Raw genomic sequence first — 72,089 nt, forward strand, 5'->3', positions numbered from 1 at the left:
ATTTTATTAAAAATGACATGGGCTGCAAAACTACAATATTCACTGATTTCCTTTACTCAAATGAAATACTTTTCCTCCTTTGAGATATATATTTTCTTCTTTTTTGCATTTCATATACTTTAGCCAAGATTTATCTCATGCCAAACAGTAAAACAGTTCTCACAGAATTGCCTGTAACCCAGTTCACCCAATTCTGCCTATGCACTCAAGTCTTTAATTACTAGCAATCAAATATCAGAGTCACACCTGCTCTCTCTTTCTGGCTCAAGAAATGTTTCAATCTTTTGGCCTGATAGAAATCTCCAGCAAGAAGGTCAGAGCCCTGTGAAGAGGGCAACAATCTCCTGTAGAAGGTGGGAGATGCCATTCCAGAATTTCACAGGGTAAAGGGGAACATAACCTTCCCTCTGCCAGGGAGACATGGTCACAGTTGTACACACAGTGGGGGCCTTTGCCTGGTGTTTTGAAAGATGCCATAGCAACATTCTGTCAAGATTCTTCTCTTGTTGGAGCATGTTGGTACTCCCAGGGAGTCCTCCAGCATTGTAACTCCCTGAGGATTTGAGCGACATCTTTCTTTTAGAGCTTACTTCAGTCCAAGCACAAACTAGGTGACAAGCTATTACTTTTTCTCTTACATCTCAAGTTCTTTTTACTCAGAGTTTGAATTGAGACACAGGAGATCGAGTATTCTTGTTTGGACTTACTGTTTATTATATCTTATCAGTAACACAGCTGCACAGTGTGTGCCTCTTTGTTGGAAGGGTGGGAAATGGCCGTGAGTTTTACTTTTCCAAGCTTTTTAAAGTCTAAACTAACCAATTATAAGATCTGTTTTTACTTACAACCCAATTACTAACTTTTCAAGTTCTCCAGTGTGGAACTTTTAATCTAATGACAGAACATTCAGGTTTGTGAAGAAGAAGGAGAAAGAAGAAGACAAAAATCCACATCCAAAATCCTCCATGTTGTAACCTATTATAACCTATATGTTCTAAACCTAATTTTCTACATTTCTACATATTCCACCCAGTGACATAACTTTTAATTACACAGCAACAACCTCAGTGTTATCACACAATTTAGGAAACTTTTCCCAGGGTTTTGGATTGAATACAGTGTGTTTCTGAGGATCACTGCCTCTCAGCACTGAAAGGCTGAAACTCTCAGAATCCAGGGTTCCAACAACAAGCCACTCATTAACATCAAAACTATTTCTCTATGTGAAAACTGCCCAAACACAAGCAGAGGGATTCATCTCACCCAAATATAGACCTCTGCAATATAGAAAACCATGCCTCAGCCAGTACCCTTTGCCAGAGGTTTTTATTGTTAGTGAAGTCTTATCACATCTAGTTCAGGCATCTACTTCAGGATGAGACTGTCACCTTAGAAGCAACTGTTTCTCTTCACAGGCAAAAAAGAGATTGTTGGCAATAAGCTCAGATAGAGATCCCTGCAGTACAGATGACTGAATGTGGGCACATGAACTCCACCTCCACACCTAAGGAATATTCATGCCAACAGCACTGCACCTGGGGGCTACATTCTGGTCACTTTTGGATCCTATTTGTGAGTGGACTTGGGTTTTTAATCCTTTATGGAACATAAAAGTTACTTACACTAAAGTCAGCGAGTCTTAAGCACCTTTTAAAATAATAACTTTCTTTTGTTATGGTAGGAGCAGAGTCACCAGGTGGTCATGTTAAATATAATCCTACACATTCCTTTTCTTAGTCTATGAGGAATACATGCACTTTCAAGGAATGTTGTACTGTTAGTTTTTGGTGTTCAGGTTTGTGGGGGAGCTTTTGTAAACGATGAGGGAGTTCAAACTATCTTATGCTCTCTGATTAGATTTAGTTCTTGGTGAAAATTATTTCCTGAGAACCTGAAATTAGCTTTTGGGTTAAGACTTCTAAATAAGGTTTTGCCTGCATGTAGTCTATGACCACCTATGTTCAGTGACTGTTGTACACAGTATAAATAAACTATTCTAAGATATTCTGTATCACTGATTTCTCCCCTGATAGAAAGCTGGGTTACAAGCCTTCCAAGTCCATCAAAAGCAGGCAATAATGTTGTATTTTGGGGTCTATCCTTACTTTCCCAAATGTGCACAACTGCCATTAATTTTCATTGAAATAATTTGAACTCAAACGCTAAATAGATGTTACTTTGGGATGCAGTCAGTTAATATATGAGAACCTCGTGAGCCTTAAAATCAGTCTGGGTTGTGAGTGGGTTATTTGTTTGTTTATTTTATTCCTTAATTTATAAAAGGGATGACGGCCCACCCAGTGGAATTTTCCCATCAAAAATAGTATGAAACAGAATAATGGAATGCAAGATTGATTAGATGGTGTGCTTGTTGGCAATGGGTGCCTGTACTTCTTAATCTTAATGGATCATAAAAAAAATCCTTTCATACTTGCCATAATACATGTGCTAAGTTGTGGGTTCCTAGCCAATGCAAAGAAATATTCTATGATTTCCAGAGATGCAAAGTAGGAATTTCATACAGCACATAAGTGGGGCCTCTGTTTAAATGCATAAAAATAATTTCTTAATTATGACAGTGATATTCATTAAAAAGCTTTCCAATAGTACATGCAGTTCCCACACTGGTCTCTCTCCCACTGTCTGACAGACAGACAGCTTGGTTACACATGCTCAGAAAGGAGGGTGGGGGCCCAGATTCTTGGCTGTCTTGAAGTGGCCACATCCTGCCATCTGCTGAATCCTTCTGCTATTGGCAAATCCAGGGAAGAATGTTTCTGAGGTGTCTTAAAATATTCTGCACCTCTGCAGAAATGTAAGGACAAGTACACAAATGCTTTCAGGGAGAGCAAAATCAGCTTAAAATACTAACAAATAAAATAATTTTTTTTAAATCCCCAGAGTCAAAGAAAAGATCACAGAATCACAGAATATTCTGGGTTGGAAGGGATCCACAAGGAATATCAAATCCAACTCCTTGCCCTGTACAGGACAGCGACAACAATCACACCATGTGCCTGAGAAAATCATCCAAACACTTCTTGAACTCTGTCAGGCTGGTTCTGTGACCACTCCCCTAGGGAGCCTGTTCCAGTACCCAACCACCTTCTGGGTGAAGAACGTTTTTTTAATATCCAACCTAAACCTGCTCTGACACAACTTCAGGCCATTCCCTCTGGTCCTGTCACTGGTCATCAGAGAGCAGAAATCAGTGCCTGCCCCTCCTCTTTCCCTCATGAGGAAGTTGTGACTGCAATCAGGTCTCCCCTCAATCTCCTCTTCTCGAGTCCAAACAGACCAAGTGACTTCAACCATTTCTCACACGGCTTCCCCTCAAGGCCCTTCACCATCTTTGTGGCCCTCCTTTGGACACTCTCTAATGGCTTCATATCTTTCTTTTATTGTGGCATCCAAAACTGCCCCCAGCACTCGAGGTGAGGCTGCCCCAGTGCAGAGCAGAGCAGGACAATCCCCCCCCTTGCCCAGCTGGCAGTGTTGTGCCTGATGCCCCCCAGGACACTCTTGGCCCTCCTGGCTGCCAGGGCACTGCTGACTCATGTTCAACTCACCATTGACGAGGACCCCCAGGTCCCTTTCCACAGCACTGGTCTCCAGCCTCTCGTTCCCCAGTCCTTTAATTTGTTGAGGTCTCTGCAGGACCTCACAGCAAATCCCAATTCTGTATTATCTGCAAAATTTCTTAGTAAACGTTATAGATGTGCCAAGAAGTCTCATCCTTATGGAGGGCTAGTGTCTAAACTTTACCACATTTAGTTGATCACAGGAGTACACAACATGTAATCCTTGGGGCGTTTGTAAAACTTGTAAGTCAAGAAACAATCAGAGTTCATATAGTGAAAAAAGACAGCCACCTTCTCCTTGGACCACCTTTCACTATTGCAGTCACAGCAACTGCATAATTTTTAAGATGCATATGTTTACATGTATAATTTACCAGCAATTTCATAATAATTCTTCATTTTCCTGCTCCTTTTCTCTATCTCCCTTTTTCAAAATGAACTTGGGATTTCCTCCAATAATCTCTTTGTCTAAGAATTCACACTGTAGGTTTCTCACTTCATCTCACGTGATCAAGATTCTCTCCTGTTCCTTAGCTGTCATTTAATATGAAAAGTGTCATGCTCCCTAGAAATAAACTCTTAATAGTCTGGAAGCACCCTGGAAATGAACAGAAGAAGGTAACAGAACAGCAGGGCTGCTTTTGCAAACCAGAAGGTCTTAGATGTCAGTCTTTGGGTCGGTGTCCCACACCTGAAGAACTTCTGTGAAACAGGAATACATTCAGTCTAAATGAGCCTGATGAAAAATCCATAGTCTTCACCTCTGGAGTATGGCTCTTGTGCCATTTTTTCCTGGGAAAAATTTCTTTGGAGAATGGCCCTTCATTATATCAGAAACTAGTATTTTCTAAATTCATTGTTAGTTTTAGCTACATAATATTTGATCATTTCTTTTTGATGGAACAAAATCCCCTCTGAAATAAATGACAGCTTTACTTCAATAGGTATGTTCAGGCCAGGCCCCTAATTAATCAGCACTGACATTTACAAGAATCGCTACTCTCTGTTATGCCAAAGGGCTTGGGTTCAACTCCCAGGAGCAGAGGATTTGGACCTATTTCATCACAAGGACTTCTTATGACTACTTTTCTCTGTCATGTAGCCCATTTTTTAATGGAAAAATATTATAGAGTGATGAATATGTTTACAAACTAACAGAAAAATGTAACCCTCTGAACAGAAAATTCTCTCTATAGAATGTAAATGTCCACAAAACTATTTTCCTTTTTTTTTTTTCTAAATGCATATGCCTCTTCTGGACTGGTATTACAGCTCCTGCTGTAAAGTTTTGTTGAAACATGGCCATTTAAACTGGGGTCCATCCTGCCACGTTTTACTGCATTACAATTTTTTTTTTCTTTTAATACTAAGGTGGCCTCTAAACAATAAAAACATATGCAGATTCCTTCATATTGTCTAAAGGGAAGCTAGAAACTACATCATGAAAAATTGATCATGTGAAAATGATATCTGACCTGCTGTAAACTGAAAAATATGTGGAATATCTCTTGGAATAGTGCAAAGCCCAAAGCCCTAAACTATACCAGCAACTGTGCTAACAATTTAACCATAAAAAGCAAACCTAGTGATTATCATCACACATGGATAATGCCAGGTAGGAGATCTGCTCTCCAGTTCTAGTTTTGCAAAGAAAACAGCCTTGAATACAAAGGAGGAAATGGTTCGTGCCATTAACTTTCTTTTCTACAACTGCATGGGGAGGGTCACAGGCTGCCTCCATGACCTGGACTATCGAAGAACTGGAGATCCCCAAAGGGACAATCTCTCTGCAGATTTGGAGCTTTGAGCCTGGATTTTCTTCAGTCTTGACTTTCACATACCTCTGTGATTCCATCAGCTGCCAAAACTTCATTCCCATCAGGAGGATTCGTAAAAACTGCAGGCCATCCAGGCTGCCAAATTCTGGGACAAATTGTTCCCTTCAGACAACTTTTGGAGAGGACAGAAACATAGGATCCATGACTGATAATTATATTATGAAATAGTAGGAATAGTTTCTTGGTTGTTTTGTGCCAACGGGGGGAAAAGAAATTGTAGTGATAAAATATATGAAATCAGAATTGCACCTTCTTCAAAAGTCATCTGTATAAGGCCAGGTATCCACAAAAGTCTGTGTGAAACATTAAAAGCCTCAGTGTTTAAGAAACATCTTTCTTTTGCACTCATATCCCAGCTCATGGTACAAAATCCAGTGATACTGCAGATGCATCTTTGTTTGCAGCTGCCGATGCGCTGCCGGCCAGACAATACATCCTGTAGGGTCTTGTAGTCTGAGCAAATTGTGCTGCAGCTGCAAAGTTCATTCCTGTTCATCTGGATGGGTTTTTAACAATGGTCTCTGCTCTCCCCACTGCCCAAACAAAACTATCTATAAATGGAAAACTCCCTTCCTTTCCCTCCAAGGCCCTGAGGTAGCAGAATGAATGCAGCACACATGGTGCTAAGTGTCTCAGAGCTAAAACATGCCTAATACATGCAAATACCAACATTAACCATTATGAACAGGCATGATTTATGTGCCTGTCAGCAAGACATCAATCATGACTACAGAGAGTCAGCAGCAATATCAACAACAGTAGCAGGAGTGGAGGGTCAGAGCCAAGATGGGATGGTCCTTCCCAGCCACCCGGGGGGAAGAGAAAGATGGATGAAGTAGTAAGAATCCCCAAGCAGTGTCTTTTAGGGAAAAGGATGCTAAATTTTAAACCACCTCTTGAGCCCAGTCAATGTCCAACTTTATTTCTTTGTTAGATCTGTAAGAAAGAGAGAACCAGCAGGGACATTTGGAAATGCCATTGAAGACGGGATCTGGACATATCAAAAGGAAGTCAGGGGTTTAAAACTATGACATCAAAGGTATTTCAAGGTATCTTTTCAGGAGATATTTTTACCAATGGGATCTGATTTACTGTCCTTTGCAGATGGCAAGTGTATTTAACTGAAAAACTTTTCTTTACCAGAAATTGGAGCCAAGAAAGAAACTGCATCAGAGTTTTCTTTGTACAGATGGATTGTATAGCTCAGAGAACATACATCTAAGCCCATTCTGTGATAACTAACTTTGGCTTCTGAGTAATCTAGAAAATACAAGTTCATGCTAAGAATAGGGTTGGGAACTTGTTGCATTCTGGATTATTTTTTGTTTTTTGTAGCTGGCAGAAGACTGATCAAGAGGAGATGTTGGCTGAAATGTCAGTAAAAACAATGATGTTTTATTTAGATATCTTAGGCTCTATTTGCAGTTGGCTGGAGCCACTGGATAAAGATACTTAGATTTTACTAATAAACTGATAGGGAAGGAAATTGACATCCCTTAAAAAAAAATCTGTCAAGGACAAATAGAAACAATTCTGTCTGTGTGTGTTAAAAATAACTGATTTGGCATATTTGCTTCCATCTGGGACATATAGCTGACGTGTTAAGAAATGTCTCACAATTGCCTAAAAATGGATTGCTTATCAAATTTACAGGCACAGACAAATGCAGGTAGCATTTCATGCTCAGACTGAGTGGACTATAGATCAAATGATGAATAAACCTTTTGAAAGCAAAGGCAAAATTACTCCTGATAAGAGGCCAAAAATTCATCCATTTTTTTTCCTGCCTTGCATGGCACAAGCGGTTTTGTTAAAATACATCCTTTTTTGCATGTACTCAGACCAGCAGCTCAGAGATATGAAGCTGATGAAATTTCTCAGCAAAGAAGCACCAGAAACATCATAAATATATTGTGAACTGTTCAAAGAAATAAAAAAGGTATAGGTATGGAGAAAGGCAAAGGAAGGAGAAATTACAAAGGAGAAATTACAAAGGAAGGAGTATGGAGAAATTACAAAGGAGTATGGAGTATTACAAAGTATGGAGAAATTACAAAGGAATGAAAGAGAATACAATTGAGGTTATATTTTCTGAGAGCAGAAATATCCAAATTGTGCTTTAAACAGTTGACATCTTAAGAAATGTGAGCAAGTGTAAATAGCAGTACAAAGCAGGGGGAATTTCTGATCAAGTCACACAGTACAAAAGACCTAATAACATATGCTGTTGTGTGATGACAAATATTTTAAGAATTTTTTTGCTTGTTTTCTTAATAAATATTGTAAACTGTTACAGATCTTCTGTGTTCTGCTCTAACCCTGTCAACTGTAGAGCATTTCATTATATTGGTTGACAGAAATCAACAAAGTTCAATTGCATGGTTTAAGTATCCACTTCATATATACTTTTATGCAGTCCTTTAAGAGTCAAATTCATCCATGTAAATGCCAAACAAAGTTGGCAATGTCTGTTTCGCTATTCCACTGCTGAACTTCTCTTGACTGATGAAGCACATGTGGCTGATTACTCTACATTATCTTTTGATAACTTCTGTTTGTGTTAGTCTCTCTCTCGTAGCCACACAGTTCTGATAGAAAGACTACTATTGATGGAGAATTGATGATATTTATATGCATTTTTTTTTTCAAATTATTAACTGCATTCATTATTAAGTGCGCCTCATTTATAGCTTGATTTGGCTGTAGGACTTTTGATGCACAATTCTCTACAAACAGAATTAGGAGTGAAATCATTGCTTAAATAATGGCATGAGACACAGCATGTTATCAGCTCCAGATATGGAGGTTAGATTTTATACTCTGTAAAGTTCTCAGCACATTGTTTTGCCTAACAGGAAGTTAAGTCAAGCTGTAATATGATTGCTAATTTATTTATTTATTTATTTTGTCCAATTATAATTAATATTTATTCTTAATGTCTTTTTTCCCAAATTTTGCACAAATTGTCCCTGTAATAAAATGGTTTCTTATCACAAACCAGTTATAACCAAAAAGCAATTTCTTCTACTTTAAATATTACTGTTGGGTTTTTTTAGACTTTCTGGAAATATTAGTGTTATTAATCAGCTCAACAAAATTCAGAGAGCTCTATTAAAATAAAATGCCCCTTTTTTGCAATAAATGCCCTCAGAAATTTTGCCCAGTGAATTCATTTTCACCCTAAATAAAGTTACTTATTGGATCAGGAATAAACAATGTATAAAGGAATTACATTCAGCTCCTTGGACAACATGAAAATTGAAATTTTGGCAGGGACGGAGTTTTTATATGTGCAAAGCAGTATTTTCTGCTAGGTTTGATACTTGAAAGACAAAGAACAAACAATGTACAAGATTTAAACATTCCATGAGTACACACAGTTTTCCTTGATTTCATATCTGTCACAAGTCAAAGAAACGCCCAAGGATGCAAGTCACAATTCTGCTAGGCTGTGAGTTCCCAAGGTTTTTATAGCTGAATCTCAGTTATAAATCTATCCATTGCTTCATTTCTCCTCTTCCTGTCTCCTTTTTGCTCTTTCATAAAACTGTCTTCCTCTGGACTCTGTTTGCATGTCACTGGAAAGACCTGTCTCCTAAGTTAGAAGCTAATTTCTAGGTTACAGTTATCCTAAGCAAGTCAATTACATCTTAAGAATGACAAAAACTTGCCATTTTTTTATTTAGTATTTCCAGTATTATGCTGTAGTATTTCTAAACAGAGTAGCTAAATTAGTGCAATCAGTTGAGTAGAAATCCTATGGCAAACCTGTAAGTATTAACGTGTCTTTCTCTTTGGTGATGAAAGATCTTCTGATGACCTAACCTGTCAGAAGATACAGAGATATCTGTATCAGAATCTGTCACGTGAAACAGAAATACATGTAACTTCTAGAAGAAAAAAAAAGAATTAGGTACTTTTGTGTACAATGGATAACCAACCCTCCTGTAACTTGCTTTGCATAAAGGAAACTGCTGAAGGCACCTGGGAAGTGCAAAGGCTCTTAAGAAGGCTTTGCCTTCGTCTTCATTACAGTAAAATGCATTTTTCAAAACATTTAATGCTAAACTACTCTGACAGTTTCCCTCAGACATATTTTGAGACTGAGTCTAATATGCTGAAAGCCTTTAACAAGAATATTTTCTGCATATATGAACATTAACACTTGTCTACACAAAGAGGTTTTTTTTGTATAGCTCAACTGGTCTAAATGTATCAGAAATCCTTTTTGCAGCAAAGGTATTTTTTAACATCTTAACTAATTTTTTCTTGTTAGATTAAGCTCAAAAAGGAAAAGAAAATGTTTTTCTGTAGAGCTGCAGCTGGAAAGAAAACAAACAAACAAATACATCCCTATGTGTATACCTGTATCTGACTGTTGTCACTTTTAAGTATAGACAATACTGCTCATAAAAGCAATAGAAGCAAAAGGATGACTAATAAGGGAAGATTTCTGTTCTCAGATATATCATCTGATCACTTAGTACTGATATCTGTAGCTGAGACGTTTTCAGAGGTGCTGTAGCTCTAGCAGGAGGTATCTTTATGAGGGAACTACAGTAACAAGCCATTTCCTTGGACAGTGTTATGGAAGAGCTAAAATAGTGTTGGAAAATCCTCTTTATCATTATTGTTTCTTAAAATGTTTTTGGCCATTGTAGACTCAGTGTGACTGCAAAGGATTTGGACATCGACCTCACTTGCAATATTTTAAGAAAAAAATCATAGGTAGAAGGGGCTTGGGTGTCGGGGGGGAGGGGGCAGAGGGGGGAAGGTGGCCTTAAAAATATCTTCTTATTCCAGATCTATGTATGAATTTCAGAATATGTTCATAATCCTACTCTGTTTACTCATCTTGTGTACTCAGGTAAGTTAGAAGTATCTGTGAGACACTCAGATATACCAGAAATGGTAAATATATATCAAAATATCTTCAGAATAGAAATCTCACGAGCAGTTGCAATAGACCAGCTAGAAATATTTCCAGAAAAACAAAGTCTAATCTGTAGCAGAACCAACTGTATGTGTGGACAGATCTTGGAAGTTTCAGGTAACATCTGTACCAGAAAACTAAACAGTGCCAAGAGCCCTGGGCTGGCCAAGTGGCACAGTTTGGCCACATCTGTGAAATTATGGTCTTTTAACTTAAATTTTAACTCCACCCAGACTGCCTTCTGGCAGCGATCCCCCAGCAATCTTGACTCCTGCACATTATCTAGGAATGCTTGGGAAGGGGTTAGCTGGAGTGGGTCAAAGCCATTCCAGGGTCTATGCTAACTATTTCACAGTGCAGAGTTTCAGTGTCTGGGAATGTTTCCAGGTAGTCTTTAACTTGCCATTATAGAAGCAGTTTCAGATCTCCAGAAGTTGAGATCCTCAGCCAGATGTTATCTGGCTACACGTCCTGCCATATTTCCTTTTCTAGTATGGTTTGTTCTGTACTATTGGGAGGGGAGGGGAAGTAAGGGGAAAGGAGAAGGGAGTGGAAAAAGGTTTTTCTTAAAATTTATTCACTTTGACATCATTACTCTGTGGACATCACAGTTGAAGGAATTCTGCCATTTTCCACCTATTCATATTAGTACTTGCACAGGGAAGGTAAGAGAATAACAGGACAAAAGACTGCCTTTCTTCAAGCTGGTAAGTATTCTTAAGGCTTTAGGATCATATGAATGAAAACCAGATAGTTTCACCTATATTTTTGTTAACAATCTAACCATATTTTATATGATTGGCTAGAATTAATATTAACAGAATATTTTATGTCAAATATACATGTTTGTGTATAGCTGGAACGCGTGTTCATTTCTTGCTTTAGATGGTGGCAGCAATTTCATCTTCCTTATTGTTCTCAGGAAATCTAGAAAGTACAGTCCTTACACCAAGAAGGTTTAATGTTCTGCTGGGGGTGGTGATGTGTTTCACTTAGAAATGTTAGGAATACATTTTTTCCTTCAGTTTTTTATCTTCCACTGACTCTGCCTTCATAGGAGAATCAAAGCAGAACACAATCCTAATGTTAGCTATTTTAAGATTAACATGAATAACATTATTTTATTCTGAATGACTCTTAATGGACTTCTGAGACAAGAAAGGAGTGCAAAGTGACCTATCCAAGACAATCTCTAGCCATGAACCTCAGTGATATGGGAAAAAAATACTTCTGAGGACTCCAGCTTTTAAAGTGGAGTGGCTGTGCCCAAACCAGTTAGTGGGAATAGTCCCTGATATTTTCAAACTCCAAGAGTGTGCCCTGCAATCATTTAGGGATATGAAAATATCCAGACCAAATACATCAGGCACCACACTAGCAATCAACTATGAGTAAATTTGTGTCCTGAAAACACTATCTGTCATTGTTTAATTTGGTAGTGAGACATAGCCATTGAGAGTGTTGTGGTTTAGAATTTTTGTAACAGAAGAATTTAAATGAAGCAAAGAAGAGGAATTCAAAGAAGACGTAAATAAGATGTGAGTACTGGTAACACGAAGAGTATCATGATAAAGCATACCAGCCTTCAAGCCAGTAGGTCATTACAATACACTCATTTAATCTGATGATTAACATTACATCTTGGATTCCTAGCTGGAAATGACTTATACACAATTCTTAAAAAGACTTCAAGCTCTAGATATCTGTTGTCCTCGTCTTCCTTTTCTCCTCAGTACAAATATTGAGTTTCTTGTGAAACAACAATTGAACTACTGTAATCTAAATTTTTACAGCAAATTAAAATTAAGGCTAGTTTACCTTGTAATGCTAGACTCTAAAGTGCAGAATTTACTTCATAAATGATTCTTTTTCTCATACAACAGGGCAGTTCAATCTATTAGCTCTATGAGATTTTCTACTATCCCACTTGTGAGTGAAAAGCCTTAACAGGTGGCACATGGTAGTCATACCAAGTACTCACCAGTTGGTAGGTGGTGACTGACTTGGAACATGCTCCACTACGCACTCTAGTGTAAATCATGCGACCCAAAACTGTGTTTTTGAGAACATAGAATCCAAAAATACCATAGTCATTCTATAATTTTCATTTATGTTTCCAAAACTTCAACAGGAAGTTGTATCTATGAGACTTGTATATGGTGAGATAAAGCAATTGAGTCAGAAAAATGGTTTGCAGCCAGTCAGAGGGATGGACAGGAGAGGCTGAAAAGTCAGACACAGAGAGGAGTAATCCAGGACTAAAATTTCCAAGAGATATTTTCAACATTAATCTTATAAAATCAGAGAGGCAAACCAGATCTTTGTGACCAATCTGAAGTGTCATCCAGTATTTCCTGGATAGTAACACGACCTGACTTGTTCCTATTCATGTTTCTGAAATAAATCTTCTACTGCTGCTCTATGAAAATAGCTAAAAGCAGACAAAATCTTGACATCCCTGATCAGCCTCTCCACAGAAAATGCTTGTTTTGGACTGGAAAGTCCACTGCTTAGTGAAGCTAAAAGCCACAGGCTTTAGTGATGGGAGACCTCCTTCTGCATGGAGCCATCTGCCTGAGCCACCCTGAGCCTTAGGACTGTTTACCATAGATGGATCTACAATGCACTACACAGTAAGATGTTGGCGCAGTGTTCACAGTCTGCTATGAACACTAGGAAGCCATAGCAATATTGGTCAGTCCTTCATAACTCCATTTCCCAAATGTTCATAATTAAACAGCTTTTATTTAAGTAATCAGCATGAAATCCTTAGCTTTGTTTTTGCAACCGGTATTGTGTTTATGGAGTCAAATATTGAAAACTTTGATACTGAATACCTTGTATGTGTTAATTTTGGCAACCTTTAAAGATTTTGTAGATGCCTTGCTATGTTACCACCACCCACTCTTCACCCCTGGCCATCAGTCCCTCCAAACCACAGAGACATGTTTCTCTTTTAATACTTTCTTGCAGTATTTCTCATGAAAATCACAGGGAATTGTGTGTGATTTCAGCAGAGTGAAACTTGATCTCAAAGTGTCTGTAGGACCAGAAGTTTTTAAAGAAAACATTTCTTAAATCTTGTGTTCACTGCTGCTTCAGCAGGCCAATTAGACTTGATGGGAATTCTAGAAAGCTGTCGCCAGGCATTGCAGCAGGAATAGCAAACAAGGCCCAAAGCAAATAAACGAATGGGTAAAGTGTGGCCATCCTCAGAACCTCCTTGCTGATGACCTTCTCATCTTTGCAAAGGGATGGTGAAGGTACTGGATGAAGGGACTCCAGGTTAATTAGGTTTGACATCAGTTAACAGCAGCAATTACTAGAGAGTAATTAATCAGGGAAAGTCTCCAAACAGAAGGAGAATAAATAAACGGGTGGTAACATTCTGATCCATTTACCCCCTTAGATAAGGATGTGCCCCAGGTGTCAGGCTGAGGTGGGATTAATCAGTCTTGCTCTGTTTCTCCCTGGAACTTGGGTGACTCTTCACACATCCATCTTCCTTTACATGGAGACAAACAAGCATTCACTAAGCCATTAATAGCACCATTCCTATAAAAAGTCAGGATAGGAAAACATTAATATTCCTCTGTCCTTCCCACACCTTTTCTTTAACCCCTCCCTTTTGTAAAGAACACTTCAACAAAGTTCTGCTAATGCAAATGAAATCACTTTTTATTTTCATTAACTAGAATAATTTCAATGCTCTAATAGTAGTGGTTTCTACATCCACAGCCAGTAGTTTTTCATTGCAGTCAATACCAAAGAGTTTCAGCTGCCTTATCTGTAAAGAGAAAGTTCCCTGGTTTTCATTCTTATCCAGCCGTAGGTCACGTGGAATATCCTAAAAAAACTGCAGTGAGCACCACCAGCTTATTTAGGAAACAGCCATGGCCTTACCACAAGCACAGGCATTTGCACTGTCCCAGAGGCAGTTCAATAAACTGACTGGGTCGTAGTGCAGCTCCTGCTCCTCTGCACTGCTCCACAGGAGTCCTGTACCTGGCAGAGGTTATTTCCATTCCCATGTGCCAGTCCAGTTCTGCTGGCTGGGGCAGCATGGGAATCAGGTGCAAAGCTCAGCACAGTCACACTTACACAGACCCGGATTAACACCACAGAAGGTGCTCTCCCTGGCACAACCAGTTAAAAGATATGAATGCTCCTTGCAAGAGATAATTTCCAAGCCCTTTTTGTCTTAGTTATGAACCGTATTCCAGCCCCTTTATGAGCACAATTCTTCCCCAAACATACTTTGAAATGTAGAAGGACTGCAGAGAGATCAACAATGCTCATACAATGTTAAGGGTATAATATTCAGAGTCATATTGCATTTGGTTACTTTATTCAGTAAGACAGGCCGTCTACAGGTAGAGTATTGTTAAAGTTATTGTAATTTTTCCATGAAGATGTCTTCATCTTCACCATAGATAAAAATCCCTGAAATACTGATACAGAACCAAAATGCTGATATAGTAGTCAAGTATTAAGGGCTATACAAATTTGATGTAATTCTGTACAGTGCATATTTTTTTAAACATAGCTAGCTTTAAATAACCTAACCTAATAAACCCTCCTAAATAACTACATAAAATCATTATTAAATAAATACTACTTGATAGTTTAGCTTTTACATAGCTGACAACCTGTTTGTGGGGAAGGAGCAAGCAAAATTTTAATTATAAAAGTATGGTTGTTTTCAAATAGTTTACTGAAAGAATGTAAGTTTATAAAACTCTGCAGAAGTCACTAAAGCCACTATGGAAAAGAAGAAAGGGAAGAAAGGAAGAAAGAACTTAGCTAAAAATAAACATAACAGACCAAGTTATGAAAATGCAGGGTAATACATCTAAATCACTGCACTGTTATTAGCAATTCATTTTTGAACCTACTTTCTACCATCAAATTAAAAAAAAATAAGCAAATAAAATAAGCAACCTAGATTTTTGGAAGATGAGAACACATCGCACAGAAAGTCTGTGGGTGAAAATCTAGCTCCTCTGAAGCCAAAGGCAAAATTCCTATTGACTGCAGCAGTGCTGGAGTTTTCTCTATATATGTAAACTCCCAATGACCCGGAGTACAGGAGCTAGCCTTTATTCCCTTTTGCCTTTCAGATTCTTTTCTTTCATAATGTTTGTCATTATCAGAACTTAGATCATATGTTGAATGGTAACTTAGACAACGTTTATCAAAACAGTGTGCAACACATGAAGATTCAACAGTTGACCAGCATTCACTGAGTTTAAACAATCTCCTGCTAAGAACTGCAACTGGGCATCTTCAAGGTTTGCTCGTGTTTTGAACAAGTACAGAATTTGATCTGTATGCTGACACATCTTTCTAACCTGGCAGAAGTAAAAAAAGGGAGTGCTAATCTGAAGATGGGGAAAGGTATTTGAAGCATTTAATTCAGCCTGGGATACTACTTAAATTATACTGGCACTGCTGTTCAGTACATCAGTGGAAGGAAATGGACAACTCGAGGGGTTTGAGTTAGGTAGAGGTAGATTCTACAAGTTACACAAGGTGAATACACCTTCCCTGGACTTTCTCTGTGCCCTGAGGTCTGACACTTAACCTTTTTCTGCCTCAATTACTCATTTGTAGATGATAATAATATTCTCTGCCTCAAGGGGAAGTTGGGTTATTGTAAATGCAACAAAATGTGTGAGGTTTTCAGAAAAGAGGAAGGAAGGAAGGAAGGAAGGAAGGAAGGAAGGAAGGAAGGAAGGAAGGAAGGAAGGAAGGAAGGAAGGAAGGAAGGAAGGAAGGAAGGAAGGAAGGAAGGAAGGAAGGAAGGAAGGAAGGAAGGAAGGAAGGAAGGAAGGAAGGAAGGAAGGAAGGAAGGAAGGAAGGAAGGAAGGAAGGAAGGAAGGAAGGAAGGGAGGGAGGGAGGGAGGAAGGAAGATCTGAAATGTACAGTACATGATAGTTTATTGTAGATGCAAAAGAGTTCCACTCGTATTGGTGGAGATGTGCAAGAGTGTGATGCAGAGACAGCCCCACTAGTTTGCAAAGCACTGCATTTATGCAGAGCTGCATCAAGAGAAAAAGGTCTCAAGCAGCTTCAAAGAGGCATGGTCACAGCAAGGCATGAACACAACTGTCCTCTTTATGGATTCCTGTCATTGTGTCTGCAGGGTGCTGATACACACAGAGACTTTACTGACTTCCATTTCCATGAGTACAGGCATATTTGCCTCACTCCACTGCAAATGTTGACATGTCCTTAGGTTTAAAGAATGAGTGATCAGAGATTCTAAGTGTAAAGCACTGTGAAACAGAGGGCTTGAGAATTTTTGGGGGTACTTTTAAATGATGCAAAAAGGGGGGTTTTTTTCAACTTTAAGCACATTGTAACAAACAAAAAATCAACTTTCCTTTTCCTACAACAGTGTGAGTTGACACAAGGCACAAATACAAAGCTTGGTTTGTTATTATTTAAACTTCTTTAATCCTGATTACTGGTGCTTGTGGAGAAGGGAGGCATAGTTGGAGAGAAGCCATACTTTTTCAGATTGATTAAAAACACCTTTTGAACAATAAATAACTTTAGCTGGCTGACCTCTAAAGCAAATGATACTGCAAAGTTCTGCAGTATAAAATAAAATTCCTTTTCCCAGCACTTTTGAATGTTGGCTTGTCAGGTATTCATTTTGAGAAGCTTCCGGTTAAAAGTTCTGTTGTCAAACAAGTATGCTTCCAACAGACTTACAGGTTAAAAATATTCAAGAGAAAACAACATATCTTTGCTCAGTGGGGGTAATTTCAGTGCTGTTTGATCACATATAGATAACACTGGAGAAATTGCTGGCATTGTTTCATGTCATCCGATAAAACAAGCAATAAATTTTACAGCAAGCTGGCAGCAGGAAGAGCTGCTGCAGGTCAGGTCTGAGGTGAGCATTACTTTTATAAGTATTGAAGGAGACAGTGAAATTAAGTCAAATTGCAGGAGCTGGAGAAAGCAAAGAGCACAAAGCCAAGGATTTGGACCCAGGTTTTTCTTTCTTTTCTTTTTTTGTTTGCTTTTATTTGGGTTTTTGTTTTCCTCTGCAGAACTGACTAGCTGATAGACTGGTGCCATAGACATTCAATCCACAACATCTGTCAGTCATTTAAAAAAAAAAAAATTAAAGCTCAGAAAAGCTCAAAAAAGTACACAGGGTAGCAAGAAATTGACATAAATGAGCAAGGAAAAGGCATCTGGTATGAAGACACATTAGTTTACCCTTTGAAAGGATCTCACTCTGCAGGGATCTCACTTGCTTGTAAAGCTTGGCTGCCTAAATGAGGAGTCTACAAATGAAAAATATTGTTATTTTCACAAATGTCACCAGGCTGCAAGTGCTTGCCTACTGTTAACCCAGCTGTCTACCCAGCTCCTCTTGCTTCTTTTTTTTTTTTTCAACTAAACATAAACTGATATAAAAGGTCTCCTCAGAAAAAAAAGACTTTATGTTATTTCCCCTCAGTCCTAATGTATCAAATTTCTAACTGTTTTCCTCAAGGTCTGAAAAGACAGGATAGCTCAGCTCTTCTCCAGCAAAAAGTTTGCTGAAGCCTTTAAATTTCTCTTTAGATACTCCTTTAGCAAACAGGTTACACCACTGGTTCTGCTGCAATTTAGGGTGAGGGGAGGAAGATCCGTTTATGCTTTTTATGCATTTCAAATTGCACATGAAAGCATCAATCTCAAGCTCTAAGTGTTGAGTTCAGCGTAACCTCCTGTCTCTCAGCTATAGCTGAAAATTTTGGAGCTGCAAATGTCCTCCATGGGTTACCAGGTTCCATTGCAGTTTACAAAGAAAACACAAACATCACTAAAGCAAAGCATTTTCTTCAAAACTGTTTATTCAAGCTCACAAGAGTCCTTTAAAAGACGTGGCAGAGAATCTAATGAATTCTAACCTAAGCATTCAAGTGCTGGAATAGGCCCATTGCTTCTTGTAAGAAATACTATTTCACAGATATTGGAAAGTTTATTTTGCCTTTTAAAAGGATGCAACACTTACTAAAAGTCAGCAAGGAGCTTAAATCTAGTGTCAGATTCTGCCTGTGGTACATGAAGCAGTAATGAATCAAGTCCAGAATTCTTAGGAGCTAATTTGTTATTGTACATATGTCACACCTTCATATCTTGCAGTGAAAGAGGTCATTTACAGACAAAAAGGAACGGAAAAGGAGGCATATCTGTAATTGTGACAAACTGTCTGAATTTGTCTTCTTTTCACGATCCCAGAGAATGAGTAACTTCAAGCAAATGTGATGCATCTTCGAGTGCAGCACAACAGAAAGTGGGGCATCCTTTTACTTAGCCTTCATGTGGACACTGAATCATTTCAATACGTGACATAAACACAGGCTTCTTTTAAGTTATGTAACTTCTTTTATAGGTCACTGGAGCATTTGAGATAGACACTCTGAAATCTGTTTAATTGCATTAACTATTAATTCATTTTGTTGTATTAATTTGTATTAAACATTCAGCAGAAGAGAATTATCATCTGCAAAGAGATAACACTTTATACCATCATAGTAATTTTTTATGAACAGGTGAACATTCCAGAAGGTTTAAAAACCACCATGGTAACTCATATTTAGCATTACACAGGCTTCACCTCCTCTTAATAGAATGCAAAAGATCAGGATCCTGGTGGTTCAGGTGTGCAGTTTATTATGCTGGGAATGTCTACTACTGTGAAAATCCTTACAACTACCTTAGATTTTGTATTATGAAAAGAAAGAAAAAAAAAAGGTAAGAACTTACTCCTTTTGTTTTTCATACAGTCCTCAAAGCAAGAAATTAAGAATTATTTCTACTTTTACAGCATTATGATTTTGGGTGAATTCTCAGTTCTCTTTAAAGATGTACATTACAATCCGCAACATTTAAATTCTTGACTTTAGTTTTGATTTGTTGGTTTATTGGGTTTTTTTGTCAACAGAGCAAATTTCAGTGAAAAATAGGAATACTTTTTGTCTTAATTTTTTTAGGAAAAAAAATTGCATTAAAATATTTCAGACTATTATTTCTAGAATGTTTGTATTTAGATAGAAATTCTGTGTCTCTTAAAAAGTGATATCTACTTCTGTCTGAATACTTGCAAAGCTAGTTAAATTTCTGATATTCTGGTCAATTAAAGACTGAAATTCCATATAAAGGGACATTTTTAGGAAAATATATAAATCACTGCTATTTCAGCCAGCTTAAATCTGCTCCTTTTTGAGATAGAATATGTTTCATAGCACAGGTAGGTTATTCTTCAGCCATGACTCATGTGTCACCATCAGAATAAAACAAGTTTAGTACATCATTTGTAGAAGAAAATAACTTTTCCTTATTCTGCAGTGTTAATTGGAGCTAGCTCTACTTTGAATGTAAAAAAAAATAGTCATAGTAAAAGCTCTAAACAGAGGGTATTCACATCCATCTCCAGTTGTGCTGTCATCTACTAGGCCTGATAAATAGAAGTAAACAAATTATTGAGACGAGTTTATTCAGTGTTTCTGTCCATTTTTCCATTCTCAAACTATGACTCAGCCACTTTAAAAAAAGGAGAATGGACTTTTTTTTATAGTTAGTTTTAATGACTGGAGGTTGTTTGTGTGACCCTTGAGAAACTGGCACTTTCAGGGTGATCAATCTGTTATCCGGTAACCCCGTGGTGACGCGTTAGCCCAAGGTCAGTGGGGACCAGAAGGGCTGCCAAGAGCTCAGCCATTTTCCCTGGGATGTGGGAACTATCTGGAGAGGCAGCCCTGCTCCTCAGGAACAAAGACAGTACATCTTTGCCTCAGTGTTATTTTAATATTACCAACAACAAGGAAAAGAGGGTTGCTTAAGACCTTGGGGACATTGCTTCTGCCAGCTGGAAGGGTTTTCAAGGTGACATAGTGATGTTTTAGATAACACAGGTGGCACTTGTTTTCTAACTGATATATAAGCTCAAACTGTACCATTTTAGGACAGTAAAATTGACCTTTTTGGGTTAGATACAGTTCAACCAATATAAAAACACTTATACTTAAAAATTTATTGTCAGTATAAGGACTTTTCCATGGTAAAGCTGTCATTTTAGCAATGTATAGTTTTGTCTTTTTAGGTATACCACAAAAAAAAAAAAAAAAAAGAAAAAGAAAAAGAAAAACCTGCTTGAATAGCTCAAATTCCCTGACTTCACCATTTGTCAAATATCAATCAATAGCATGAATATTGTAAAGATAGTCAGAAAAAAGGACTTATTTTCAGGAAGGAAGGAAGGAAGGAAGGAAGGATCCTTAAAATTAGCTCCCGATGAAATTAAATTTTCTAGGCCAGTTAGGTATGCCTTCCAAAGAATAATTTTAATGAGACTTTATATTTAAAAATAAATTTTAAAATAAGTAACATTAAACTTTTTTTTTTTGAAAACAACAAAATTAGTAGTTTAGTTTGAATTTCTCAAAGTAGTTCTGTATATTTCCTTTAAAAGCAATTTCACTAAAACTTTTTCATCTGTAGGAGTTTTTTGTAAATCAGCAATTTTCCAGTGTAAATACATTCTGGGGAAATACTGAAAAAAGCTCTGGCTGTAAATATTATCAAATTTATAGTACCTGTACAAAATAGCAAACAGTAAGTGAAAGTATATACATAAACATTAGTAATATAGAATTTAATTGTCTTGCTTTAACCAGGATTTTGAGAGAAAATTAGTCTTTTGCTCTTGTTTTTTCTTAGAGAATATGGCTGAATTCATGTGTGTTATATTCCGTTATCTACTAACATTTTTAGATACATCTTTTTTTAATAAAAATTATTTACGCATTTCTGGAACCCATGTTCTGCTACTTGTTTATAGAAGTGTTATCAAAATATTGGTCCACATTTCCTGTATTATGAGGTTAAGACTCCTCTGTTCACACAAACACACACAAGCACAATGGTGAGTTCAGCAGTGAACCTCTGACAGCAAGTATACAACGACAACTGAAAGCACACTGAGATTTACTTAGGCAAAGTTTTATGTGAGGGCTAGTAGGAATCATAACACTGTTGGTCAAAAAAACAGCTCACAAGAAAAATAAATGGCTTGAAATGTATTTGCATGTCTAATTTTTTTATTTTTTTTTACGTAGTACCTTAACCTGAAGAAAAGAAGCAATGCATCAAATTTTCCCCCACAAATTGGATCATCCAATTACAAAGAACACCACCACATTTCTTTCCAAAGACCTTTGCATGCCCTGCACTGAGCAGTGAGCAAATTTAACTCCCTACCAAACTGGAAGTACCTGACCAACTCCCTCCCACACCTCCAGTCCCATGAGATTTCTGCTGTCTCTATTTTCTCCATTTTGTAAATCCTTTAAACATAAAGACAGAAATGAGGAAACAAGCCCAAGGATGTCAGGAGAACGGGGGGAAGGGTGGGTTTAACAGGTTTTTGAGCCAGGCACATGTTAGTGCATGGTTCACATTACAGGCCAGTGTGTTCAGAGCAGACCACCACACCACGCAGGTGGAAGTGTGTCTGGGAGCCATTGAAGTTGGAACACTGAGAATTTTCCCAGTGTATCACAATTACAGAAACACCTGTGCTAAACAACTTTGTGCCAGTCTGCTGTGAAAATTTGGTGTTCAACAGCCCCCAAAATTTCTAATTTCTTACTTGCTGAGGGGTGGTCTCATGTGACACATTGTGATCACTGGTTTCAAAGCTATGAAATGGATTCTTTTTCACACCTTCCTTTTATATTTGTGCTTACCAATTCAGAAGGCTTTCTGTTTTCAAATACAGCATGATGTGTACTTAAAGACAGGTAAAACTTAGATTAAAAAAATATGAAAGGGAAAGGTCTTGTACTGGATTAAACATATTTAGACCAGCTGAAAATATTAATTCCAGGGGTAGAAGCAAAAGTGTAGCTCAAAACTGATCTAGTATTCCCTAAGGAATTGAATGTGGGAACGGAGGGGAAAACTAGCCACTTTCTAAAGATAATATTCCTTATTTTATAAAAGAACAGAAAGTGACCTCTGTGCCAACTAGGGTACTTTTAGGTATACAATAAATTGCACTAACAGGACTGCAGCAATTGATACCTGGAATGTGACAGAAATTAGAAGAAAAATGTCTCTGAGATGCAGTATTCACAGAAGTTGCTCCTAAATGTGTGAACAAATACAGCTTACTTGTCACCTGTCCCCTCTCACTTCTGTTAAGCGCCATAGCCAAGTCTTACTATTACTGTAACTAAAAAAGGATTATTTGATGAACTGCTGAATTCCATCAATAGATTATGTCTGACTGTTGCTGATATTAGAGAATCTGCTCTGGTATTTGTCTCACTAATTTTAGCAGTTTAAGGGTTAGGTGCCTGCAGCGAAATATGAACATTTCTCCAAACCTCAAGGAATCAGAAATAACCTTCAGAGGACAGTCTATCCTGTATCGCCACCACTGTCTGAAAGCTGGTGTGCATCACCATCCAAAAAGACTTATAACTATTTCTCCACTGCCTACACAACGGACTTTAGTAACCAATTTAAACCAAATGTCTAATATTTGAATGGTTAAAATCAGGTGCTAAGGATTCTACTGTCAATAATGTTGATGGGTCAGAATTTATAGCAGTGACAAGTTTCTTGGAGGTATTTTTTGGCTTCTCCTCCAAACCTGTTCTTTACTGTGGTAGTCCTTAGCTGACAGGTGGTTAGCAAAGCCCACAGTCTACTTTTGGGATTAACCCTGATCTTTTCCATCTATGGACAACCAGTACAATTTTGCTCAATAACAGATTCATGAAGACAGGAACAGCTTTTCTAAAAAGCTTTATTTTTCTAAAATAAATGATGCTGAGAATATATCTGGGGCAAAATCAAAGTATTTGGCTTGCTTGCTTAACATTCCTCTCAAAAAGGGGATCTGATTATTTTTGCTGTATTTACAATTACATATTCGGTCAAATGGAATCCAGATGTCAATAAATGCCCAAATATAGAGTAAAGAAGGAAAAGGTAGCAGAAGTGGAAAATTCTACTAGTGGTGATCATTGCTCATTCAATCAAGATTTAAGCTAAATTTCTGTTCTTAGTTTAGAGTATATGCAAAATCCATGCAATAATTAAACTCTGAAAGATCTAAAATGTGACATACTCAGATGAATCCATCCATTCTTTTCAGAATGGTGTTTTTAGGTATTCTCAAACTGGGACAGGGGTGTTGGATATTCTCTGTGTCAAAGATCTGTTTACCTTCCAAGTTTTAGGAAGGCAAAACATCTGTTTAATCAAAATTTTCAAACTGTTTATCACTCACTGTTCCCTGAGTAACTGCTCATAGCTACATGCAAGAAATACACTCCACACAAACAGAGCTGAGTTTCCAAAGATTCCCACTCTGGTCAAAATGTGACCAATGTTTACCAAATCACTTCATCTCAAAAGAGACCATTCCATAGCAAGTTTTGTGCCAGATTTTCTGCACATAAAAATGACCACAAGTCCCGTTTTTCCTATTGACATTTTCCATTTATAACAACAAAGTATTTGGCTCTTCATCCTCCTCCTCAAGCTATCTTGATGAAGGCTGTTCTTAAAAGACAGATTTTTTTAGTTATTCTTTTTATGGGAAAAAATAATGGCTTTGTGGGATTGTTTTGAGTTTTGAGTTTTGTAGTTTTGTTATTCTCAAGAATTGCTGGAACATTTTTTACATAGATTTTCACCCAAAAAAATTGCTTACAAACAGAAACTATGAATACAAATGTTGGGAATGGATAGTGATCAATTAAGAAAACTATGAGCAAATTAAAAAGAGGATAGAATGGAAAAGTTATGCAACTTTAATTATATTTGCCATTGCTCTTCCAGCTACCAGTATCACTAAATAAAAGTAAATTATGAATCTTTTTAACATTAATTTGTATGATTGCTTCACATTGTTATTGTTTGGCTCAATGAAATAAATAATAAATATAGAAGAATCAGTTTCTCTTTGAAATATTGGTTATTTCAAACCAGCATATTATTAATCCAAGAATATTGAGCCAATAAGGAAATTAATTTGACATTTAGCATCATTAGATTCACAATATCCATTTGGCTTATAAACATTCCAGAAATGTTCTAAAGGATTGTTAGGATACAATATATGAAAGGGGACATAACAGCAGATTGAATGAATCATGGTAGGAAGATGCACAAAAGGACAAATGAAATCTAAATATGCTTTAATGCTAACTTTTCCTCCCCTTGTATATTACATTCTAATTTATAGGATTAACTTGAAGAAAAAAACCGTCATGAAATGCTTCATATTCTCTGCCCATAGCAGCAGGATTGAAACTAGATGGTCTTTAAGGTCCCTTCCAACTCAAAACATTCTCTGATACTATGACTATGTGAAATGAAAATTCTAGATAAAATATAAGAAAATAAAAACTACTTTAAGGTACATGGAAGCAAAAAAATAATTATCAAGGACAGCAAAAAGAGCAAGTTTTTTTTATCCTTTTCCTACATAGGAGTATGGTTGGGTTTCTGTCTATAGTTTCAAGGACAACAAACACTCAAACTTATGTAGAGGACTGAAGGGTGTTCCCTCACCTCCCTCAGTGTAAGGACAGGGTCAGTGAAATTGCTGTAGGGTAAAAACAGAGTTGCAAGTGGAAGAGAAAGAACCCAAAGCTGCAGAAAGAATCACTCATGCAACCTTCAGTGCAGAATCACAGCTTAAAATAATGGCAATCTAAGTTGTTGCCAAAAAAGGAAAAAAAGACAAGGAAAAACAAGGAGAAAAAAAAAAAAGAAAAAAGAAAGTGGGGGGAAAAAAAGAAAAAAGAAAAAAAGAAAAGGGGAAAAAATAAGAAGCAGGTAGTGTGATTGCATCTCCTCGAGTAAATACTGGAGGCCAGCCCGTGGCAGGGGGCCAAAAGGACGTGGCATGACTCACACTCTCACCACATCAGCATTGCTGCAGCCAGATCACTCAGGCAGCTCCCCAGACCTTGCCAGGCACTGTGCAGGAGCTGCTTGCTGGCCAGGGCCGAAACCATGCCCAAAATTGTGCTCACAATTTTACAGCACACCCTGGCCATGTTTCACTCACCAGTACTGACACTGCCACAGGGAACTCATTTGAGGGGGAGTGTTGGAGGAAGGCTTGCACAGAGAAAACCAATGCTGTGACTGTATGGGGAGCTTTGCCTGTGAGTTTTTGTTATTCAGCTGAAAGGCCAACTTCCAGGGCAAAGCTGAACACATTTCAATAGAAGATCAAGTCTCACAAAGGGTTGCCCGAGTTCTTACTGTCTAATAAAGAGTCAGCAAATTTATGTTGTAGTAAAAACAATTGGGAGTAAAATTCCTTTAAAAAAATACTCCATTCATCTGACTACAAAGTGAGTTGCAATAAATACAGTATTGAGAAACAGAGCAGCTTAGCAGGGTTTTAAGTAGTCTCTGCATTCTCGCTGCTGCTCCCACACATGCACACACACACAGGCTGCCACACTCTCGTCGTCGTGCTGCTAAAAGCAAACAGTGGGTATGACGGACAAACATTGCAAGCACAGATGTGTCCATTATAACCAGCGTGAGCCATGCTCATGAGGAGTGCTGTCACTTCTGAAAATCCAAGTGTGTCCGGCTGTGAAAAAGCAGTGGGGTGTGAGAACAAAAGAAAGAGATGTTGTGATTAAGGCAGGGCTAATGGTTCATTAACAATATCCAAGGCCTAGCTCTACAGCTTAGAAGTTAAGGATATATTTCAAAATTACCTTTTTCTTTTTTTTTTCCTTGTTGTTGTTGCTGCTCATTTCTTTTCTCTGCCTTTTGAAAAGGATTTGTAGCTTCCTTTCTTGCCCTTTCGTCTGATGGCTCCTAAAATATGAAGCAAATGAAAACATAGATCTAGTGAAAACAGTATTTTTTTTCTGATCTCTTTTCAACTCTCTCTCTGATGTGTGAGTCTAAGGCCAGGATGGGGGGGAGAGGCTGCATTCCTTGGCTCAGTGATGGCCCTGCCCCAGCTTTTAGGGGTCCTGCTTGGCAATCAGAGGGCTTGTGTCTTCACTGATAAATGAAGAAGGCCAATGAGTGGACATTGGTGCAGTAGGGCTGCTGTCAGATGTCCAGGGACAGTTCACAAATTAGCATATGCCAAAAACCTTAGGTCAGCTAGGCTTTGGAACAGGTTGCCTGGACAAGTTGTGCACTATCCATTCTTGGAGGTTTTCAATCCTATCACAGAATCATAAAACGGTTTGTGTTGAAAGGGACCTTAAAGATCATCTCATTCCAACACCCTGCCATATATACAGAGACCTCTCACTAGACCAGGTTGCTCAAAACCCCATCCAACCCAGTCTTGAACACTTCTAGGTATGGGGCATTCACAACTCCTCTACAACCTGTCCCCATGCCCCACTACCCTCACAGGGAAGAACTTTTCCTAAAATCTAAACTAAACCTGCCCTCTGTTATGGCAGTGCAAGGAGCTGCAGCCCCCCGACCCCTGAGGACAACACCAGTAACAAGCTGTGGTGGCCGGGCCTTGAGGTTTAGCCACCCACTGTAGTTAGGGTGAGAACCCACATTCCCCCTTTCAGTTATTTACATACCTTTATACGAATGGTTTATGCTTTCCCCTCCCTGTTTTATGTGTTTGTTAATATTCATTTCCCTTAGTTAATATGTAATAGTTCTAGAAGGTTCTGTAGTACTCGACACCCCATTGGTTCCTTCCCCTCCTATGTGCTGTTCCCATTGGTTCACTCACTGTTAACCCCGCCTACTTGCCCATATCTCATTGGCTGTAGTCCCTTTCCCAGCTTTCCCATCCCCACTATAAAATCCGTGGACCCTGTCAAAAATTCAGCTCTTTGTCTTCTCTGCCCCATTGTCTGATGAGCTTTCTCTGTGGAACCTATACAGAGAGTTCCCCCCCACCCCCCCCCCCCCCCCGTCTCTCTCTGTCTCTCTCTGTCTCTCTCTGTCTCTCTCTGTCTCTCTCTATCTCTCTCTGTCTCTCTCTCTGTCTCTCTGTCTCTCTGTCTGTCTCTCTGTCTGTCTGTCTGTCTCTCTCTCTCTCTCTCTCTCTCTCCTTCTTCGCCTCTGCCTGTGCTTTTGTGTGTGTGTATGTCCCTGCCGTAGTGCAGTTGGTCCGTGGCTACACCTCCAGGTTCTCTTTGGGCTAGCACTCAAACCCGACACTCTGTGAGGTGGAGAGCTGAGGTGGCTTGCTTCTGAAAGTCCTTGTTTCAATCCGTAAATAGAATAAGTCATTTCATCAACTACATATAAATCACTAAAATTTGGTGAGAAGTATCCCAGTCTTGTATCCTGTCCCTTTTTTTGCCTACTGAGGTTCAAGATTTCCAGTGTCCTGGGATGCTCCTGGAGGCCAAGGGACATCCAAAGGATACCTTGTGCAGAGACCTGTTATAAGATATATAGGCCATGCTTGTACTAGCAAATAAAATGAGGAGAAGGTGCTAGCTAAAGCAGTAAACAGCAACTGCCTGTACTCTTTAGCTTTTAACACTCTCTCTGTCATGGCTGTAGCTCCTGCCAGATGCCACTCTGAGACATAAATCTTGGCAACATTTCGGGACTACCTTTTTTGGGCAAAGACAGAAAGCCAAACTGTGTGATTGTGAGCTGTGCTGTCCTACAGATTGGAGACAATCTGTAACAGGCTGTCCTGCTACCCTAACCATAGCCAGTGGACAGTCCTGAGCAAAACTGGTAGGAGTGTAATCCTTTCATGATCACCACACTTCAGTTTATAAAACCTGTTTTATTTTCCTAATAACTAAATGACCTTCCTGTGTTAGCTTCATGACTGGAGATTAATACACTCTGGGATCACTGCCCAGTCACTTCTGCCAACACAGGAGCCATTCCAGGAGACATGTTCCTCCGACTCTCTGGTTAGATTTCAGTATATTTCAATTTTCCATTTGTAGATTATAATTTTTTCCAGCCCATGGTGTTCTGCTAATGTGCTAGATCTATTGGAAAGAAGAATCAGCAGCATTTTCCCATGCTAATTCATCTGCCACTGTGGCAGTATCTAAATGTCCACTTGAAATCTCCCTGGATAAATAAATCTTCCCTTACTGTAGTTAGCTGTGCAGTAGTGTATTCTTTACATAATCCTGCTTTAGATGTTTAGCAGTAAGGTTGATTATTAGAGAAAGAAATCTGTAATGAAACTGTACGGTACATATTTAGCATCAAAAAACTGATCACAAATGGTAACAATGCATCATTATGAATCTGATCCTGCCAATCCTTCATATATTTTCAACTTCAAGTTCCTGTGGGAATGCCTACAAGTTTATTTTAAGACACAAATTAATAACAGATACGGGCAGCAAATACACAGGCACTTCCCAGGCATGACTGGAGGCCACCGCCACCCTCTCAGCTGAGCAGATCCCTTTAAACTGTGAAGACGACACTGCTCAGTTTAAAGCACAAAAACCACAAAGTGGTACATCGGGTTAGAATATCTCTAGACTTGGCTGGATAGGAGGCAGAGGCTTACTGAGCATACTCCCCTTCCCTTTTTCTACTTCAAATGCTTTTTTACCAAATATATGAGTATTTGTATCAGTGGATCAGACAATTTTGGGATGCTAGTGGCATGGAAATCCTGCAAAATTATGATCTGAATCAACAGCTCAGAAAGCATTCACTTCAATTGCAGTAATGATGTTAATTATAACTAAATTATTTATACAAGAGGTTCATCAGTTGTGATCTGTGCACCTTTAAATTTTTTTGCCAGTGTTAGCATGCAGTTCTCCTTTCTCTTATGTAAGTGCCTCACTGATCCCATGAGAAAGTGTTACGCTGCCAGAGTAAGGAGCTGTGGCTGACACTGCCTTGGCATAGAAATAAAACTGGCAGTGACTCTGGGGCTGCTGTCACTGATGCACCACTCTAAAGCCTGCAAGAACTGCTCTTTTCAGACCAGCACTAGCACAGGTGTGCAGCAGGAGAAAGCAAGGTCCATGGGACAGGGACAGCAGCACTGGCCTGCACACCAGAAGGATGTCAGGAGCCTGGGGAGGTTTGTCAGGATGGGTTACAGCTAAACAAAGGAATATATGTGAGTTAGAGGGTTAAATGAGCTTGACAGAAAGATTGGCTGGGTGAGTGACATGGGACTGGATCCTTTGGGGACCATAAAGAAGACATGGAGGTTGGAAGTCAGGAGACCAGGAGCTGCTTCTGAGGGAAGTCCTCAGACAAACTCGGTTTAAGAAAAACCTGGTTTATTTCACAGACTTCCTACCACCACTGTAAGCAAATCAGAGCACCAATCCTGTGGATGCTCAGCTACAAATCAAGGAGAGATCTTGCTGCCAGAGTGGGGACTGACATGAGTGACATTAAACATATACATACGGTTTGGGTGCTACTGTGATATGCATAATAAATAATGACATGCATAAAAACAAACGTACCTTTTAGCGGCCTTATGCCATCTATATTTGTAGATCCACAGCCATAAACGTTATAAATATAGCTGAAATCATCCCATATATCTTGAATGCAGCTATTCCAGGATGCCATAAAACACACTGAAAAATGTGAATTGATTACATAAGCAGCTTTTTTAATGAATAAGGTCTATAGATTTTATAGTATTCCTCTCTCTCAAATCTCGTAAAATACATGGAAGTCTTAATTATAGCTGAAGATATCTGAACTATGTTGGCCTTTGATTTTATAATACAATATGCGATTCCTGCTAGCATAATAAACCAATAAATTCAGTATTTGTTATAAATGAGTTTAAATTTATATGACTATCAAAATACCTCCTGGCTCCTGTTAATGTTTAGGAAACATTTCAGAAATGTTTCAGGTTACTGGCTAATAGAATTGCTTCACTTTCTGCCGAGCTTCTGTTGATACAAAGTCTTGAAGTAATCAACAGTTATAGTATTATGTGAGTAACACACATGCAAATGTGTATGTAGGTGAGAGAGGTGCAGAAGGAATGGAAAGAAAGCAGTAAGAGAGGAATGGAAGGAAAGCAGAAGTAGTAGTTTATATGTAAGTACTTCCTCCAGTAAGAGGTTTGGATCCAAGAGGCCCATCCTGAGCCTCTTGGCTGATCCAATAAATCACATTTTGCTTCAGAAGGTATGAAACAGATGGGCTGCATTTCAAGTAGCACCCTCAGATGCCTGCAGGTCCTGGCCGTGGACACTTGAGTTTTCTAGTGTACAGCCAGCTGGTGAAATTCATGCAGAGCTACTACAGCCATGTGCTTGGCTTTGCAGCCTCATGTTGGGACTTCAACTCTTGCTTTTTGGTCAAATTGAATCAGCACTCATGTGAAATGAGTTCTACTTCCCAACATGGAGATAATTGATGTCACATCAAAAGGGGCCAAGAGTCAGGTGTTGTAGCTGAATATGGTTTAAGAATGTTGCCTCTCGTTCTATGAGTTGTTGCCCCTCGATGTGGCTCCTGCAGCTGCAAAGAGCCAAACCCTTAGTTAGAAGAAAAGATAGTAAAAGATGTGACTTGTTTGGTGGTCTTACCAGGTGAAATATGTCAAAATAAGAAGTATCTGATTCTACTTTTATAACACAAATTTAGAGCATGTACTAACGTAGTCTGGTAATGTTTTGTGACAGAAAAACAGTAAAATTTTCTTGTCAAAATACTATATACCACATAAAGGAGTTACAGATGCTTTATTTAGGTAGATTAGCTAAAGCATGGCATAAACTGTAGTTACTTGAAATTCTATCCCCAAGGCAAAACAAAAATGTTCAATGATTGAGTTTCTTTTTTGTTTTTGTTGTTGTTTTCCTCAACAAAAAAAAAACAACTTTAAAAATATCTTGCTTATAAAGTGCTATACTTTCTAAATTATGCTGGCTTTTGGCTAGGTACGTGCTTTCTGTTGAAGTTCACACCATAACCTGAGACACGTTAATTTAGGGTAGGCGTCTACTCAGTCAGCTGCTCAGAAGAACAATATAGAAATATCCATTCAAGGCCTTTCATTCCCTGGAAGCCCAAGGAACATTTTGGATATTGCCTTTCAGCACTAAAGCTGGTCAGCTTATGGTAGCATTTTCTCATTTCAGTTTTTGCAGGTCCAAACCACAACGATCCACAAGGGGATTAAAGCATATATTAATGAGCTTTTTAGCCCCTGTAGATTTTTCCTTCTAATTTGCCAGAATTTTATGTACCCCTTTCCTGACCCTAGAAGTGATATTTTCTTCCATCTGGAATGATTGTTTCATGTTAATATGCTGGTTTGAATATAAAACACAAGAATGTTGGTTAGCACAAAAACTAATGAAGGCTCTGGGGTTTTAGCTTTTTGGCTTTATTTATTTTTTCCTTAAAGAAACATTACTCATTTATTCAGGCCAAGAATGCAAGGTTTCAGATGTTACTCATGCAAATCTAATGTAAAACACAAACATCAGGCAGTAAATCCATATTTAGGCACCTAAATAAGCAGCCTTATTTGACACATTAGCATTCTGGTAAAAGCCTATGTTTTATTTCCTGACCCCTGTCATCTGAACTCAGTCAGATTTATTAAGAATTCAAGTTCCATCTCGTAGGAGGGACTTGTGTACTGACTCCTATAACAACCATTATGACAATTAGACTGGAATAGGATCCTAGAGAACATTAGGGTTGGACAAACAGACATTTTATTTAGGTCTTTCATCTTCTAAATGATCATTGTAAAATGGAGGCATACCTTTCACTGGACAAAAATCCAGCTCATCCAATTACCTATGTGGCTTATCCTGTAGAGGGTCTGGTAGATAAGTACATTTTTGAGGTCAGAATTTTCTTGTAATGTCCTCTTACTGAGAATTTCAATTTGTTTCATTTTTTTAATTTTTTTTTTAGTTGGGGTTGTTTTGGTTTTTTTCCTTGTGTTCTACTTATCCCAAAATACAAGTGTGTGTCTTCTCTTGAGTTAGTGTAAAATCAGTAACCGTTGGGCCCACTGAATTTTTAACTAAGCAGTTCTGCAAGAATGAGAAAGAAAAAAATATGCAAATGGTAAACACAAAAGTGCTGAAGTAGATTCCCAAATATGGTAAAACATATGAGTTAAATACTAACATATTTGGCAGAAACACATGACAAGAATCCCTGTCCAGAGCCAAAGCCTCATAGACAAAGGGCAGAATTTACCACAAGCCTCCCTATCTCAGCTGCACGCAAAGCACGTTTCTTTTTTGGATGCATCTGGACCATCATCCATTATGCATTCCATATGACACACATCTCAATGGGGTTTACTTCACCTGCTTTCATGAAATGAAACTTATTCTTCTTGCTCTCATATAATAAGAACATTTGCTACTGAATATTAAAATGTGTGCAACATGTGGCAAACATCTGTGGTGCGCTGCCGTTGCACTTGACTTGCACAACAAAGTGAGCCATCTCACCTTCCAAAATCAAGCCTTCCCCCCTTCAGAATACATCTTATTTCACAAATGCAGGTGCAAGACAATGTACCACAGCAAACACTGAACACTTAAAGAACTTCAAAGAGGTTTTGTTCCACTGAGTTTGCTTAGATGTGTCATGAAAGAGCACAGCAAACAGTTTTTACTTGGTCTATTCCAGGAGTTTTCAGTCAGTTGAGCTTTGGTTTTTCTTTTGTTCTGCTTTCACTCATTTCTTTTTTCACTAGCATTTAAAATTATCCCTAAAATGCAGGTCACTGTTAGTGGAAGGCAGTTTCGTGGATCCACACCAGTGTGGTTCATCAACCAAATCATGTCCATGACTGGATTCTTTAAACTCCAGTGGTGAGAGCAATGTGAAATGCATTACCTTCTTTTACAATAAAAGGGATTTGAATGAATACATCTTCATTCAGAGTTCCAATGTCTTAAGTGCATGCACAGGCCAAAACTTTGTAGCTTGTATTCTTTTGGGAATCAAACTAAGATAAATATAATTGAGATCCTTCCCTATTATATGGGTTCCTGAAACCCTTTAATTATTCTTACCTAGTCTACTTTACCATCTGATTCTCACTGGCTCTACTGAGCACCATTGTTTCATCAAGTTCTGGCTTGCAGATACGGAAAGTGAAAAATCTGCTGCTGTTCTTAGGCTGCACCCACAGAAGATGTATATGTAAATGTCAAGCCTCTCATGCCCAAAGGTCAGCATGTGCTGCCTCTGTTCACGTAACTTGGAGTAATCATTTGCACCTGTGCCATGTGAGTTCAAAACTCAGGGGTTTCAGTCTTATTTATTATCTGGCAACATACAGACTTGAAATTATATTTTTTTAACATCATTCTAATAGACAAGATAGTATAAGAGCATATTAAAATGAGTTCTCTCTCTCATCTATCACTTACCTTAGTGGTATACATTTACACTTGCTTTGCACTTGTCTGGTCACCAACTTGATGTGCAAGAACCTGAAAAACTCAAACCAATTTTGTGCAGAAGTTGAACTTTTGTTTTGTAGTTCTTTCTTAAGGTTTTTTGCATCAGAAATTCTTCCCGTGATCAGGTATTAGTATGTAAATGAAAAGGTATTCAAAATTTGTTCATCTTGCATTGTAATAAGATCACAAAAGAAATTCAAAACAGACAGGATTTTTGGAATAAGTTCAAAAAATTCAGAAGGAAACTAAAAAGTTTCCAATACAGAATTTCTACAAGCAGGTTATGGGTCGTTCCCATCTGCTGTCTGCAGTGGATAACTTGGGCAAGCTGACCATTCGAGGATACCTGCAGCTACCACCTGACTGTAACCCTGTGCAATCTCTGTTACTGCAAGAGGAGGTGATGCTCTGACTATTCACAGACAGGAACAGGAGCCACCTGTGTGGGTATTGTGTGCCACCAGGTCTGTTTCAATACCAAAGTCCAGTGCATGTAGAGACATATGCAGTAAAACACTTATCCTTTGAAAAACCACTGAAGGAATATCTGGCATTCATCATTATACATGGCTCTGCAAGGTTTACCACTGAGAGCTGTGTCATGGGTGTTGCAGGCATGGAATACTTGCAATGGATCATAATTACCATTATTAAATGATTACAAAAATTCAAAGCAATTTTGACGGAAAAGGACTTATTTTAATTCACAATTAGGGCCCCTCACCACCTTTGCAGAACAAAAATACCTTAAAATGGATATAAGCAATCCAATAATCTAATCAGTCCCTCTCTAAGAGACATTCATGCTGTTTTAGTGCAAAAATGAAAGTTTAGGTTGCCGAGAATTACGTGTGTAAAGCACTGTCTGTTTGGACCCATTGCTGTTGTTTCTTTGGTGGCAACACTTCAGGGCAAAGTACTTTGGTGATTCTTCACAGTTTCACCATATCAAATTAAATATAGAAATAGGCATATATTTCCTAGAGAGGTGGTCAATGCCCTATACCTGTCAGTGTTTAAGAGACATTTGGACAATGCCCTTAACATGTTTTAACTTTTGGTCATCCCTGTAGTTGTCAGGCAGCTGGACTAGATGATCATTGTGGGTCTCTTCCAACTGAAATACTCTATAGCATGTAGGAAAATAATAAATCATGGGAGCTATATACAGCCAGAGACAAACTCATGATACAGTCAAGTTTTTAGATCACCCTAAAAGCATTATAGAAATCAGAATGAATAGGGAAAGAATTGCACAGAACAATTAGACTAGTCTAAGGAAACATTGTGTATTTACTTCAAGATACTCTGAAGCTTTATGATGTCCAATACCACAGTATTGTCATGAGGGAACTGTGCTCTGAAATCTTGAGCTTGTGACTTCAGGCATCTCCGCATTGTGTTTTCAGGTGAATCGTTAGTTATTTGTTCCCTATAGTGCTGTAAACATTTGCACACCTTGTGCTTGTCACAGTGTAAGCATGAAAGAACAGTGCTTGGCTGTTGTTTCCCTGCCAGCCTGCACTGCCTTTGCAGTGGCCAGGCCAACTGTACATACACAGCTGTTGGTTGTGTTGCCGAGAGCTTTTGGTGGCTCTGAGCGGTGACACTTGGCCACAGAGCCACAGAGCAGCCCCCTCATCACTATTAGATGGGTGTAGTTTGATGGGCACCAGGTGAGCATAGAACACAACAGATGTGACCTGGCTTCCCTTGGTGTACGTACTTTTCACAGAGCACCTCTGAGAGGCAGCATCCAGGGATGCCTGGAATAAAATACAAATCTTTCCCAAATAGCTAAAAATCTTTAGGCATCACCAGAGGCATGGGGGAGCAGATTCAGCAGAAATTCAAACCCCAGCATGTCAGACATTAATCTGCTGCTTTAGGCAAATCCCTATTCCTCCTGCTTTATTAGGATGGTGAACTATTCAAGGCAAAGTATTTTACTGGATGTCAATTTGCCACCTAAGTTCATAGAGTAGAATCATAGAATGGGTTGGAGGAGACCTTAAAGATACCTCATTTCAATTCCCCTGCCATGGGGGAATTCCACTAGACCAGGTTGCTCAAAGCCCCATCCTACCTGGCCTTGAACAATTCCAGGGATGGGCCATCCACAGCTTCTCTGGGCGACCTGTTCCAATGTCGACCACCCTCACAGTAAAGATTTTTTCCTATATGGAAATTTATTTTTTTTGTTAAATCCAATAAAGAGGTAAATATAAATGTAGATATGGTATCTAAGAGGAAGCATCATGTAGACAGGGCATTTGTGTAAGTCCTGTGTTCCACCACACAGCAGAGCTGAACAAGGCATGGCAAAGCTTTTGCAGGAAAAATTCTGTGGATGTTGGAAGTAGCAGAGCCGTGTTAGCACATTGCTGCACCTGAACTAATAGTGCTGGCACCTGAACTAACAGTGCCATGCTGAGGTGATCACATGCTGGTGTGGGCAGAGTTAGATCAGTAGTTCTGCATTATACTTTGTAATGTATTTGTGCCACAGGCTGTCCTTCCTCAGAAAAGTCATCATAATATGGCCAGCTCCAAGCTTTAAAGAGGGGCACTTTGTCTGTTATTTGACTAGGCAAGGGAGATGCCATCTGTCTGTGCTGAAGGTACAGATGTAGGTGGTGTTGCTCATACCACACCAGGGAGGAACAGCTTCCCTGGAGACATCAGAGTCAGTCAGGCAGAGAAATAGGGGAAGTGAGATGTGAATTCAGTTGCATTCATTTTTCTGTGTTCCAGCTGATGTGTGCAGAGAGTGAATGATGCTTGGCAGCAGACCAGGATGAAGGATATTGAGATCAAAGGAGTAACCAGCACACTATTTTGTATTTCACAGGATAGTGTGTATTTGGCACAGAAACACCTCTGATAAGCATTAAAAATATCTTTTTAATGGATATTTTATTCTCTTGACAGAGACTATTTAGGTTTGAAAGTGACACAAAAGTAATTTATCCTCACATGTAAAAATGCACTCTGCAGATAGAGGTATCACATTAATTTTACTTATTCATGTAACACTCTGAAAACTAATCTTGTGTTCCTCCCTCAACACTGTGGAAAGAAAAAATTAATTGACTTGGGTACAAGGCAAGGAATTAATCTGCACTTGCTTTACTTTGAGATCCTGCTTTCAAAGTAACAAACCTAGGTCATCTGCAAACAATCGTTTTCTACTACAAATTATGCTTCATAATGTATTTAATGTCATTTACTTATTAGCACATTTGTTCATTGATTTCTGTTTTACAGCACACTCCACAGTCCATCATGTTTTTAATTTCTTCAATCATCTGACATACAGTACACAATGCAGCCATGGTTGCACTTTATATGCTTCCTTTCAACCAGAAGAATCCCAAAACAGGTTCATAAACTATCTCTATTAATAGGTTGAAAAACAATGGTTTAGGACAAATGCAATTATGAATCTGTTATACCTTTGTATACATTTTTCCAATTGTTTAACTGGATGTGCATTGCAGATCTGTCACAATATTGGCCATTTAATACTTATTTTTCTTGCTAATCAGGAAGCTTCTTCTCCTCCTCTTCACTTTGAACTTTCTCTTGGTTACTCCTGGTGTTCTTATCAGAATTCCGAGGCACGGAAAAATTTAGCAAGACGTTGCAAAATAAGAAAAAACTACAGCAAAGGCTACAAGAGAGAACATTGTGTGCTTTCTTTTCAAGACTTCATTGCACCAAAACCAAAATGGAGGTCTGTGTTTGAAAACAGAAGTCTCATCGAGGGAAGTAAATTACAGTTGAGAGATGACAAAGGTAGAAAACTGTTAGAACTGCGTATCTCCCATGGGGCAAATTTTAAGAGCTATTTACACATCTCTGTGGATTATCTAAGGCTCATGGAGCAGAATGAGAAAACTGCAATGGGATGTGTTTCCTTGCCTTAAAAACAGACAGGCCCAAAGCATGAAAGAGTATTTTTTGCAAGCTCCAGAAAGGACAGTTCTATCACGTGGAGAAAAGACAACTTTGCTTTGAAGTGAGATGAATGACTTGAGGTCAGTGTTACATTCATCTATATATAAAGCAACCAAAATAAGTATACTCCCCATATTTTTGTACAGGCATGTTTAACCTTGGGACTGCTTTCTTGGAGAGCAGATCATACAAGACATGTTCTCTCTGAAATGAACAGGAAAATATTTTGGAGAGGTGATTTCTCTTGGACAATATTAACAAAAAAGTTTTCATCTATTTTTTCAAGGAAATCAAGTAGAATCATAGAACCATAGAATATCCTGAGTTGAAAGGGACCCACAAGAATCATCAAAGTTCAGCTCCTGGCCATGCACAGGACATCCCAAGAATCACCACATGTGCCTGAGTGGGTTGAACAAACACTTCTTTACCTCCAGAAAAAAAATAAAATTTACACTGCCTCTGAAATGGTTTTGGGGAGCTCAAAAACCTGCTATTTTGTTGCCAACTGCCTTCCAGCTTCTCAGGCTCCAAAACCAGGCTACATTTTTTGGTGCTGCCCATATTTTGTCTGCTCAGTGAGCTGTTGTGTTTCCAGTATGGGAGTCTTTGTAGTTTTAAATGGTGCATTCATAAATAATCCTCTCCCAGGGAAAAATAAAGTCTTGAGACTCCCAGAAACACCTTAGTAATATTTAACAATACCTTTCTCTGTTTCTTATTTGAACAAAAATCCATCCTTTTATAGGGAAAGCCAACACTTTCTTCTACGGGGTTACATTTAGAGACTAAAGGCTTGAAAATATTAGTCTGGGATATTTTTGATGAGCCATGCAGGCTGGTGAAGTTCAGAACTAACCAAGACTTTCTCTACTTAACTTTTGGACCTTTTCTCTGAGCCAATAATAAATCATCCAGCAGCTGGTCACACACTCTCCCTTTCCTTTACTAGCATTACCACCAGTAGATAGACTGGACAAAGCCCTTGTCCATGAACTTTGACTGTATTCCTAATGAAACAGGAGTAGGTACAGGAGCAAGTCCTGTCCTGTGATTTTTCCTGACCTTGAACTCCTAAGGTTGTTCAAGGCCCAGCTCTGGATGCAATGACTCACAGTGCAGGAACACAGCTTGGAAAGAATACAAACCAAGCAACATTCCCAGGAAGCAGTCTGGACAGAGCCAGCCTCTTCGAGGGGTCTTGTAGACAGGAATCACCCTCTGTCACTCAGCTTCAGGGCCAAACAGCAGCCCTGCCTTATTTAAGAGTATGGATGTCATAGTGGTTAGATGAATGATCCCACAGGAGTATCCTCCCATATCATGCGTTCTTTCTGTTCAGATGTTGTGAACAGTCTTCAGCAAACACACAGTGGGAAAGTAGGATGAATTAACAGCCAAATGACTGATGGTATTTTATAGTTTCCCAAAAATTTTCATGTTGCAGCCCATAGTAATTACCCTGTGAGTCTAATAGATTTTAAAATCCAATAGATTTTTAGGTGGCAGGTTTTCATCCCCCAAGATAGGCTACATGTATCCATCAGACATATTTTATTGGTCAATGTGATTCTGTTATTAACCCATGATAGAAATTCCAGGGTCTTCATTTCATATTTTTAGGTCTGATGGTCCTTAGTTTAATCCACAGAGCACTACAGCTTTCACTTTAGTATATTATTTTTTAACTGTTGATCTTACACCTTACATCTTACATCTTAGTTTCTGAGATGGAGTGTCCTGGCTCTCTGATCTCACAAGGATCTGATTTCTCAATAAATAGGTTATGAGATTTTCATATGAATGTTCTAAATAAAAGTATCACGAAACATTCTCTAATGGCACTGTTACTTACTTGAAGTTATTTGGCTACTTTAGTCACTCAGATTAATTCATTGCATATGAAAGTATCCTTTCTACACCAAAAAGCCCTGAAATGCAGTAAAGGCATATGTGCAGAGTAAGGTTAGGTAGGATTCATCATTCATGCATTGAATTCCATAACGTACATACAAGGCTCACTGTCTTCTGTGGTATTTCAATGAGACTTGAAGCATTGTTTTAAGTCACACTTGTTCTGTGTTGTTTTTCTGAGCAGAGATGGGCTTACATACATCCCCCATTGGTCTGCTGAACCAGCAATTTTAAGAGCAATTAGTATCAGCATTAAGACCCCCACCAAGATATGACACTGAAATTCAGCAAAGGCTGGATAAAATTGCAGCTTGCATTCTTTAAATATTTATACAGTACATCAAAACAAATGAAACTGGAGATTCCATTTCCAGCTTGAGCTGCAACATTGCTCAAATGGGGCCTCCAGTGTCATGCCACTTATTTTCATTTCTTTGATTTTTTTTTATGACGCTTCTAGTGAATTACTAATCAGGGAGAAGGGACAGAGTCATACTGTTTAAAATCTTCAGTATTCCTAAGAATAAACAGATATCCAGTGAAGCAAGTTAGAGAGAGCTTTAGCTCTGAATTATTTTGAGAGCATGAAAGTCACTTGCACAGATCAGGTTTATCACAGCACTGAAAATATGTGTTAGTATTAAAATTTGTATACTCAAAAAAAAAGCACCTAAGAAAAATCTGCCCTTTTAATACAAGTTCCTCATGCAGTTAATCAGGCCCGAGATACACAGTTTCTCATGAAGGTTAATATTATCTCTGCAGAAAAAAAAATGGCTGTAGACTTTAATAGCAGGAATTATTTGTCTATTACTTTATTTCTCTATTTTGGTGCAACATGAATGCAGTAGCAGATCAGCTGTAGTATCAGTGACTTCCAAGTGAGTATGACATTTCCAAATATTTGATAAAGTATTTAAATAAAATGTGGAATAGGAGAGTCTTCTCCTGCTAGAGTACTCTTTTACAAGCTCTTGAACTTTCTGATTACACAGAATCCTGGAATGGTTTGCATGGATAAAGTGCTGCACGCACACAAGTTTCTGCTGTTACTACTTTTAATACAGATTTTTTCATCACCTACATGACGTACATTCCTTTACTAAAGATAGAATGGAGTAGCTGGAGTAAGGTCTGATCCCAAATATGAACTAGGACACAGTCTACAAAATAAAACCCTGAGAGGTCATAATAATGTATAAAAGACTGCATCCAAGAAAATGGGAATACACTTTCTACTGAGGCTGAACAAACCAAGAAAAATAGTATGATGAAACTGAAACATGGAAGACCCATGTTGGGCCTTAGGTAATCACATTCAAAAAGAAGTAAAATATCTGGGAAAGTTGTAAACTCTCCTTTATTAAGGGTCTCTAAAATAGATTTGAACTACTTCTGTCAGAAATTACAGAAATACAGTACTTTAAGGCAGGAGAAATGTGGGTGGTTTCTTGAAATCATTCTCAGCTCTCTGATTCTGTAACCAGTTCTTGTGCTGGTACAAGGAAATGGGATGCTCTGAATTTCTGTCAGAATGGTGTCTGTAAAGTTTATCCAGTTGCATATTGGAGGAAATGTCTTTACCATTTTTCTCATTAAAGAAAGCAACAATGTTTTGACCAAGATCTCTTGGGTTTTTTTCTTCAGTTCCCTGAAATGTAGGAGCAGAACACTGCCATCCAGATTTTTGAATAATGATGATTTCTACGTGAGAGAAAACCACAGGACTAAGTCAATGAAACCCTCATCTGGTCCAGGATATGGGCACCAGTAGTGACCAGTAGAAAGACACCCACAGAAGAACAGCGAGGGCACAGTGAACCGTCATTCCTTGTTACCTTTTTCCTTGCTTCACAAGATTTCACAGACCTTTTCCAGTCCATTTAGTTTCTTCCACTGTAATGCACCATACTTCCCCATTTTGGGGAAGATGGACAGAGGAGAAATGATGGCTTGACTCTTTTATTCTTTTTTTGATAGGAATTGAGCATTTTCATTGACAATAAGACCATTAATTGCATCAGTGAATTAACACACTTTATTAAATGTTTGAACCCTTTACGCTGATAACCCTGCAGCCATGGATGTAATTATTTCCTTGCATGGGACAAGAAGCCTTAGACTCTGTCTGAATTCTACAGTTTATCTTCTAAATGGAAATCTAAAATTCTTGATATGCAAGGAGGATGACTACCTACCTTATAAATCTTACCTACCTTACAAATCCCATAGATGAAATGCCATATTTTAAAGCCTATATTAAAAAATATTAAATTTTTAATTTCTTATGACGGTGAAAGCAATTATTTTCTTGCAATTTTGTTGATAAAATTACAGTCCACACACAAACTATCCAGAACTGGGCTGAGCCAGCAATAAAATTTCAAAATAACCTTTCAAATGAAGTGTATTTTCCCAAACAGGGTGTCTTATGTAAATGTGATCTCAGAGCACCAAAACTAAGAGCTGTGAACCCCCTGGGCTGAACTTAACTCCAGAGTAATTACCATAAAAATGAATTTGTGCCATTCCAACAACTTGTGAACTTATGCAGTTTCTTCAAGCCCATGTTAGTTCAGCCATTTAAGCCTGAGTTTCGGAGTTTCAACTTTCAGAAACATCCCCCTGCAAACTCAGAGCTAAACCAAATTCACCAGCTGATTCTCATCTGTTTATGTATTTATTTATGCGTATGTATCACTGATTTATTTATTGGTCCTAGAATAGAAAGGGTATGAAATCCCCTGCCTGCTACTGGATTTTGTTAAACACCATCTGCTTGAGTCAGGCTTACTGAAAGAATTGCTAAGGCTTATGTTCTATCCTTCCTCAGTTCATTACAGTAGTGGCCAAAGGCCATTTCTTTTTTTTCTCCATTTTCTCTCCCCAGCCTCATTAACAGCACATTACAGTGAACTTGCAGTGTCTCCCTCTGCCCATGATCTGAGCATGCTCGTGAAGTTTTCAGCTCTCAAGTTCCTAAAGAGAATTCTGATTTGGCACAGCTTAAAGTTCTACTTTTAAACACAAACACTATCTTCCTTGCCTTGGCACTCTCCTTGTTTTTTCTGTCAGCCTTTTCCCCTCCCTTCCTCCTTGCTATGTCTGCCTGCCCCTATCTCTCACTCAATTCCTCAGCAAATGAAGCTAACACTCTTAGAAATATCCATGTTTATACAGTGATTGTCTTAGCTTAGAGCAGTGCTACTGGGCAACATCATAAATAAAACACTGTTACAGGGCACTATTAGACAATCCATATCTCGCTCTTTCCTAAGCTTGTATGTGTTTCTCTCATTTGGAAAATTGTTTTGTTCTTTGTCAATGTTTCCAGCTGTTCTAATTTTGTAGGTTTGGAATGATGCTGCTTAAGGCTTTGCCTCACTTTTGCATTGATTTTAGGGAAACTTTAGAATTTGAGACCAAGCACTGCAATTTCCAGCAATGATAAAGTACTTCTGTATGACCTAAAATTTTCTGTGGTAACTAGGTGCTCAGAAGAAACATCTATATCAACATCAGGAACATCAGTGCAGACAGACCAGGAGCTGCTGAATGATATTTGATGCAGCTTCACTCCTAACAGGGAGCATTCCGCATGTTCACAACCTCCCAAGGAGCTCTGAATGCAGCTCTTGCATCTGGGTATTAATGGAGAGGAGCAAAAGATGTAACTGAGCTTTGCCAAGCTGTTAACACAGAAATCCTGACAGAAGGAGGCTCTTCTACATCTTCCCAGTCTTTCTTAAGTTTCCATGACCCTGCATGGTTAACACTCACCTAGTGAAAGAGAAATTCTGTGGTCCTTGCAGAAAGAATCCTTGCCTGGTAAAATTAAGTCTGGGAGAAACTGCATCTCTGATGGTTTCTGTGGTAATTTTGCAATTGATCTCAAGTGTGTGGGGATTTTCCTCTTTGGTTAAGATAAATTAGGTCTGCGGAAAGTTCTCTGAAGGTGACAGACATTTTATGGACAAAATAGAACTTGCAGACTATATTTGGTCTTTTCAAATATTTTTCTGACATGCATACTAATTTAATAGATTAAACTGCATTAAAAATAAATCTGCTTATATACATACTAATGTAACTTTTTAAATAGTGTATTACCATGTATTAAATTACAAATATATCCTTCTTGGGTTTTTTTTCCTTAGGGGATACATTAATTGCTTATGATAATTTCTTTTATCTGCATTTTTATTTTGTGACTTTCACAGGAGCAACTGATTGTTGTATTCACAGTGATTTATGTGCAAAGGGAAGCATATTCATATTAAGCATATAATGGAACATTAGTTTACATTTTGCTGGCAATCACAGTGACTTTGGCAACAGATTTTAGATGACCTTGACATTCACATCTAAAACACATATGATAGCCAGCCTCAGCCTTCACCCAACCGTTGATCTTTAAAACAGTGAACATAAGATAAAGATCTGTTGTGGTTCTCTTCTCAGCTCTCCATAACATTTCATAAATAGGTCAGTTTTAGCATGTTTATATAAATTGATTCCCCTTCTGGGAATGCTCGGCTGTGATAAACAGTTCTTTCCAATTAGTTTGGGGTTTTTTTTTTTAATAGTTAGGGATTACTATTACAGCTAAAAATATTTTAAATGTAAGTATCTGCTAAGTCAAGAAAATGTTTTCTGTCTGTTAGTGACAGATGAACTGCAGATGCCCGCTCCTGTTCACTTTAAAATCAATATTTCAGCTTCTGTGCATGTGCACATCACCTTTTTGACAATACACAGCAAAATGAAGATCTAGTGGGCAGCACAGTGCCCACTACCATGAGCCTTTTCAGCCATAAGGAAGGATTGATTGAGGCCAATGAGGCTTCTTTAATTTTTAATCCCTGATTTTAACAGACATCTACAGGATCAACTGTGTTTTGTCATATTTGCTTTAGAAGTCATTCTGTTGGCTTACAGATTTGTACATTCCTTTAGACGCCAGCCATCCTTTTAATTCTCATTAATAACCCATTTTATTTGATTTTGTTTCAAGTCCATTTCTAGAAACAATTTGCATGGAAAGTCATGTCAATCAGTGAATCAGTCATCCAATAACCTTCCTCAGCAATGAGTGGCACAAGATGAATCAGAAGAATATGTAAGAAATGGTGAGAAATCATCCCACGGAACACTGTGGACTTCTGGGTTTTTGGCCATTGTTACTTATCTTGATGGTCATATCTTTCTTTGGAATACTTAACAGAAAGATGGTGACAAATCTTGTGTCTTGACTCCTACTTTATCCTGTCATTGAAGCTTGAGGGGAGAGAGAGGTTCTGAGTGTGTCTAGCTCTGCTGCTCACTTTGTGGTAGGTTAGATCTGACAGCAGATGGAATCCCTGAGACATGTCAATTTAATTTTAGGTTGTGTGTCTAATGCACATGTTGCCAATTACAGTGGTGCGTGATGTCTTTCTAGGGAGGAGGTCTTTCTCTCTCCCACTGGGTGAAGATGCTAAGGATAAATTTTGCAAAAGTTTTTTTAAATCTAGGCTCAGTCATGTCTTAACAGCCCACATGAATAAGGGAACATCATTCAAACATTACTTCTGATTCTAGAAACAAGAGATTCCTCTCCCTCTACTCTTTTATCCAGTCTCTTAGCAGTAGTGCACTCAAACTCCCAGGAAACAGAGAAAAACCTCCAGGTTTCAGACAGACTTCAGAGTTGATGTGGCTGTACAGTTTTGATTGAGCAAGGAACTTCAAACTTCATTTGCTAGCACCCCCGGACCACACTTAGGAGGAAAAAAAATTCCAAAACACGCTCTCAAATGAGGGTTCAGACCCAGATTTGTGTTACCTAGCTCCTTGGTAGAGAAAAATACAGAAGAGACAGGAAGCTAAGATTAGTGTCCAAGTCAGTGTTAGATGCAGGACAGCTTCTGACATCACCTTTCCCTGGGAAGGAGGAGGAGGTGACATTTTTCTAATCCAAATCTGCTAGCCCTTGAGAGCTGTTAGAGGAAGCTCTGCCTAGCAGAGTGAGGCAAATCCTTTTCCAGAGAAGCTGTGGTGATTTGTTCATTGAGCAAATACCATATTGGTTTTATCATGCTGGTTTTATGTTCTCTATTCTAAAAAGACTTTGTCTGTTTTCGTCTATCCCAACACTTCTGCAAGCCTCCACTCCAGCACACTGCATCAGCCTGGCTCCACAACCAGGCCAAACCATCACAGACAGGACTCCTAATGAAACTTCCACCAGACCTTCTTTTAGCAGGAGGGTGTAAAAATCATTGTTCGTCTTCCTAAGAAATCTATTCATGATGCAACACGAATAATTCCCAATTTTAAAATGTGTCCCACAGACATCACAAAAAGTTGAAATTATTGCATCCCAAAGACTTCTGGTTTAACAGCATATGAGATAAGATGTTTTTATTGTATAAGCAAAGACTTTAATTGTTCGTTTTAACTGTGTATTCATAAGTCTCAGAGTCAGAGACCAGTCCCTGACCCACTTCATAGGCTGGTGCAGTCGTAGCTTCAGAAGCACCTTGTCTAAAGAGCTAACAGCCATGAGGAGTTTGGATGCTACCCTTAAGCCACTACAGGACATTGAAGCTGGGCTTTCTAGAGCTCCAACCTACTTTTGACCTTTGCAATAGTGAGAAACAATAAACTTATATGTGCAGCATATGTCTTGTTCTCATGCCAGCCTAGGCAGATATCGTATCCACAGAGCACCTATAAAAAATTAAGTAGAACAATTTGTATTTGCATATAATGCAGATGAAAATTTGAAAATATTTAAGTAAAAACTTATATGGAAAATTCTATCAATTTTAAAGTATTTTATCCCTCCTTTTCAGACTGATTTTTGCAAAAAAAGCCTGGGTGTGGACATTGACTCAAAAATAAATTCTGAGACATTCCAATTTGACTGTAAACCCTTCAGCATGATCATGAGTTTTGCTTCTGAATACATGGATATTTGTTTGACCTGTGAAAGACACTATTCTGTGTCTGGAATTAAAGAAAAAAAAGTAAGACGTGGCTTCTGATTTGCTGACATGAGAGGAGCAACCAAGCACCATCCAGCCACCATATGAGTACAATAAGTTAAGCTTCACCTCTGTTGCAAAGTCTAACTCTAAACACTACACTTTCTCCTGCCAAATGACCCCTTTCTACAAGTTCCCAAGTTTCACAAGAAAAAGGGCAAGATGCAAACTGTGTTCCAGTCCAACTTGAATCTGACCCAGTTGGAATAAGAGAAGAGAATAAACTGCCACCCACACACAGTTTTCAAGCAGGAAATAAAATTCAATTGTTTTATTTATGTATATTTATTTCTTTATAAGTATCTGCATTGTCTATTACCAGAGAACGGGTGTCTGGGTGTTAGGCTGGGGAAAACACTGCAATTCATTTTGTGTAGAAATATCCTTTTGCTGTTTTTATTAATTAATATCTTTGAGCCACAATTTCCATGAATTTTGCAGGCATAATGGATTCAGACACCAGATTTAAAGTATCCATATGTGAGTATTTGTGGAACCTAGAACTGCAAAAATATTCATTGGAAATATTACTCATACATCTAATCAGGAAAAAGGAATATTGCCAGACAGTCAGTCCAATCAGTGACAGTTTGAAAAGCAAATATTGGCTGTCCACAAACAATTTACTTAGCAAAGATCATTTGGACAACATAAACTCTAAAATACTCTCATATAGTAAATATTTGTTCATTAATTTGATTAATTTTGTATTATGCTTTAAACAAACATTCTGAATATATTTTTATTTTCTCCACTTTTGCCAAACTTCTGTTACAGATTGGTGTCTAATTTACAAACTTAAACACAAAGCCACGTAGTGTGGCTTGATACGCTGTGCACATAGAAGCATCTGTGCTAAATAAAAACAGTGGCTGGTTTGATTAAAATGTTTTGATTTATTTTCTAATTCATCCTAGATCACAAATGCTGTTGATTTCGGTATCTCTTCAAGACGTGCTATCTAAAACATTGACTTCACGTGAGTGGATATGGGACTGTTGAGTTGTCACTGTGAACTGTTTCCATGACAGACTGAAAATAAAAGAATGCAAGAAAAGGTTCTCAATTTGAAATATTATGGGGTGGTCTATACTGTAAAGGGATCAGACAAATCTTTGGTACTATCAACTCACAATTTTAAAGCCAATGCCCACTTTGTATCAAATTTCCTTTTGGCAAATCAATCCTCACTGCACATCAGCAGAAAAGGTGGAAGAGTTACACCTAAAATTACTTCTCTCAATTAGCTTGTCAGCATTTTGAGAGATTAATCCTTCCCAAGAACCAAAAAGTCTTGAAACTCTCCCTGAAATAGTTGAGAAAAACTCTGAGCTCTACCATCTAGACAAGAAGTTCCCCACAGGTCAAAAATGGTACCTGAAAGCAGCCAAGGAGTCATGCATGTGCCTGTTCATATGTGCATGTTCAGGCAGGAATTACTGCCATCAGCAATGCCAATTTCAAGAGTGGCACCTATTCTCAACAGGGTTTGGTAGCTCTTGCTTCTGACAGCAGAAACACAAAAAAACCCCAAAGATGGATACATACTCTTTTGGAAATTGAGAGCCAGACTTAGCATGTCTTAACCACCTTTCAGTGTCCAATTTCTTTTTTTTTTTTTAATCAAAACTATAAATTCAGGATGAGTTGTTTTAAAAGAACTTTTTATGCCTATAACACTAGGCAGAAGAAACACTACAGTATTCCAGATAGTGTTCAAACATTGCCATAAAGTTAATAATTTCACCCTAAATATATTTAAGCTATATTTCTGCATGTTTTTTATTTATGCGATGTATTTTTGTTTATATAAATCTGCCAATTTTTCTTGCAAAGATGTTTCAACATTTGAACTTTTTGTAAACTATTCACTTTCAATCTGTTATGTAAAACTTCTTACCTGTGTTCCAAGAAGGTGTTCTGCAATGAGTTTTTGAATCCAGATCAGGAAAATAGCCTCTGCTAGGACTAAACTTATTTATGGTTATATTAAGTCAAATGTGTTTATTTGCATTTTTTTTCTTCTTTTGTATCTTGACACCAAAAAACAAAACTATGGGAGCGACACTGAATTCCCCATGGAGATCTCCACCCTCCACATGAGAGATAAAATACTGTGTGCATGAAGCACTATTATCAGTTTTTGGTCCACTGAGATTTTTGATAACCTGTTTAACAGTTAATAAACTTTTCTTCCACAAAGAGACAGCACATGGAGAAAACAGCATCTCAGAACTTTCTTTAGATTTTACCATGTTTCACCATTGAAGTTTACTGAAGAGTACAAGCAAATATATCAGTATTGTAATGAAAGCTCGATACAAAACTTTCCACATCTCAGGCTGACCTCACAGAGTTTTATCAGCTTAAAATCCAAATGTAGGAACTGAAAATGCAGTTTACATGACTTGTCTTACCCTGACTAGAAATGGGCTAATTGATGTTTTGTGGCACTGCAGCTTGCTTTCTCAATAGCTGGGTTTTCATTACAGCAGTTGCTACATTGACTCATAGGGCTGAGTATCTGAACTAGGATTGGAGCCAAAGATAGAGTTGTTGTGCCATAGCTCCCTCTGCAAAGCAGCAAATGATGCTGAATGCCTGGACATTTTAACATTAGTGAATCTATGGCATTCGTTTATTCATAACAAGACTGTGCTGCTGACCTAGTTTGCTTGTTAAATTAATGGAAGTTGGAGAAACTAAAAAGAAAATCCTAGAGGGGTTTCATTTCTGTGCCTACTTGGTTGGATCAGTAATTCCTTTTATTTTCATTTCTTTTCTCCTGGCTGTATAACCAGATGAATTTGTTTTAGATTATTTTCCTATTAACTAAAATTTCCCAGAGGTTCCTGGTACTTGCATTCAGCTATTTCAGTAGCAGATATAACATTGCACTGGATACACCGTCTACTGAAACAATGAAGTTGTAAGGAAATCAGGCACATGTTCCCTACAGATGTTTGACCTAAAGCATATTGGAGCTGCCAAATCCACCTTTGGGTCACACTCTTCTCCATCTGGAGGTCTACAAACACTGGGCCAAATGCAAGGAGTGATTTATAAACTGGGTACCCTACTGAAACTAACAATCATGAATTCAAGTCCCAAAATCAATGCTGTGAGTGCTAAACACTTGCAGCCAACAAAGACTGTAGTTGGGACTTTCTGGCACTTTGTATCTCTGAAAATTGGGACACCATGACTTTGGTGCTTTGCTGTTAATTTTAGAAGTTTGGCTTTGGAATTCTGACTTTCAAATTGCTGTTCACACCTCCAGGTTTAGCCAAGCCTCTCTTGATCTTTTTCTTCCATATTCTCCACAGTGGCAGAAATTGGTCTGAGAAATATGCCAGGGACAGACAGACTAGCAGACAGACTTGTAGACAAACCCATCATTTCTGCTTCTTTTTTTGGCCATGGAATTGCCCACATGAGGGTCTTGTTCTTTTGTTCACTGTTCAGTCCCTTCTGATGCATCTTACTGCTCTCACAGGACTGGCAGCAGTAATGAGAGCTTTATCCTTATGATCAGCTTTATCCGTGCTCATTCTACTTTTGCAAGATTACTATTGAAGGGAACTTACCTACTGCATGCCAGGAGAACAGGACTGTATGTTCCACCCACCCAGGGCTGAAATGCTTATCTTATTAAAATCATTATAACTTTATAATAGATACTGCTCACAAACTAAGAAGAGACTAAATCCCCACTTGGTAAAGAATATAAGACCTCAATAAACAAGACAAAAAGTCTTAAATTATGTTTAAGACAAACTCTGTGCCAGAGGAAAAGAGAAGGAGGCATCATGGATCACAGAGCCTGAGTAAATGGCACCAAGCACTGAGTTCTTCTTGCTGACTTTTTCATACTGAGTGAAATCTTTGCAGGAGCTTAATGTTGTTTCCATAATGTGATAATTGAGCTGATACCAGTTCAGCAGAAAGGTTGTGTTCCAGAATATTAACAACTCCATCTGATTTCCCCTTCCATTTTCTCCAGTGGAGGGAATTGCTTTTATTATCCTTCATGTAGTTTATATACTTGATTAGGTACTTTGAAAAATTAAGGAACCTGAGCCATTCCTTTAAACATTTCCTTTGAGGTGCAGGAAAAAGGGAGTTTGATGAAAACACTGTGTCTCTCTGAATGTTCTTCCTTCCCCATTTTGAAAATCTAGTTTTCATTTTTGCAGCACTTTGAAATAGACTTATTAATCCACTGAGGGAAATAAACAGCTGGAAATAAATGTTTCCCAACTGCTGGAGAGACACTAACTGTTTCCTAAGCCATATCCAAGTGGTCACCAAATAAAATCATAAGGGAAAACCAATTCTTGGCCTGGCTCTATGTCTGTGCTAATGAAGAAATCACCAGTAGAGGGCTGGGTGAGTCATTCTTCTTTAAGAATCATCAAATATCCAGCTTCTTAATTATTTATTGGTTGCTAAGACCAGCAGCCAACACTATGCTCAGAGTTGTTCAGGGCAGCCTTCTCCACACAGTCTAAATCTGGCATACCAGCAGTATCCAGCAACTCACTGGATGTTCAGTAGACATCCAGCAATGTACTTGAGGGGTGGTGAAAGCCAGAGATGTTTGTAAACTGTTAGAGAAGTCGTTTTCCAAGAGAAGTGCATTTTAAGGAAGAACACAAAAAGTACACAATAGGCACCAAAATAATTGACTGACAGTTCAAAGGGAAGCCATGGAAAGTGACACATTCTTGATGGTCTGTGATTTCTCCTTCTGCCACAGATGATGTTATTTCTCATGTCCCTTTCAAGAACATTTACACAAACCCAGTTTCACATGTGCAAAGAAATAGATAGGGAAAAGAACCTGCAAGCCTATAGCCAATACAGTTTCATTCATAATACAAATTTTCCCATCTGAAGTGGAAAAAAAAAATCATCTTGGGTAAAATACAGAATTTTGGTAAAGTTCAGATCAAACAATTCCAAAACAAAAATAAGAATGTGTAATTAGCTGTCGTATCACCATTCTCAGCTACAATGAAATGCACCCCACAAGAAAAAAAACATCCTTAAGGCCTCATGACAGTATGGTCAGCTACATTAACCCTTGAGCACATCCCAGTGAGACCAGCTGAATGTCAGACTGGAAATGGCACCAGCATGAGGCTGTGGATGCTCTCAGCATGCAGAAGAGACACTCAGGAAAGAGGAAAATATGCAGAACAGAGGTGGCTGTGCCTGGAACACTGAAGTGGCCTCAGCAGCCTGTGTAAGTTTGGGAAGAAACACCGGGAGTTGTTATTTTTGGGGTTTGAGTGTTTGACTAGTAAGAGATGGAAGAGCCTGAAAGAGACTTTTCCTGGGCAGAGGAAGAGTTCCACAGCCCTGTATAGCTGTGTATTGCTGACATCCTGCTTTCTTCTCTGACATGCAGCCTGATAGGCCTCAAGGGCTATGGCATGTGAGGAAGGACAACAAGATTGGGAACCCACTCATCAGTATGGAGTTATTCCCAAAGGTACCATTTAGCACCCAGACCCCTCCCACCTAATATAACTTTAGATGAGATCTCCTTTAACCTACTTTTATGTTTCCTTACTGGGAAGTGTTCTTCTCTCTTCTCTGATAATGTACCTGAGACTTTTTTTTAAAACTAGTACTGAGCTGCTGGAGAACAAATAGATAAAAAGCAAGCCTCAAAAGAATTTACAAGATATATATAAACTGAAATATTTTCACATACGTTTGGAAGAAAGCCATGTTGTGTCTGGACAATCCTTGAAAGGATAAAGAAGTTGTTAAATAGATTAATCATTCACCCATAAAATGTGATTTGAGCAGCTCCAGTTTGAAACCAAAAGGCCAGAAAGAGAAAAGGTGTCATGTTGAGAGAAGGCTGGAAATTATGTGGTTGTTTGAAACAAGTGAAAAAAGCAAGAGGATGAAGAGATGAATTAATTCAGAGACTTGGAAAAAGAAAGATTTGTAGTGAATTTTATTGTGGAAGACACTAACTTGAGCTTGAGGAAGAAGACCAGAGGGTAGCAAAAAAAGGCCAGACTGAAATAGAGTTATCAGATCCAGTGATGTGACAAATAAAAATACAGTTTCAGCAGCATGTAGGCAAATTAAAATGGAGCTGTGTAAGGGTCTGAAACACAAATTGGGATGGGCAGGGCAAGAATTCTATCAACACTGAGGAATAAAAAAGATGAGAGAAAGAAGTATTAACAAATGTGAATTTAAAAAAAAAATAAATGAAGCAATATTACCTGAGAGATAAAGATTGAAGAAGGAAAAAAAAAGAGAAAAACTGAGTATTGTCTCTAGTACAAGCTAATATATCCTGTTAAAAAGTTAGTAATAATTTCTGTTTTTCTCTCTCTCTCTTGTATGAAATACAGACTAATAGGGAGATAAGGGCTAAATTAAAACCTAGGAAAAGTAAAAATAGACAAAAAATGTGATAGTATGGATTTTGTGGCTGCAGCAAAATCATCACTAGGTCTAATTCACAACTTTTTCTGTAAAAATAGAATAGCTCTCTTTGATTCAGTCAAGTTAAGTTGCTGTAAAAGAGATGAACAAGTCCATGAATTCAGATTTCATTTTTCTACACATATAATGTAAAAATATTGAAAATTAAATGTGAGTTCCATCACTCAAAGATCTAGTAAAGACAGAAGTCAGGTTAGAAATCAGGAAAAGAGGCATGGCATTCATCCCTTGGGAAACAGTTGAGGTCCCTCATATGACCAGAAAACATGTTCTTCTACTCAGACAATACAGTTCTCCAGCTGTTCAAGCTGACTTGTTCCTTAGAAGATGCAGTAAAAACACAGAATGAACTTTGCAAATAATTTAACTGATTAGCGGTGACAAATTCTCTAGACAAACTTTTGGTAATCACCAACACTGATCAAATTGTTGCTTTGCTTTATTTTTCAATATCCACTCAGTCAGAAACTGTAATGCTAATGTAAACTTTTGTATATGTTTGGTGTAATGTCAGAGCCCAGTAAAGCATAGGAGTAAGGTGTAGGGGGAGTCAGCACCAGCAGCCAAGTCACAGGTGGAGGACAGAATGCCCCTTTTTAGTGATGTACCACATTCTCATCAGGTGTAACTGGTAGTGGAAATACAACCCCAGAGAGCAGCATAGAGGGAGATGTGAACTGGAAGTGGCAGAGACGTCTGAGCGTGACGGGGACCCTGGAACATCCAGGTGTGATGAAGCGCAGAGGGAACAGCCCCAGCACAGCACCGTGCTGAGGCCACGGCTCTGCTCACAACCTTCTGCCAGTGTTCCCGCAGGGCACTCCCCTCTGTCATGGAGACAAGTCTGCTGGGGACCAGTGGGACGTGCACTGAGCCTAAGGACAGGGTTCCATCAAAAGCTGGAAACATTTTGGGACAGCTAGGTTGCTGTTTCTTTAAAGTTCTGCTGGATGCTGAGCACACCTCAGCTGCTCCTTGAGTTTAAATGAGGTAAACTTGACTGTGTAAAACAAGTCAATGGCTTTGCTTGTGTCTTCCAGACTGAGAAGTGATTCTTCCTAAGGCAAGGGAAGATTCCTTCACTGCTGCAGCTCTCTGAGCAGTTAAATATGCATGTGGCCAAACTTGGTCCTCGTAAAACCCAATTGACTTCATTCAAAAAACTCCTATAAAGATGACTGATGTCATTGGAGTCCCACCAGGGATGAATTTGGCCCATGCCATTCCTCCTGTGTAGTCACTGGATAGGAATGTAGAGAAGAAAAGCATACTGGGCTCTAGGACTCCATCTCTCAACAAAACTACCAGGGCTGGAAAAGAATTACATGTGAATATAAATGTGTCGTACACACTCCATTAGATCACCCAGATCAGCCCCTGCTTTCAGCTGCCCACGTACAAATTGGAGTTTCTCCTTTCACTACTGAGGGTTGAGCAGGAGTTTCTACATGAGTGTGCCAAGTCTCTTGGGAGCAAAATCAGCAGCATTACCCCCAATTTACAGATGAAGAAACCGAAACAGGGAGCTGAAGTGATTTGCTTCAGTTTACATGTGGTGACAGAGGTAGAAAAGGTATTGAAACTAAAGTACTTATGGCTCCTTGCCACTTAGGCCATGTATTCCTGTGATATATCTTTTTAATTTCCCTCTCCTTTCCCCATCTCCCTTCTCCCCTGCCCCCAACCCCATCCACATTGTCTCTAGCCACACAACTGGGAAGCTGGGATTAATCCATCCCTAGGGAAACTGGGATTAATATACAACTCATGCGGAACCTTTAAAAACCCAATGATTTGTGGTCCCCTTTTCAGAGGCACATGCAATCCACAGCTGAAAAGTAACTATTTGCTGTTCCAGTGCACATTCTGAGAGAGGCTTTTGCTCTGTTTCATGAATGTACAGTGAAGACCCCATCTGACAGGATTTCTTCCTGCATCCAACAAAGCAGGCTTAGTAGGCTGTGCAGAATCATGCTCTTGTGGAGTACTAACAGTTTATGGGCAGAAAAAGAATGACTGGAATGCAAAGGGGGGGAAGAGACAGAGAGATGTGCCAACACATCTTTATGTTTTCCTTCTGTAACTGGAAATGGTTAAAAAAAAAAGAATTAAAAGAAAAAAAATCTGTGTTTCCCTCATAAATCTTGCAGGAAGAGGCAACTAGAGTCAGGTGCCCGGTTTTTTACTCTTGCAAACTCCCATTCAGTGATGTTTTTATGATGAAAATGCAAAATTTAAAGCAACTGTGAAAACAGAATCTGCTCTCGATTGGCAGGCAGAGGCCTAAATAAGTTTTATTCATTGCATGAATGTCAGATTAAAACACATGCAAAGATAGAAGAGAAAAAGAAAGAGAGGGAACGCAATTAATCATTTAAATTATTTGTGATCCTGATTCAAAAGGCACATTTCCCGTCTAATTCCTTTCATTTATTTTGGGGCTTAGTACAACTTATCTCTTCTGACTGTCATGATTTCATCTCTACTTTGCTTTCCTTGGAATCTCTGAACTGATACTGCCTAGCAAATTTCAAAACACTGGAGGGAACAGGCGAACTGTTCCCCGATGCAGCTGGGAGCATGACCAGATAGATAGCCTTTGTTAGCATGAGGGCAAAAGTGGCCTTCTGGGAGGAGGAAATGCACACAAATGTAAGTGTAGTACAAGTGACACTAAGAGGTTGTGTGTGCATCCTGTGCTCAGCATGCCCACGTAGTTTTAATACATCTGTATTTCTAATTATGTCAATTCTGGAGATTTTTTTTCCTTTTAATTGCACATAAAAATGCACGTCCAAAGAAATTCTTGGCAGTCAGATCACCAAGCTTCAGCTTTTCAAATGAAACGCTTCTCATGCCCAGCTGGAAGGAGTGATTTCTCCACCTTTGCGACCCCGCAGCTCTAATGGTTCCCAGGAACCAGTTACTGACACGGTTTCTTACCTCGCCACGGGTGTTTCAGTTTCCCGGTGTTAAGGAGACGGTGGAGCGACCGTGGGAAAGCCTCGGTGGAGTGACCTGAGTCCCTTCCTCCCTCCCTGTGCACCCGACTCGGATTTCTGCCTCGTAGTTACGACCCCTGAAAACCTGGTTCCAAGCGACAGTGCCCTTTGCTTTCTCGCTCCGCGACAGGATCCCGGGTGCATCTTTGTTCCTTTACTTCGTGCCAGGAGCGACACAAGAGGGACGGGGAAGTTCCTCGGGGATTTTCTCTCTGAGTCTCCGCACGGAGGAGGATGAACCACCCAGCCTTCAGGCTTCCCCTTAACGCCGTGCCAGTGCTCGGGGCTGCTGGTGAGCCCTCGGCCAGGCGCGGGATGCGGTGCCCTGGCCTGGCAGCGGGACACGCCGGGGGCGGCTGGCGTGTCCCGTGGAGCGCTCCGGGGCAGTGACCCATGCCGGGGAAAGGCGGCCGCTCCTGCGGGATTTGCGCAAAGCAATCCCTCTGAACCCCCACGGAGGACCCGGGAGAGGCCGGGGAGACGACACCTTCAAATCGCCTCCGAGAAAAGCTGCCGAGCAAACATCCCGGCCCGGCTCGGCCGCGCGGGGCCAGCGCCGCGAAGGGTTGGATGCTCCTAGCCCCAGCCGGACTCCGCGCATGAGAGCGATGCCTGCGGAGCGCAGCGCAGGGCTACGCACTTGTCCCGCCCTCCTCCCGCGCAGGGCCGGCCCGGGCTGCCTGCAGGTTCCTGCAGACTTCACCCCGCACCCCGCACCCCTCACTTGCTGCTTTTCAGATGCCAAAACAAAAAGTCTTCACGCGGGCTGGGAAGCGAGTGGCGGGTGGGAAGCAAAGCCAAAGCAAGCCGGCTTCAAACTCTGCACATGCTACCAGGCTCCGGAGCTGGATGCGCGGGCGGCACTTCGCATCCCGAGCTCCCCGAGGGCCTTCCCACGTTGGAGGTGGGTCCGCAGCCCGTCCTGCAAGTGCCTTTTCATTAGTTATGGTGCGCTCGAATGGGTGTCCAATAAATAAGAAGGGGAGAGAAGTTTCTCCCCCCTCCGCTTATATTAAATGAGTTACAACCGCAACGTTTTCTTTAGGATTCTTTGACCAAATAAAAAAATAATTACTAAAAGCGGCAGAGGGGAAGGGGAAAGGAGTCGCACTGGACGGAGCGGCTGGCGTCGGTGACCATCCGCGCCCCGGCCGAGCATCCGCGCCGCGGCCGCGCAGCAGCCGCTGGGCAGCTCCGAGGTCACCTCTGCCACATCGCTAATTTGCAAGAAAGGAGGCTTCTCTTATCGCGGGGGCACTGACTTGTGACGGGAGGAAGAAGGTTTAGGGTTTGCCGGGGGGACGAGAAAGGATGGCGGCAAGAGGCGCTTCAAAGGCTCCAGCGGATGCCCCAGCACTGAGCTCTCTCCCCCGTCTCGATCCAAAGCGTTTTCGCAGTGGAATAAACATCTCTGATCTAAGACAGCTGCCGGGAATCAAAGGCCGCCCCAACCAGCGCGGAACCGGCCGAAGATGTGACTGAAAAATGCCTGCTCCTGACAAACGCAGGGATGGGGGTGCGAAGGCGGCTCTCCCCGCAGCGCCTCCAGGCTCCGAGAGCAGCAACAGTTCACCCATTACTCATCTGATTTGTTTTATAACACTTCTGACACCTAATCTTATCAGCTAATACCCACGACTCAGTTACCTAAGACGATTGTTTTTTTCCTTTCTAGCAGCAAAATTATTTGACTTTCTGCAGATGTGTTTACTTTTGTCAGCCTTAAAAAAAAAAAAAAAAAAAGGAAAAAGAAAAAAAAAAAAAAAAAGAGGGGAAGAAAATTAGGAGGGGGAAAACTAATGCATAGAAAAAAGATCCAGACTTTCCAAGACTGGTAGAAACAACCACTGAGGAAATAACTAAGAAAAAATAATCAAAAAATAATTAGGTTCTGAATATTGACAAAGAGGGTTTGCCAGGGAAGAGATCAGAAACCAAATGAACACATATGTAGTCCATGCAGACTTGCCTGTAAAATAACAATTTATTTTAATACTTAAAAACCACACACAATCCAGTGATAAATGTCAATTACCAATAATCAGCATAAAGTGCCAAACAGCCATACAACTTTTTTTTTTTTTTTTTAATAAACAGAACTTATTGGAATGTCTCTTAATTTGAATACACTGTTCAGAAAGCCAGCATTTAAAAAAATACGCTCTCAAATTGAGATTTGTTCTCTCACACCAGGACACACGAAGACTTTAAAGTACCACTAAAACCACGTTGTGCATACCGTCAGTTTGACGTATTGCTATCTTTCTTTCCTCTGGGTTTTTTAAATAAGTCCAGAAGTTACAAACTTCCTCACAGCACACTAGACCACAAGGTAATAAAAAAGGTCTCTGTGTCCCATGAACACTGATCTGTCCCAACACCGGGAACCCGTGGGTCTGAGATCTCGATGCGTTTTCTAGCGCATAATAGGACGCCCCACTTGAGAGACTTAGGTCATTTCCAAACATTAATTTTCTTCTCCCTGTCTGAAAACAAACTAGCAAATGAAATTTGCAAGTTGCCCCTCTCCTTGTCTTAATGGTGCTGTGATGAAAAACCACCGTTTCAGTTCTTAATTGTCTTCTGGGATTTTCTGTATTTCCTGAAGTGTAAAAATAAGAAGCTTTATACAGTCAAAAAAAAAAGTATAAAATAAGAGTTTGGATTTTCTTAAGTAATACTTTTGGAAGCTACGATTTTGGCTTGGTTTTTTTGGGAGGGAGGTTGGGAGGGGATTGGTCGGGGGTGTCTTGTGGGTTTTTGTTTGGTTTTAGAGATTCCTGTCCAACACGTGAGCACCACCTTTTGGCATAAAGTTTATCAAAGCCACACAAGTCAGCTAGCACTCTCTGTATCATTCATGTATATTTTAAATGGAAAATAATCTTTTCACCCACAACTTAGGAAGTTAATTGCTTGGACGGGGGATTGAAGGGGTGCACATTTTGCCCTTTTTTAAAGTAGAAACCAAAACAAAGCACAAAGTCCAGTGCTCCCGTCCTGAAAGTTTTGTTTCTGCTCTAGGTTTGGTATAAAGTCTGAAGGGGAGGAAAAGTTCATAGAGGTTGGAGATTCAACACTTAAGTTTGGCAGGTTTCAATTCCTTTACTTGCGTGTGCAGTGTCTTGTGGACTGCTAGTGTTCTGGACTGGCAAAATCCTTTCCCACATTCTTGACACTTAAAAGGCTTTTCTTTAGAATGGATATATCTAGAAAGAGAAAAACAATTGAAATGTCAGAAATAACTGGCCTAAACTCAGCAGTGAGCTACCTGAGGGGAGAACATGCTGGAGATTTCTTACACCTACTGCTGAGACTGAGAGTGCTGGAGTGCGGTGCCCGGGCAACTGTCTGTATGTGTGTGGGCAAGAGGGGGGGTGGCATCAGAGGGTTATAGGGTGCCTTTCTTAGGAATAAAGAGCTTCTCTCTTACTTCGGGGTCATCAGGCTGCATGTCTTCATGACACTTCTGAATGATCATAGAGGCAGAGGACAAAAGATGATGCAAATGGAGGGTGAAAACATCTGTGGAAGCTAAAAAGAAGGCTGTTTTAAAAAGAAAGTTGTTTCTATGGAGTGAGTGAGGTATGTCTTCCACGGTGATTTACCTGGGCTCTTCCACCAGCAGTCGGCGGAGGAAAAACTAGAGGGAACACTGTTGGCTGGATGGGTACTTGACTTTTCTTACAAAAATCTTGAGTGTAGAAGGGTAACTGGGAAAATACGAATACACACAGGAAAAAGAACGGGAGAAGAAAAATAGTTACCTGTGATCCCTCAGGTGATCCTGTCTTCTGAAGGCCTTGTGACAAATATCACATGTGTAGGGCCGTTCATCAGTGTGGGTTCTTTCATGAATCAAAAGGTTGTAGGACTTGGTGAAGTGCCTGCCACAGAATTTACACACAAACTCCTTCTTGGTTTTGGATGGTAACCTTCCCCGTGTGGGTTTCTTTTCTGGAGAGAGTTTAGTTACCTCAAGCAAAGACCCCAGCCCTGCAGGTGAGCCCTGACTGTCTGCCTGTCCCAGTTTAGAGTGGTCCTCTTGTGTGGCAGCCACTGCTAAGTTGGCAAAGTCAAAGCGGGGTTTGGCTTTGAGGGTCATGTTGGCAGCCTCTTGCTTGGGCTGGATGACATGTGGGAAGAGCGGGAAGGTCGGCAGCTGGAACCGTGCATCCACCAGGCTGGAGACGCTGGGCACTTTGGAGAAGGAGGAGCGGGGCAGGTGCATGGCCGGGTAGCCCAGAGTCCACTGGTGCAGGTGCACGGCGTGCAGGGCACTGAAGCCATAGAGGTTGGAGAGGTGGTCAGAGGGCACGGCGGGCAGCCCGTTGAATGCTTGCAGGAAGGAGTAGTTGGTAAGCTGGAGGGAAGGATGGATAGGCACTGGGGCCGGCAGGGTTTTACTTCCCATGGTGGCCGCTCAGGAGGAGGATCTTGGGAACAGGGGAGGAAAATATCTGGAAAATAAAGATGGAGGGGGGGAAGAGGGAGGGGTAGATTTATATGAAAACAAAAGCAGAGGGAATTTCTTACCTCACCCCTCATTAATATCCTGCTCCAAAGCCACAGGAGGAGGTTGCCTTGGACTTGGAGATGCCTGACCAGGTCTTTCCAAAGAGTGTATCCCCAGATTCCCCCTCTCCCCATCTCTCTCTTGCACACAAATGTTGTACTCCATCTGCAATTGTTCACTTCCCAGCAGCATCCCCTTCTATGCAGACTTTCAATGATCCTCTACACAGGGACAGCCAAGAGATGCCATTTTGGCCCACAAATCTCAGTCATCTCCCAGTAATTTAAAATCCCTCCCTGGGTGAACTCAGCCTTTAGAAAATAGTGAGATACTGCCCACTGCATCTGTCCAGAGAAACTGCGCTTAGCCCTGACTCGAGGTGACGTGGGGAAGGGTGTGGAGTTTGGTGCCCCTGGGTTGCTCAGCTCCCTGTGGTCTGGCCTCAGCCAAGCCTCTGAGGTGATGGAGGCACTTGGATGCTCAGAACTGCATGCTCTCCCTCATTCAAAAAGAGAAAATAATTTTGGGGAAAAAAAACATTATGGGGAAAATACCAGCCAAAGCCCTCTCTCTTGTGTACTGCAAAAAGAAATTGGAAAATGCTGAATTTGGGTGACGAATCTGAAGTGCCATTTGCTCTTCCCAGGGAGAAGTGTCTGGCTTCAAGCCCACATCCTAATCTAGGCAATTGCTTAATTAGAACCCTTCAAAGGCAAAAAGACTGGGGTTGGAGAAACCCTTCCCGAGGGACACCCAGACCAGCAGCTGCAGGGCTGCAGCCCTTCCCTGGGCTGGGTGCCACCACTTTGGTCTGTGTTTCAGGGTCCTGCCAAGACCCTAGCCTCTCTTCTGGGCCAGATCCTGACCCGTCCCATCCCACAAGGCAGAGGGGGAAAATGCTACAAGGCAGCAGCATTGAGGCACATCTGGCCCAGTCTGAAAATTCAGCCCCAGCTGCTGTCAAACATTTGGCAGGAGATGCCTCCCGAGGGTTGTTGGTGGGGACATAGCTTCCTCCCTTTGTGGGTGTGAGAGAGCACCCATGGCTTTTGGAAGCATCACATCCCTACAGCCCAGAGAGCCTCCTCCTTACTACACAGTCCTCAACTTATACTCACTTTCCCCACAGAGAGCTTTGGGGTTTCCCTTTGGTGGGGCTATTTTCTGCCAGAATCCCCACAGGTTTGCTGCAGGGTTCCCACGGGATCCACAGAGGGTCTTCATAAGATCCTTACAGGGTTCGTGCTGAGTCACGGCAGGTTCCCCCAAAAGATTCCCACAGGGATCCTGGCAGTATTTGGACTAGAGTTCACCCCCATGTGAAGAGTAAAGCCTCTTTGGAGAAATGGAGGTAGCAAAGCACAGCAGAGCAGTAGTTGTCCCTCTGAGCTGGAAGTCTGGGGGTGTGGAAACTGGTGGTGGAAGAGGTCTAAAGACCAGGGAAACAAACATGATTTATATGTGGGCTGTTGCCTGGAATGAGGAGCTGCGGCTGGGAGGGTGTGAGAGGGAGAAGCTTACTCTGAGCAGCTCTATACTCCAGGCCCACCTTTCACTCTGTTTTACATAAATCAGTAGCAGGAAGAGAGACTCAAACCTTAGAGGAATTCCACCGCAATGACCCAGAATAAGACATTGTGACATTTTTTGTTTTTCAGTTGGATACATTTTGGATAGTGACTGATTGAAAAATGCACACATTATATTCTCTATTCTCCTCCCTTTCCTCTTTCTTTCCCTCTTTCTATTTTTTTTTTTTTTTCACTAAACTATTTAGGGCTGTTGAACCAACCAGACTATTTTGTTGCTCTACTGGGGATATACTTTTATTTAGTTAGTGCTGCCTATACACTAAGCATGTCCACATCACAGCACAAATGCCTCAACTGGTGACCCCGAGAACAAAGTGCACAGAAAGCACTCTTGTCATCTCATCCAGGTACCTGAAAATATCTGTTTCTGTCCGTCACAATGGCTCCGTGTCTGTTTTCCTGTCTAGGTAGCTCTAGATATCTCAAATATGAGACAGGCTATTACAATTGAAGTTTATCCCTCTTTCTTTCTTTATATCCTTAGAAAACATTTAATATGGAATATATAAACAGAAATCTACTATGTCAATATGGGTAGATTTTCACTTGAAAACATTTTAAAAATTCTTTTTTGATTTCCCCAATAAAGGACAAACCAAGGAGAAATACAGTCAGGTCATAATAGCATCCATTAAGCCCACAGTTTTTGGGTTTTTGCTAGAGCAGCTTTGTTAAATTAAAAAAAAAAAAAAAAAAAAAAGGATGAGAAAGCAAAAGACAACAAGGCGCAAAAAAAAAAAAAAAAAAAAAAAAAAGACAGGAGAGGAAAATAAGAAGAAAAGAGGAGGTGGGAGCAGAGTGTTCATGTTACTACAAGCTTCTTGGCACTTTTCCAGAAATGTAAGCTATACTTTTGCTCTGTACAACCGGGATAGTCAAAAATATGGATAAAGAGCAGGGTATTTTATAAAGAAGTCCCCTCACTTCGGGACATCAAAGCAAATGTGTTTCACAGTGTAGTAACTCTCTGGTCTCCCTCTTGCCCGCAGAGAGATCAACGTTTCTTTGATTTCGGTGTCACCTCCACCTTTAATTCTGCTTCATGTAAACAGATCGTTATCGGGTCTTCTTTTTTATTTTTAATTTTTTTTTTTTTTTAACAGAAGAAGACCCCGCCAGTTCTCTGCTTAAATTCCCCCATAGCAATAAAACTGTGCGGGCTTTTCTTTTTTAGCACAGAGTAGCTCGGTGAGTAATTAAGAACAAACCACTTGTGTTCTGACTGAAACAAAACCCACTCATGCCAAGATAAATTTACCCTGCAAAATAGGATCATAAACTTGAAAGACTACATCTGTCTCCAGCTTTCTTACCCTTTGTCCCGAGTGAAGATACGGTAATACTATTGTCCAGTTGCCACTGTTTTAAGACCATTGCAATCTTAACCTTCCAGATTAAATTCTACCTACTCTATATGCCAGAAAAAAAAAATCTACCCGGCTTTCTGCTGGTAGCATAGCAGGAGGCAAAATTAAATGGATTTGTAAGTAATCTTGTGGCCAGTCGGTATTTTTCCTTTCTACATTGAATTATCAATTTCCGACGTGTCCTTTGAAAGCGATATTTGTTACATTAAATACCTGACTCATAAATAATGAGGTTTGCTAATTAGTTCCACATGGAAGAATGGAGGAGGTAAATTACCCTGAGGACGCTGCTTATTTTTACAAACGTGATAAAGTAGCGGGCATAAAATGATGCATTCTTGCGAGAACCTCAAACTACAGCAATCAGGTTCATCTGTCAAAAAAAGTTCCCCAATTTTTCCTGAATTTTTTCAAGTCTGGTAGCCCCGTCCATTCGGCAGCACACATTGGTGTGCAGCGTTTTGCCACCAGGTCGCCTATTTATTTTGTCCCCTTTGAGGGGACGAAATTTTCCCTTCCTAAAGTTAAAGCGAGGAAATGGAGCTTACAAGGTATCTGTGTGTGGGAAACTAAGTGGAAAGGGAATAAAACTGCCCTTTCGCTCCGCAGTATTCGAATGTAGTGCTCTTGAGGAGTAAAGTGCATTGTTCAGCACAGATTTATTCAAAGTATTAATGAAGTGAGCAGAATCTATTAAAGCAGGTTTATTCGGGGCTAATTGAGCGTGAAAGAGTTAATTGCTAACATTAATGAGGACTGGAAGGACTCAGTCAGCATGTGCCTTGGATATCTCCGCTCAATCCTTATAAAATCATCATTCACATTTTATCACGAAATCGGTGTTGACAAGTCTCCCCAGACCACCACTGCGAGCGCGGGTGAACGAGATGGGCTTTAGTCTTCTCAAATAATAATAATAAATAATAGCCGGGGGCCGAGTGCACCAGCGATCGCTACACTGCCCGGGGCAGCCTTTATCCAAAACAGCAAAGATCCCCGGGTTCGGCCCCTGGAGGGACAGAGGCTACGAGGCCACGGTGGGAGCGCGGCCCCACGGCGGGCGTGGGTGGGTGCCGCGGGACGGCCGCAGGGCCGCAGGGCCGGGCTTCTCCACCTTCTCCCCGCAGAAGTTTTTAGGTAGGTTTGGGGGTGTTGTGTGCGTGCTTTTGCAATCCCCTCGGATGCTGAAAGGCCCCCAGCACAAGATTCACCCTCGCTTTCTCCCTAGACGAGTGCCCGGTGCCTCCCCTGCACACGAATAAATCGCCCTTCCTCTCTCCTGGACACAGGGAGGATTTCTTGCCTCTCTTCCCACGGTCACAGCACTCACAGCCGCGGGTGGGGGGGCAAAGCTTTGCGGTGACAGCCCCGGGGGCAGGCAGGGCACAGCGGCGCATCCCGGGCCCGGCCGTGCGCAGCCCGGCTCGGCAGCGGAGCTGCAGCCCCGCGGCCCCGGGCCCGGCGCCGCCTTAGGGGTAGGGCCTCTTTCTCAGCTGACTCCGGACTTACTGAACCGGACCTCCTGTGCACCTGTCCGGGACTCGACCCTCACCCTCCTGCCTGACTGGCGAGTTATCGAACAATTCCTGCAGCGCTACGATAATCTCCAAAATGCTCTATTTTTATAGTTTCCCTCCCAAAAGCCAACTGTAACAACCATACCCTAATCCTCGGCTTTGCACTGACACTTTATAGGCTTGGCCTCGAGAGAAGCTTAGTCTCTCCTGCGCTGAACTTGTTTCGATCCACTCAGACAAATATAAACATCAGGTTCATTTCTGTTATGGCGTTGGGAGGAAACAGAGAAGGGTTTTCAGATCCTAAAACAGTGGAGTTGCAGGAAAAGAAGAAAAAGGGGGGGGGAAAGAAAGAAGAAACCCCGCAGAAATAAATAAAGAAGAGAAAGAAGAGGAAAGAAGAGCCAATGATAGGGAGGAGAAAAGCTGGAAGTTCAAGTCCGTAAAGGACATGCAGGCTTCTGCGTTGCTCGTGTCATTTTTAGCTCTGGTTAGAAACACTGTTTCTCCGCAAGGGGGGAGACACAACTTTGAAAGGGGAGGACAAATCTTTAAATAGCATCAAAATATCCGAGACCCATGTGAAGGCTTACCCCAGCCCTCCGCCCGCCCCAAAGAGAACAGTCCTCCTCGCGTGAACCACAAGTTCCACACTTCTGCACCATCCAGGGGATGGTGGGAGGGGATGGGGGCAAAGAAAGAAAGGAGGTAGCCTAAAGGAAATGTTTGAATCGATATCCCCAACCCCCGAGGACTGGCAAAACAAAAACCAAACAGAATGAGTTGGTCTTTTTATTTACCTAATCCCGATCTGTGCTCCACCGCTGGCAGCAGTTAAAAGATCCTGGTCTAAATTTGAGCTGGTAAAATAAAATATTTGAAAAAAAAATAGTGAAAAAAGAAAAAAAAAAAAAAAAGAAAAAAAAAATAGGTTGGGCTAGGTCACTGTCTGTGCTGGCCCTGGGGGGCACAGCTCACCCCACCCACCCCACTGCTCCTCCAGCCGGTACAGGCAGATCCGAGCGGGGCCAGGTGTCCAGGTGCTCCGGCCGGCGGGGCCGGAGGTGCTTTCCCTGCTCCTGCTCCCGGAGCCGGCTGCGTGCGCTGGAGTGCGAACGCGCCCGAGAGCAGTCGCGCTCAGACTGAACCGATCCCTTCCCTCCTGCCTCCTCCTTATTTCAACCCCCCCTCCCAGCTCCCCCCTCAACCTCCCACCGCACTCCGGGCATGCGCACGCAGGGAGAAAGTTTCTGGCTGGGAAGAACCAACTTTTCAACCCGCTTCTCCCGGAGGCGCAGCAGCCCGGGGCTCGCAGCCCGCAAACCTCTCACCTCGCCCCCCCGCCCCGCTCCCGCAGCCTCCCCCGGAGCATCTCCCCAGGGCCCGCTGCGCTCGGCCCCCGCGGCGGAACGTCCTCCCGGGGGCCTGGGGCTTCCCCGCGCAGCTCCGCGGCGGACGGGACGCTCCCCCGGCGCCGCTGCGCGGCCGCGCTGCCTGCACAGATCCGGCCCCGCCGCTCCGCACCGCTCCGCACCGCTCCGCACCGCTCCGTTCTGCACCGCACGGCTCCGAACCGCGCCGAACCGCGCCGAACCGCGCCGCTCCCGGCCGCCGCGCTGCGCCCCCTCCCCGCCGAGCAGAGCCGCGGGACGGGACTCACCGGGACCTGCCCAGAGGGCAGGAGGGAGACAAAGGCAGAAAGGATGAAAAAGTGGGGGGAGGATGGAGGGAGGGATCTGCTCCCGCTGAATGGATTTAGGGATCCAAAGTTGTTCTGCCTCTCTGAGAAGATCCTCCGAGAGGATCTCGGGAGCCGCTTACCTGTGAGGGGTCCACCCCCGGGTTAGAGCCGCTTCCTCCGCCCGCCCCATCATCCTTCCTCATCCCCGCTTTCCGCCCCAGCGCCTCTGACCTCGGTGCCTTCCTCCTCTCCTTCCTCCCACGGGCCGGGAGGGTCTCTCCCCGCGCCCCGGAGAGGTTCCACAGTGTGCGAAACTCCGCGGATCCTCTGCGGATCGGGAGCCGCAAAGCTTTGCTTAGGTCCGGGGGCGACTACTCGGGCGACACAGGAAAAGCAAAATAACCCTCGAAAGAAAAAAGTTAAACGTGCTTTATAATTAATCCTGAGGCCGTAATCTCCTCGGTTATTTGTTTTTCTATTCATCCATCCATTCACACTCCTTTAGATCCGTGAAGGGGGAAAAATTGCTTGGGTGTATTACATTGTCCCGAGGAGCCAGAGTAATATAATAGGCGAGCGAAGACAGATCCGTCAGGATAACACGGTACCGTGCTCAGGGACACGCATGTCTTTTTATTGTTCATGTCACTCCCGTTACTACTTTTTTTTTTTTTTTTTTTTACCGTCTCCGAAGGAAAAACAAGCAAACAAATAAAACCGAAATCAACAAAACAGAAACAAGAAAACACTGTTATCATCCTGCGAAATAAGTGTTCATGAACATGACAGTAGCGTGGCGAAGCAAGCCTAGCACTGCCATTTCAACCCCAAATCCTCTCTATTTTTATGAACAGTTTGGGGTCCAATATTGTACTCTGCTCCAGGCAGGAGAAGAGATTTTCGTTCCCTCTTTTTGTAAACGAGTGGCATTTTTATGAGGCAGAGGCGAAGCAAAGACGTTCCCAGCTCTTCTTCTGCTCTCTCACATTTCGTGCTGTTATTTTCTTTCTCTCTTTCTTTATTACCCACACACACACTCAACCCCCCCCCCCCAAAAAAAAAAGAACCCACACAAAAACCCCCAAATCAAGTAAAAACAAACAAACAAACAAACAAACAAACAAAACCCCAACCAAAAAACCAAACTCAAATCCCAAACCCTTAAACCTCGTATTTTCATTCCTGTCGAGAATGCGATCCTGTGCCCGATGTTGTAAACTGACTTCTTTGAATAAGTTTGCATTTTCAAATATAGTTTAAGTCCAGTTGTCAGAACACGAATGTAAGATTCCCAAGTGTCCCCAGACCAAGACACAGACCGCAGACAGGCTTTTCTAACTGGAGATGTATCTTTTCCCATAGGAAAAATCTTGTTATAGCTGAGGGTGGGTGCGTGCACTAATAAAACAGAAATCGCATTTCTCTTTAGAGAAATAGCAGATTAGCTGAGACGGCAAACACAAAACCAGAAATGATACCTGCACGTGCTGCCCTTGACAGAACAAAATAAAAACCACGCACTTCCAGATACAAACCCCGTCATTCCGAAATAAATACTTAAACATCGAAATAAATGGAAGTAAATGATCTCATTGTCTATGGGGGAGGGAGACACAAAAAAAATTATTCCCACGCGAAAATAGTTTATAATCAAAGCAGGTCGTTGAGATATCTTTTTATTCCAAAGTATTCTTGGAAGCTGTAGCTGAAAGCTGCCTGGATAATGTGTTGTCTGATATTTACGTATTTGTTAAAAAATAAAAATATTTGGACTTGTCAACCCACTGGCGATAGAACTGAAGTTTCAGGTTAACTGTCTTGTTAAATGCATTTATTTAAATATCTGGTGTTTAAGTTATGAAGGGTATGTTTTTCCAAAACCTTTATTCTCAGATGGATTTTTATGATGCCCCTTGCTAATTTTCATTTTGTCAACTTGCAGCGGTGGAGAACCTAATACCGGGAACAGGGTGCAAAACCACTCTTAGCTCTGACACGCAGGGAATATGCTGCACTTTTCCATGGCGAAGATCTGCTGTCGATTACGAATGTTACAACTTCAAGAGAATTGTGAAAAGTGAAGGCATCTGCTCCCAAAGCTACCCACGTTTGTAGGATTTAGACGTGACAGTGAAACCCAATTCGTTTCAGGAGAAATTTGTGGGGTCACTGGGGAGACAGGAGCCCCCATTCCTATTTCCCACCTGTATCCAATTCCCAAAGTCATCCCCGTCCCTATCCTGTCCCACGTATCTGCAAGGCAAAGGCCCCCTGTGCTCTGCACCCCATTTTCGAGGAACAGCATCCCGGACATCACCCGGCGCCCAGCACACCGGGTCTGCCTGCTCGCTGCTCTCCCCCAGCGCCGGAGTCGCCGTCGGGCGCTGCCGCCTCGCCCCGGTGCCGTCGGTGCCGGCGCTGGTGCCCAAACCGGGGGGACCGGCTTCTTGGCCCTTGCGGAGCAGACTCAGGGGGCACGGGGAGAACATCTGAGGGCATTTCCCCGTCCCTGCCGTGGGGAGCCTGTTCCGCTTGTCACCTCCTCTCTAACGAGTTCTGGGTTCAAGGGCTAACCCTGAGCACCGCGGACACTGGGGATCGCGCCTCCTCTGGTCTAAGCTCCTGCGGATGCCGGTCATCCCTGGATACACCTACACGCGTGCTGGGAGAGGTCTATACAGCCTGACTGATGTTCCTCTTCCCTCCTGCAGCTGGGATACCCAGCTTCACCCACTTAAACTTTGCAAGAAAAACGATTCTCGGCCCCATTCCATAGCCATGGGAAGGATAAAACTCCCTTTTGCTTCCGTGGGACTTTCTCCCCACCGGGGAACTGCCCTTGTCCCTTAAAAATTCTTTTACTGAGAAGAAACAACTGTGCTACTCGCGAAGCATCATCGGCGGGCTGGGGCTGGGGGGAGCAGCGGCTCCGGCGGGGCAGGGGGAGGTTCTCGTGTGCTCGGCGAGTCCAGGGGCTCCATCGCCCCTGGAGTCTGGCGAACGCAGCGGCGGTGGGTGGGGGATGGCTGGGCAAAGCCGCCTCCGCTCGGCAGCCCTGCAGCTCCCGACGCTCCCGGGAGAGGAAGCGGGAGCAGGACTGAGCAGCCGGCAGCGCTCGGCGAAGGTTCCAAAGCTTCTTCGCTCCCGGAGCTTCACCGGGAGGATGGAGCAGCCCCAGCGGCAGACACGCAGGGGAGAGCAGGCACAAGTGCACTCAGCGTTCCCCTCCTTGCCCTCACACCTCCCCGGGCAAGGTGTAACACCCCGGTTATCTGTGCCACCTGGGATACATATATGTATATACATATATTCTGCTTTTCTTCGCTTTGCCTGGTTTCTCCTCTTCCTCCGATTTTGCTGACGACCGCGGTGAAGGAGTGTGTGGACTGCCCTCCCTGGAATGGCCCGGACTGAGATGAAAAGGGAGAGTTAGAAAGGGGCAGGAAGGGCCACGAGCCCTCGGGGGCCGAGCGCGGAGCGTGGCCGGGACCTGCGGGTGGCGGAGTGCGAGGGGCAGGGCCCGGAGGCAGCACGGGCGCTCCCGCACCCCGTTTCCCAAACTGATCCCCCCCTCTCTCCCGACCCCAGTTCGCTCCTCAGGTTCCATGTAGCCTTATTATTTTAATAGCTGCTAATGACAAGAAAGAGAAGAATAGCGGCAAACAACGCGGGTGGAAACTGCTCCCGCGGTGCGAGTAAATGCTCTTCAAATAGCAACTCCCGCCTCCATCCCCCAAAAAGAAAAGCGGTGCAGAGATGGATATACCGCTGTTCTGCCAACTTTCGAGTTTTTTTGGGTTTTTTTCAAACTTCTAGGGCTCCCTGAAAATAAAAGCCAAACTTTGGAACATCTCCATTTTGTTAGCAAGGGGGAAATCGTTTTCTCTTGATTGCGATGCTGAGATGTAACCCAGCGCTTTGATATATTGCCGCACTTCTCTAGAGAGTTACTGCGGCGGGGGAGAGATCCGCGGGCGCGTAAGTCCCGGGTGGCCCCCCCGCGCCCCGCGCAGCCGGCGGAGACAGCCCTCTGCCAGCAATTTCTCGGAGTAGGAAAGAAAATCCAGAGCACGGAGTAGAGCGATAGGGGATTTGTCTTCTTCAAGAATCACAATGGATTTTGCAAGCAACTAATTAAGTGCAAGATCTCCCCCCACCCCCAGTCCCCCACCCCACACACCCCTTGTTTGCAAAGCGGTGTGAAGTCGGCTGTGTAAATGATTCCACTTTAACTTCCAGCCCCTTTAGATCACTAATAATGCCGTGGTGGTGCTGCTCACACTGGTGCACTGAGAGTCAGCATTTCCATTATAATTTCCTATTTTCAGGAGTTTTTACAGTGGTCATAAAAATTCAATCCAGGCTCAAACTTGGCATCCCAGGGCTCCTCCCAGGAGTCATTTCTTTTTGTTGTATTTGAAAGAGGAAACCATTTATCTGTTTTTACATTGCGAGAGAGCAACAAAAGGAAGCAAAAGCAGAACATTTTTGTATTTTATATCGCTTGCTTTTCCTCAGCTTTACAGTATCTGCCATAGATGTTAAAGGAGTACAGTACACAGTAATTAATAACACATGAAAAACCATCAGGTTATAGAGAAACCAGAGTCTGCAATCAGAACTGGTCGTATAAAATACTCTTTATCATTCTGAAATCTTTTGCTTTTCTAAAATAATAATTTATTAGCAATGCATCCAAAATGTAATTTGATGCTGGGGGTCACCTTGATTCAAAATGAACTGATCATTGTGGAAATCTGAGAAAGTTTTTGTATGTGCTCATTTTTAAGAAAAATTTCGTAAAAGTGCAGATGTTTTCAGTGCAGATTCGAGGGGTCTATCCTCCAGCCCCCTTTAAGCAAGTATATGTACAACAGTCAAATAATCTTTGGATTTAGGTGTCCCTAAGTATTCATTTATATGATGGATTGTAATGGCTATATGTTTCCCTTGAAACCATTATATTCTATCAGGTCAAAAACAGCTTCTTAAAAAAGTTCATTTAATACAAGGGTGGCTGGAATGATTTGTGTACATTACATTTGCTCACATACAATTCCCATATCTGCTGGAAATTGAGTAAGGATTTAATGATCCCAGAGGAACAGAAGGCTTTGGTGACATGATTCCGAAGGGGCCTGTGAGACAAAGAGCAGTGTGAGTTGGGACACTGAAGTAGAATGCCAGCAAAGCCTGGACATCACATCATTTTGCTTTGGATTATGCCTATGCCACATGTTTTAAAGAGAAATCCTTTCTCTACTG

The 72,089-nt window shown here is 41.0% G+C and overlaps 1 protein-coding gene and 1 long non-coding RNA gene across 8 annotated transcripts; both read right to left on the bottom strand.

Moving 5' to 3' along the window:
• Positions 1–23,206: 23,206 nt before the first annotated feature.
• On the bottom strand, positions 23,207–27,000 carry LOC138107413 (uncharacterized). The gene is made up of 3 exons (XR_011149504.1): positions 26,967–27,000; positions 26,124–26,226; positions 23,207–25,993 (listed from the first exon to the last, which is right to left on the bottom strand). It is a non-coding gene; the product is annotated as an uncharacterized lncRNA (long non-coding RNA).
• Positions 27,001–58,116: 31,116 nt separating this feature from the next.
• OSR1 (odd-skipped related transcription factor 1) lies at positions 58,117–67,427 on the bottom strand. 7 transcript variants are annotated; one of them, XM_069011642.1, is made up of 4 exons: positions 66,965–67,427; positions 65,944–66,003; positions 59,919–60,611; positions 58,117–59,360 (listed from the first exon to the last, which is right to left on the bottom strand). In XM_069011642.1, exons 3-4 carry the CDS (start codon positions 60,563–60,565, stop codon positions 59,225–59,227), a joined length of 783 nt encoding a protein of 260 aa, XP_068867743.1. In that variant the 5' UTR covers positions 60,566–60,611; positions 65,944–66,003; positions 66,965–67,427; the 3' UTR covers positions 58,117–59,224. The 7 variants fall into 7 exon arrangements, 3 of the variants coding, with proteins under 3 accessions (XP_068867743.1, XP_068867742.1, XP_068867741.1); XM_069011641.1 differs by lacking the exon at positions 66,965–67,427 and adding an exon at positions 66,131–66,273; XM_069011640.1 differs by lacking the exon at positions 66,965–67,427 and having other exon boundaries at positions 65,944–66,273.
• Between the last annotated feature and the right edge of the window lie 4,662 nt (positions 67,428–72,089).

This window comes from Aphelocoma coerulescens, chromosome 3 (assembly GCF_041296385.1).
Source record: "Aphelocoma coerulescens isolate FSJ_1873_10779 chromosome 3, UR_Acoe_1.0, whole genome shotgun sequence".
Taxonomy (NCBI): Eukaryota; Metazoa; Chordata; class Aves; order Passeriformes; family Corvidae; genus Aphelocoma; species Aphelocoma coerulescens.

Excerpts from the sequence above, each read along its gene's own strand:
- OSR1 (XM_069011642.1), bottom strand. The coding sequence starts at position 60,565 with ATGGGAAGTAAAACCCTGCCGGCCCCAGTGCCTATCCATCCTTCCCTC. Across the intron at positions 59,361-59,918 it reads GATCACCTGAGGGATCACAG|ATATATCCATTCTAAAGAAA; the intron begins GTAACTATTTTT and ends TTCTCTTTCTAG.